We start from the raw sequence: 72,089 nt of genomic DNA, 5'->3' as shown, positions 1-72,089 counted from the left end.
GTCCATGGTCATAAATTTAGGCCCAGCACCCAGGCAGAGGAGAGAGGTCCCGTAACAGACAATCTGGCTTCATGTCAGCAGAGAATTAGTCTGCATGTCATAGCAGAGAATCAGGCTTCATGTCAGCCACCACTGCAACAGTCCATTGGCATATATTTAGGCCTAGCACACAGGCAGAGGAGAGGTTCATTCAACTTTGGGTAGCATCGCAATATAATGGTAAAATGAAAATAAAAATAGGATTGAATGAGGAAGTGCCCTGGAGTCCAATAATATATGGTTATGGGGAGGTAGTTAATGTCTAATCTGGACAAGGGACGGACAGGTCCTGTGGGATCCATGCCTGGTTCATTTTTATGAACGTCAGCTTGTCCACATTGGCTGTAGACAGGCGGCTGCGTTTGTCTGTAATGACGCCCCCTGCCGTGCTGAATACACGTTCAGACAAAACGCTGGCTGCCGGGCAGGCCAGCACCTCCAAGGCATAAAAGGCTAGCTCTGGCCACGTGGACAATTTAGAGACCCAGAAGTTGAATGGGGCCGAACCATCAGTCAGTACGTGGAGGGGTGTGCACACGTACTGTTCCACCATGTTAGTGAAATGTTGCCTCCTGCTAACACGTTGCGTATCAGGTGGTGGTGCAGTTAGCTGTGGCGTGTTGACAAAAGTTTTCCACATCTCTGCCATGCTAACCCTGCCCTCAGAGGAGCTGGCCGTGACACAGCTGCCTTGGCGACCTCTTGCTCCTCCTCTGCCTTGGCCTTGGGCTTCCACTTGTTCCCCTGTGACATTTGGGAATGCTCTCAGTAGCGCGTCTACCAACGTGCGCTTGTACTCGCGCATCTTCCTATCACGCTCCAGTGCAGGAAGTAAGGTGGGCACATTGTCTTTGTAGCGTGGATCCAGCAGGGTGGCAACCCAGTAGTCCGCACAGGTTAAAATGTGGGCAACTCTGCTGTCGTTGCGCAGGCACTGCAGCATGTAGTCGCTCATGTGTGCCAGGCTGCCCAGGGGTAAGGACAAGCTGTCCTCTGTGGGAGGCGTATCGTCATCGTCCTGCCTTTCCCCCCAGCCACGCACCAGTGATGGACCCGAGCTGCGTTGGGTGCCACCCCGCTGTGACCATGCTTCATCCTCATCCTCCTCCACCTCCTCCTCATCCTCGTCCTCCTCGTCCTCCAGTAGTGGGCCCTGGCTGGCCACATTTGTACCTGGCCTCTGCTGTTGCAAAAAACCTCCCTCTGAGTCACTTCGAAGAGACTGGCCTGAAAGTGCTAAAAATGACCCCTCTTCCTCATCCTCCTCCTCCTCCTCCTGGGCCACCTCCTGTTCCATCATCGCCCTAAGTGTTTTCTCAAGGAGACATAGAAGTGGTATTGTAACGCTGATAACGGTGTCATCGCCACTGGCCATGTTGGTGGAGTACTCGAAACAGCGCAACAGGGCACACAGGTCTCGCATGGAGGCCCAGTCATTGGTGGTGAAGTGGTGCTGTTCTGTAGTGCGACTGACCCGTGCGTGCTGCAGCTGAAACTCCACTATGGCCTGCTGCTGCTCGCACAGTCTGTCCAGCATGTGCAAGGTGGAGTTCCACCTGGTGGGCACGTCGCATATGAGGCGGTGAGCGGGAAGGCCGAAGTTACGCTGTAGCGCAGACAGGCGAGCAGCGGCAGGATGTGAACGCCGGAAGCGCGAACAGACGGCCCGCACTTTATGCAGCAGCTCTGACATGTCGGGGTAGTTGTGAATGAACTTCTGCACCACCAAATTCAGCACATGCGCCAAGCAAGGGATGTGCGTCAAATTGGCTAGTCCCAGAGCTGCAACGAGATTTCGCCCATTATCACACACCACCAGGCCGGGCTTGAGGCTCACCGGCAGCAACCACTCGTCGGTCTGTTGTTCAATACCCCGCCACAACTCCTGTGCGGTGTGGGGCCTGTCCCCCAAACATATGAGTTTCAGAATGGCCTGCTGACGTTTACCCCGGGCTGTGCTGAAGTTGGTGGTGAAGGTGTGTGGCTGACTGGATGAGCAGGTGGAAGAAGAGGAGGAGGAAGCCGAGAAGGAGGAGGTGGCAACAGGAGGCAAAGAATGTTGCCCTGCGATCCTTGGCGGCGGCAGGACGTGCGCCAAACAGCTCTCCGCCTGGGGCCCAGCTGCCACTACATTTACCCAGTGTGCAGTTAGGGAGATATAGCGTCCCTGGCCGTGCTTACTGGTCCACGTATCTGTGGTTAGGTGGACCTTGCTACAGATGGCGTTGCGCAGTGCACACTTGATTTTATCGGATACTTGGTTGTGCAGGGAAGGCACGGCTCTCTTGGAGAAGTAGTGCCGGCTGGGAACAACATACTGTGGGACAGCAAGCGACATGAGCTGTTTGAAGCTGTCTGTGTCCACCAGCCTAAATGACAGCATTTCATAGGCCAGTAGTTTAGAAATGCTGGCATTCAGGGCCAGGGATCGAGGGTGGCTAGGTGGGAATTTACGCTTTCTATCAAATGTTTGTGAGATGGAGAGCTGAACGCTGGCGTGTGACATGGTTGAGACGCTTGGTGACGGAGGTGGTGGTGGTGGTGTTGGTGGTACATCCCCTGTTTGCTGGGCGGCAGGTGCCAACGTTCCTCCAGAGGCGGAGGAAGAGGCCGAGGCGGCAGCAGCAGAATAGGCCGAGGCGGCAGCAGCAGAAGAGGTAGCAGGGGGAGCCTGAGTGACTTCCTTGGTTTTAAGGTGTTTACTCCACTGCAGTTCATGCTTTGCATGCAGGTGCCTGGTCATGCAGGTTGTGCTCAGGTTCAGAACGTTAATGCCTCGCTTCAGGCTCTGATGGCACAGCGTGCAAACCACTCGGGTCTTGTCGTCAGCACATTGTTTGAAGAAGTGCCATGCCAGGGAACTCCTTGAAGCTGCCTTTGGGGTGCTCGGTCCCAGATGGCGGCGGTCAGTAGCAGGCGGAGTCTCTTGGCGGCGGGTGTTCTGCTTTTGCCCACTGCTCCCTCTTTTGCTACGCTGTTGGCTCGGTCTCACCACTGCCTCTTCCTCCGAACTGTGAAAGTCAGTGGCACGACCTTCATTCCATGTGGGGTCTAGGACCTCATCGTCCCCTGCATCGTCTTCCACCCAGTCTTGATCCCTGACCTCCTGTTCAGTCTGCACACTGCAGAAAGACGCAGCAGTTGGCACCTGTGTTTCGTCATCATCAGAGACATGCTGAGGTGGTATTCCCATGTCCTCATCATCAGGAAACATAAGTGGTTGTGCGTCAGTGCATTCTATGTCTTTCACCGCTGGGGAAGGGCTAGGTGGATGCCCTTGGGAAACCCTGCCAGCGGAGTCTTCAAACAGCATAAGAGACTGCTGCATAACTTGAGGCTGAGACAGTTTCCCTGGTATGCATGGGGGTGATGTGACAGACTGATGGGGTTGGTTTTCAGGCGCCATCTGTGCGCTTTCTGCAGAAGACTGGGTGGGAGATAATGTGAACGTGCTGGATCCACTGTCGGCCACCCAATTGACTAATGCCTGTACCTGCTCAGGCCTTACCATCCTTAGAACGGCATTGGGCCCCACCATATATCGCTGTAAATTCTGGCGGCTACTGGGACCTGAGGTAGTTGGTACACTAGGACGTGTGGATGTGGCAGAACGGCCACGTCCTCTCCCAGCACCAGAGGGTCCACTAACACCACCACGACCATGTCCACGTCCGCGTCCCTTACTAGATGTTTTTCTCATTGTTATGGTTCACCACAACAACAAATATATTATTTGGCCCAATGTATTGTATTCAAATTCAGCGGGATATAAATTTGAGGCCTAGTATTTAGGCGCTGGGTGACCGGTATGGATTTAGTGACAGAATTAGACTTGGAAATGCACAGAAGCGTGTGTGTGAAGTTATTCTGAATGACCCTATGTGCACCTTCAATATTATATACCCTTTTAGGGATAGATTTCAAATAGCTCTGATATAGCAGAAACCACTAAATTATGAAATTGCTAAATTGGGAATTGTACTTCAACCCAGAACAAAAAATGTGCTTTGACGGACACTAAATATCTTGCCCAGCAACAACAGTACACCGGTGGGTAACGAGAGATTTAGAGGGAATTAAATTTGAGGCCTAGTATTTAGGCGCTGGGTCACCGGTATGGATTTAGTGACAGAATTAGACTTGGAAATGCACAGAAGCGTGTGTGTGAAGTTATTCTGAATGACCCTATGTGCACCTTCAATATTATATACCCTTTTAGGGATAGATTTCAAATAGCTCTGATATAGCAGAAACCACTAAATTATGAAATTGCTAAATTGGGAATTGTACTTCAACCCAGAACAAAAAATGTGCTTTGACGGACACTAAATATCTTGCCCAGCAACAACAGTACAGTGGTGGGTAACGAGAGATTTAGAGGGATTTAAATTTGAGGCCTAGTATTTAGGCGCTGGGTCACCGGTATGGATTTAGTGACAGAATTAGACTTGGAAATGCACAGAAGCGTGTGTGTGAAGTTATTCTGAATGACCCTATGTGCACCTTCAATATTATATACCCTTTTAGGGATAGATTTCAAATAGCTCTGATATAGCAGAAACCACTAAATTATGAAATTGCTAAATTGGGAATTGTACTTCAACCCAGAACAAAAAATGTGCTTTGACGGACACTAAATATCTTGCCCAGCAACAACAGTACACCGGTGGGTAACGAGAGATTTAGAGGGAATTAAATTTGAGGCCTAGTATTTAGGCGCTGGGTCACCGGTATGGATTTAGTGACAGAATTAGACTTGGAAATACACAGTAGCGGGTGTGTGTGAAGTTATTCTGAATGACCCTATGTGCACCTTCAATATTATATACCCTTTTAGGGATAGATTTCAAATAGCTCTGATATAGCAGAAACCACTAAATTATGAAATTGCTAAATTGGGAATTGTACTTCAACCCAGAACAAAAAATGTGCTTTGACGGACACTAAATATCTTGCCCAGCAACAACAGTACAGCGGTGGGTAACGAGAGATTTAGAGGGAATTAAATTTGAGGCCTAGTATTTAGGCGCTGGGTCACCGGTATGGATTTAGTGACAGAATTAGACTTGGAAATGCACAGAAGCGTGTGTGTGAAGTTATTCTGAATGACCCTATGTGCACCTTCAATATTATATACCCTTTTAGGGATAGATTTCAAATAGCTCTGATATAGCAGAAACCACTAAATTATGAAATTGCTAAATTGGGAATTGTACTTCAACCCAGAACAAAAAATGTGCTTTGACGGACACTAAATATCTTGCCCAGCAACAACAGTACAGCGGTGGGTAACGAGAGATTTAGAGGGATTTAAATTTGAGGCCTAGTATTTAGGCGCTGGGTCACCGGTATGGATTTAGTGACAGAATTAGACTTGGAAATGCACAGAAGCGTGTGTGTGAAGTTATTCTGAATGACCCTATGTGCACCTTCAATATTATATACCCTTTTAGGGATAGATTTCAAATAGCTCTGATATAGCAGAAACCACTAAATTATGAAATTGCTAAATTGGGAATTGTACTTCAACCCAGAACAAAAAATGTGCTTTGACGGACACTAAATATCTTGCCCAGCAACAACAGTACAGCGGTGGGTAACGAGAGATTTAGAGGGATTTAAATTTGAGGCCTAGTATTTAGGCGCTGGGTCACCGGTATGGATTTAGTGACAGAATTAGACTTGGAAATGCACAGAAGCGTGTGTGTGAAGTTATTCTGAATGACCCTATGTGCACCTTCAATATTATATACCCTTTTAGGGATAGATTTCAAATAGCTCTGATATAGCAGAAACCACTAAATTATGAAATTGCTAAATTGGGAATTGTACTTCAACCCAGAACAAAAAATGTGCTTTGACGGACACTAAATATCTTGCCCAGCAACAACAGTACAGCGGTGGGTAACGAGAGATTTAGAGGGAATTAAATTTGAGGCCTAGTATTTAGGCGCTGGGTCACCGGTATGGATTTAGTGACAGAATTAGACTTGGAAATACACAGTAGCGGGTGTGTGTGAAGTTATTCTGAATGACCCTATGTGCACCTTCAATATTATATACCCTTTTTGGGATAGATTTCAAATAGCTCTGATATAGCAGGAACCACTAAATTATGAAATTGCTAAATTGGGAATTGTACTTCAACCCAGAACAAAAAATGTGCTTTGACGGGCACTAAATAACTTTCCCAGCTACAACAGGACAACGGTAACGAGAGATTTAGAGGGATTTAAATTTGAGGCCTAGTATTTAGGCGCTGGGTGACAGGTATGGGTTTAGTGACAGAATTAGACTTGGAAATACACAGTAGCGGGTGTGTGTGAAGTTATTCTGAATGACCCTATGTGCACCTTCAATATTATATACCCTTTTTGGGATAGATTTCAAATAGCTCTGATATAGCAGAAACCACTAAATTATGAAATTGCTAAATTGGGAATTGTACTTCAACCCAGAACAAAAAATGTGCTTTGACGGACACTAAATATCTTGCCCAGCAACAACAGTACAGCGGTGGGTAACGAGAGATTTAGAGGGAATTAAATTTGAGGCCTAGTATTTAGGCGCTGGGTCACCGGTATGGATTTAGTGACAGAATTAGACTTGGAAATACACAGTAGCGGGTGTGTGTGAAGTTACTCTGAATGACCCTATGTGCACCTTCAATATTATATACCCTTTTTGGGATAGATTTCAAAGAGCTCTGATATAGCAGGAACCACTAAATTATGAAATTGCTAAATTGAGAATTGTATTTCAACCCAGAACAAGAAATGTGCTTGAACGGACACTAAATAACTCGCCCAGCTACAGCACTAGGGACAGATTTAGCTGGATATAAATTTGAGGCCTAGTATTTAGGCGCTGGGTGACCGGTATGGATTTAGTGACAGAATTAGACTGGGATATGGCCAAAAAATGAACAGACTATTGCTGGTTAAATGCACTTGGTGTGACAGCTTCACCCTGATGTAGGCTTTAGCCAAAAAACAACCACACCATTGAGGGTTAAATGCACTTGGTGACAGGCGCAGCTTGCCCCTGATTTTGTATATGGCCAAAAAATGAACAGACTATTGCTGGTTAAATGCACTTGGTGTGACAGCTTCACCCTGATGTAGGCTTTAGCCAAAAAACAACCACACCATTGAGGGTTAAATGCACTTGGTGACAGGCGCAGCTTGCCCCTGATTTTGTATATGGCCAAAAAATGAACAGACTATTGCTGGTTAAATGCACTTGGTGTGACAGCTTCACCCTGATGTAGGCTTTAGCCAAAAAACAACCACACCATTGAGGGTTAAATGCACTTGGTGACAGGCGCAGCTTGCCCCTGATTTTGTATATGGCCAAAAAATGAACAGACTATTGCTGGTTAAATGCACTTGGTGTGACAGCTTCACCCTGATGTAGGCTTTAGCCAAAAAACAACCACACCATTGAGGGTTAAATGCACTTGGTCGCAGCTTGTGCTGGCGCACCACAAGACACAAAATGGCCGCCGATCACCCCAGAAAAATGAGACTGACAAACGGTCTGTGCAGCCTAAAAACAGTGAGCAATTGAGGATCAGCAGCTCAATGATCCACAGCTGCAGATCGATCAGTTAATCAAGTCCTTTGGAGGAGTTAATCTGCCTAATCTCGCCCTACTGTCGCAGCCGCAACCTCTCCCTACGCTAATCAGAGCAGAGTGACGGGCGGCGCTATGTGACTCCAGCTTAAATAGAGGCTGGGTCACATGGTGCTCTGGCCAATCACAGCCATGCCAATAGTAGGCATGGCTGTGATGGCCTCTTGGGGCAAGTAGTATGACGCTTGTTGATTGGCTGCTTTGCAGCCTTTCAAAAAGCGCCAAGAAAGCGTCACAAAAGCGCGAAGAAAGCGACGAACACCGAACCCGAACCCGGACTTTTACGAAAATGTCCGGGTTCGGGTCCGTGTCACGGACACCCCAAAATTCGGTACGAACCCGAACTATACAGTTCGAGTTCGCTCATCCCTAGTCACGACCCTTGGTCATGGTCGTGACTCCTGTAACTGCATGCAGTTGCCTGCGGTCTTGGTGTTGTTGTCAATCACAGGTGAGGGCTATAGTATGTTGCCTCACCTGTGGTTGCCGCTGGCAACATTGTGTATGTGGCAGCAGAGCAGCCTGAGCAGTACTAGGCAGCTTGCTGCAATCGGCGTGCGGTTGCACCTGGCAACCTCTCTTTATAGGTGTGCCTTTTATCAGTGTGCATGGGGTGTTACATGTGTTGTGTGCACTTCCCCTTTAAGTTGATGTCTTCCCTTCCCTGGTGTTGGAAGGGTTAACTTCCTTCCTAGTGTGTGTGTGCGCACTGGGTGTGTCTGACTGTGGGTGTGGCTACTTGGCCCTATAAAGCCTCAGTGGAAGGCAGTAGTCAGAGAGGGTGCTTCAGCCATGCTTGCTGGAGACATCCTCCTGGTTATTTACCATCTGCTAGTGAGGGCCACCCTGGTGGTCATAAAATGTTACCTTGTCTGATGTGATGTTTATGTGTAAGTGGTTGCTTGTTTATTGCACCTTATAGTTTCCTGGTTTCCCGTGTGATGTATGGTGTGTGCTGTTGTCATTCCTGTTGTTGTGGACAACAGCACTTTTACATGGGTTCCAGGCTGTGTGTCTGTGGCAGGTAGGTGAGGTTGTAGTTTCCACGTACCTGCCACTGCCAAAAGTTGTATTGGATTCCACTTATTTACAGCTTGGCCATTCTAGGCTCCTGTTCCTCCATGTCCAGGAGGAACAGGTAGTCTACCCAGCTCCTTGCTTAGGGACCTGCGGATGGTTAGTAGGGACCCGAGGTTCCAGAGCATGAGTCCTCCTACCTTTAAGGTCGGCTCATGCCGCTAGGAGTTAGGGTCAGATTAGGGAAGCTTTAGGAGGTGACCTGCTCCCTAATTCTGCCTTCCAGGCCTTGCAGCGACTCCATCTGCTGATAACGCACGGCTGATGGTTTTCCCCATCCGCAGCCGTGACAATATGACAATGGACTGTTCCAGTGTTTGGTGACGTGAAGCATGATTCTCTGCTATGACATGAAGACTGATTCTCTGCTGACATGAAGCCTGAATCTCTGTTATGGGACCTCTCTCCTCTGCCTGGGTGCCGGGGCCTAAATATATGACAATGGACTGTTCCAGTGTTGGGTGACGTGAAGCATGATTCTCTGCTATGACATGAAGACTGATTCTCTGCTATGACATGAAGACTGATTCTCTGCTGACATGAAGCCTGAATCTCTGTTATGGGACCTCTCTCCTCTGCCTGGGTGCCGGGGCCTAAATATCTGACAATGGACTGTTCCAGTGTTGGGTGACGTGAAGCCTGATTCTCTGCTATGACATGAAGACTGATTCTCTGCTGACATGAAGCCTGAATCTCTGTTATGGGACCTCTCTCCTCTGCCTGGGTGCCGGGGCCTAAATATATGACAATGGACTGTTCCAGTGTTGGGTGACGTGAAGCCTGATTCTCTGCTATGACATGAAGACTGATTCTCTGCTGACATGAAGCCTGAATCTCTGTTATGGGACGTCTCTCGTCTGCCTAGGTGCCGGGGCCTAAATATCTGACAATGGACTGTTCCAGTGTTGGGTGACGTGAAGCCTGATTCTCTGCTATGACATAAAGACTGATTCTCTGCTGACATGAAGCCTGAATCTCTGTTATGGGACCTCTCTCCTCTGTCTGGGTGCCGGGGCCTAAATATATGACAATGGACTGTTCCAGTGTTGGGTGACGTGAAGCCTGATTCTCTGCTATCCAAGAAATATATGAGATCTGCACACCCTAGATTGTGGGTGCTCATAGAGGACAGACGTCAGTAGATTCACTTGAGAAATCCACGGCACACCAAATGCGTTTTATCAATTAGTAATTTTTTTTTCATAGTAATTTTCACATCAATTTAATGTTCCATCCAGAGCAATTATGTGAGCAGTATTTTTTAAGCAATTATGTGAGCAGTATTTTTTAAGAAGTTAAGCAGTACAACCCCAACGTTTCGGTCGGTGTCGACCTTTATCAAGGGATCTGTGGCTTGAATATGCAGTGTCTGCTCCAGAGCAGACACTGCATATTCAAGCCACAGATCCCTTGATAAAGGTCGACACCGACCGAAACGTTGGGGTTGTACTGCTTAACTTCTTAAAAAATACTGCTCACATAATTGCTCTGGATGGAACATTAAATTGATGTGAAAATTACTATGAATTAAAAATTACTAATTGATAAAACGCATTTGGTGTGCCGTGGATTTCTCAAGTGATTCTCTGCTATGACATGAAGACTGATTCTCTGCTGACATGAAGCCAGATTCTCTGTTGGTGACCCTGCGCTTCTCCGTATCTTTGCATTATCTGTAGTTGTTCCATTCCTTATACTTTATAAATAAATTTATATTTTTATACATCATTTCCACTTGTTCGTTTTGGTTTACCTTAGATGTTTTATGAGTGGTAATCGTAGCTGTCTAGTTGACAGGTGGCCTTTTGTAGGTTAATAATATCTCTGCTGACATGAAGCCTGAATCTCTGTTATGGGACCTCTCTCCTCTGTCTGGGTGCTGGGGCCTAAATATATGACAATGGACTGTTCCAGTGTTGGGTGACGTGAAGCCTGATTCTCTGCTATGACATGAAGCCAGATTCTCTGCTGACATGAAGCCAGATTCTCTGCTATGGGACCTCTCTCCAATTGATATTGGTTAATTTTTATTTATTTAATTTTTATTTTTATTCATTTCCCTATCCACATTTGTTTGCAGGGGATTTAACTACATTTTGCTGCCTTTTGCAGCCCTCTAGCCCTTTCCTGGGCTGTTTTACAGCCTTTTTAGTGCCGAAAAGTTCGGGTCCCCATTGACTTCAATGGCGTTCGGGACGAAGTTCGGATCGGGTTCGGATCCCGAACCCGAACCCGAACATCCAGGTGCTCGCTAAACTCTACTGATGACCTATCTTGACATTAGGTAATCAATTTTAATGGTTTATTCAGGTTTATCTAGTCATTATTTTCTTGATTGCGGAAATCTCAAATATTCGAAATTACCAATATATATCACTATATTCTAAATATTCGCAAATTCTCAAAGTGCCGATATTCGCTATAAAAATTTGCAATTCGAATATTCGTGATCAACACTACCCATTAATATGTAGTGGGCACAATGACGGTGATGGCAATCAGCGCCCCTGTCATTTAACCCCTCAGATGCCGCATTCAACGCCGATCACGGCATCTAAGAGTCACATTCAGGCTATAAAGGGGGTTAATCAGAGGTTAAAAAAAATATAATTTTCACCTCATTAATCACAGCCATCTTGTTTTAAAAAAAAACGCACCATTTCAGGAAAAAATGATTAATTACCCGGAAGCGCCAAGAAATTCACATTCGTGGCAAATCAGATTTTTCCTGACATTCGGATTGAATTCGACTTTGTTAACATTGATATCAATAGCCAGCCATAGGCTGGGGAGAAATTTTACACACGTGCCGTTTAGAGGCCAGGCGTAAGCCTGCGTGCCCTAAGAGACCGGCCTGGTGTCCTAGCAGAGAAGCGTAGGCAACAGCCTACAGAAGACACCAATGGCACTCTTGCCTGAAAGAAGGAATGGGATAGTAATGGGCACGGGATGCCAGCGCAACACTATGAGACCATCACCTTCTAGTTATGCACTTAGTTATGCCTCTGCTGTGTTCTGTTTTTATACGTTAACATTTAAGGTATTGCATACACATTTCATTTATATGTGTTATATGTTAAGTTACCATTTACTACATTTATACATACAATATTTAGCCTATGTCACAAATACCCTTTATATAATGTTCCTTTCTGGCTATAAAGCTGAATAACCCACTATGACCTTTCTTTTGTACTATCATTTTCAACTATATTCATTGTAATGGCTAATACAGGAGTCATACAAGGTTCATATTATTCTATCATTTAGCATATAGTTCTGAGGCAATGTAGTATGTCACTGAATTCAAATCATTTTAATAAATTTTTTGACCTATAAAAAAAAAGCTTTACAGTAGCTTCATACTTAGCGTCAGATAATCAGGTACAAATGGTTAGGTCATTTTCTCATCACGTCTGAGCCTTTTTACAAATGTATACCTCTGTTGTAAGGCACTAACATGATGCATTGTATATCCATTAATTCCCATATACAGTGCTCTATGTCAACCTATTAAAAAATTATACTTCATGGCATGTGTTTTTTTATTATTTTTTTTGGGGGGGGGGGGGCAGTGTAAAAGAAAGTACAGTGTGCTGCATTTTCCTACATATTATAAGAGATGTTCTGACACATACCAGCCTAATGAAGGCCAAACAGACCCCATTTAGGCATTGGGTGAATGGGGTCTGTGGATACATTTGACACCTTTGCATTACATACACCAAATGTAAGCATATAATGTCATATTAACATTACTAAGCCTTCATGATTACAAATGTGAATATTTAAATAATAGGGATTGGTTTCTATTAATAAAAAGAATAAAAAAAATTGGTAAAGAATACAGATGAGTGAACTGATTCTAAGTTTTGGAAATTTGACCTGAATTTTACAAAATATTCAGATTCTCCCAAACCCAATTTTTGAGTCATTTGATTTGGAAGGAGAAGGAGAAACAAAGATTTTTCCAGGCAATCAGAGCACTTCTGTTGAATTAAATCTGACCCTAAAAGAATTTTAAGAAACTTGCTCATCTCTACTAAAGAAGCAGTTGTACATTGTGGATTAATGGTGGATGAAATAGAGTCAAAATATTGCATATTTATATCTTAGGTATCATGGTTTCAATTGAAATATTATTTAAAAAAAACACTGCTTGTTATCATGAAAACTGAAAAAGATATTCCAAAAATTTCTGCTAGGTGGAGATCTCGCCTGTAGGACACCTTGGGAGAACGGGGTCCTATACAAGTTTACGTTACTGATGTTGCTGCTTTCAAATACTCTGTGCAAAGTTTGATAGATGTACATACCGTATAATATGCAAATATAAATCTATCCCCAGTCCACTCATGGAAAATCCTTTAATGTCAATTGGGTAAAAACCCAGAGAAAGACAGTATCATGCTTGCCCCAATCCACAGAGCATGCTTAGGCTTATCTATGGCTCCTGTTTACTTACCAATTCCCTCCCCTGAAGATAACAGATGCCATAACATTATGATCAGTGGGAGTCTTTTTCTATGCCCCATCAAACCGGAAAATGAAGTCTTCTTGATATTTCTCTTGCACGGTAGCCACCTGCAAGTAAATGGGAGTGGGCTGAAGCTCTCAAGATATCAGGTTGCCAGAAGCACCGATGCACTGCGAAAATCAGTGAACTAACTGCCATGTTTAATTAGAACCACACCACTTTTACTGTAAGGCCCAATTGGGGTCCCAGCAGTCAGAACCCACCCATTAATAAGTGATGACACGTGCTAATAGTAGGTAAACACCATTAAATTGAGAGTCTACTCTTCAATTTGTTTTACTTTTTAATGTAACTCACCTGTCCTGGATCCAGCTGCTACCACTCTCCCAGCTTCTTCTGGCTGGTCCAGTCTTTTCTCCTATCCATCAGGCTTTCATGCCAACACAGAGTCCCTGTGCTAGATTTATTTAACCCCTTAAGGACCCAGGACGAGAATGTTCGTCCTAAATTGCAAGTACTTGGTGCCCCAGGATGAGCATTCTCATCCTGCGGTCCTTTTGTTCCCCCATGTGCGGTGCCACGATCAGTGGCAGGGATTTGGCTGATACTGACAGCCGGATCACTGCTGCATTCACCAGCATCTGTGATAACGCCGCTGACGGTTGATTAACCCCTCATATGCTGCGGTCAGCGCTGACCACTGCATGTGGGAAGTTTGCGCTTCCTCTCCTCATCAATGGGGTCCCCATGCTGCTGTGACGAGGAGTCGATGGTTACCATGGCATCCCCAAGCCATTCAAAGGCCTTGGAGCTCAGCAGCTACGGAGGCCTGTGAGGCCCAGCCCCCAGGCTGGGTCTCATAGGCAAACTATCAGTGTATTACACTGTGTAATGTTACTATGGAACTCTCTGCCTGAGGAGGTGGTGATGGTGAGTACAATAAAGGAATTCAAGAGGGGCCTGGATGTATTTCTGGAGCGTAATAATATGACAGGCCATAGCTACTAGAGAGGGGTCGTTGATCCAGGGAGTTATTCTGATTGCCTGATTGGAGTCGGGAAGGAATTTTTTATTCCACTAAAGTGAGGAAAATTGGCTTCTACCTCACAGTTTTTTTTTTGCCTTCCTCTGGATCAACTTGCAGGATAACAGGCTTAACTGGATGGACAAATGTCTTTTTTCGGCCTTATGTACTATGTTACTATGTTACTATGTAATTAACTGATAGTCAATGCAGTATAAAACAGATGTATTGTGCTGCATTGAAACAGGGATCACATCCTGAAATGTTGAAGTCTCACAGTGAGACAAAAATAAAAAATACTAAAAGTCAAATAAAAGTGTTTTTAACATAAAAAAATAAGTTTCAATTAAAAAAGCCCCTTTCCCATTAAAAGAGACATGTAAAATTATAAAAAATAGCCACGTGCGTAACAACCTGCTCTATAAAAGTATCACATGATCCACCCAGTCTGGTTAACACCTTAAAATTTTTTATAAAACTGTGCTAAAAAAGCTATTTTTTGTCACCTTTCATCACAAAAAGTGTGATACCAATTGATCAAAAAGTCATATGTATTCAAAAAATATACCAATGAAACCATCATCTCATTTCTCAAAAAATTAGATCCTAAGACAATTTCCCACAAAACAAAAAATATATGACTTTCAGAAAATGAAGATTTTCTTTTTTCAAAAATGCTTTTATTGTGTAAAACCAAAATAAATATAAAAAAATAGACAGATTAGGTATCGCCATGTCCATACCAACCTGCTCTATAAAAATATCATATTATTTACCCTGTCAGGTGAAAACCGTAAAAAAAAAATTAAACTGTGCCAAAAAAAATCTATTTTTTTTGTGACTATACATCACAAAAAGTGTAATACCAAACGATCAAAAAGTAGTATTTACCCCAAAATAGAACCAATCAAACCGTCAGCTCATGTCGCAAAAACTGAGCCCCTACATAAGATAATCGCTCAGAAAAAGGAGACACAAAAACATGATTTATTTAAAAAATGATTTATTATGTAAAACTGAAACAAAATAAAAAGAAAAGTAGACATATTTGATATTGTCGCCTCCATAACAACATGCACTATAAAAATAGCACATGATTTAACCTGTCAGGTGAACAACGTAAAAAACAAAAAATAAAAATTGTGCCAGAACAGCCATTTTTGGGGTATCTTGCCTCATAAAACGCGTAAAATAGAGCAATCAAAAGTCATATGTACCACAAAAAAGTACCAATAAAAGTTTCACCTTATCCTATAATTTCCAAAATGGGGTCACTTTTTTAGAGTTTCTACTCTAGGGGTGCATCAGGGGGTCTTTAAATGTCACATGGCAACTTAAAATTATCCCTGTGAAATCTGCCCTTCAAAATCCATATGGCGCTCCTTTCCTTCTGCGCCCTGCCGTGTGCCCATACAGCAGTTTGTGACCACATATGGGATATTTCTGTAAACTGCAGAATCGGGGTAATAAATATTGAGTTTTATTTGGCTGTTAATCCTTGATGTGTTACAGCAAAAAATGAATTAAAATGGAAAATCTGCCAAAAAAGTTTAAATTTAAAAATGTCTTCTCCTTTTTCCGTTAATTCTTGTGGAACACCTTAAGGGTTAACAAAGTTTATAAAATCCCTTTTGAATAACTTGAGGGGTTTAGTTTCTACAATGGGGTAATTTATGGGTTGTTTCACCTATGTAAGCCCCACAAAGTGACTTTAGATATGAAGTGGTCCTTCAAAAAGTTTGTTTCCGAAATTTTCTTAAAAATGTTTAAATTTGTTTCTAAAATTCTAAGCCTTATAAGATCCTAAAAAATAAAATTGCATTTACAAAATGATTCAAACATTAAAGTGGACATATGGGTAAAGTAATAACTCTTTTATGATGTGTCACAATCTGCCTTCCTTGTGGTCCAAGTCTATTCTTCCAGGTAAGCGGATAATTCTCACCAGGTGAAAGCCCAGCAAACAATTATCTTTATACTGTTAGGGATTTTTTTTGTGCAGAACTCAACATCCCCTTCATAGACATAGTTTTAAAACATAGAGCAAAATTTATCAATCAGTTTGCACACATTTTTTGGTGTAAAACAGTTGTTAATGTTTTCTGCTAGCCATATTTGCTGAAACGTGTGATTTTTTTTCAATTTTCCACTGCCTTTGCCGTGTTAAAAAAAAAGTGGGCATTCTTATCAGACCAGAGCATGCCCATCATTGGTTCGATAAATGTACCATTATGTATTGACTGCCTACAGCCACCACTAGAGGGAGCCTAGTAGCTTTCTGCATATTGGTTAAACATTGAACTCAATGATAAAATAGAATGCAGCAAGCTCCATCTAGTGGTGACTGCAGGCAGCCAAATCTCCATCTCTGAAAGTAATTTTTATCTCTGTATAAAAAAAATGGAGCATCGGACCTAAAACAACATCTACTAAAAGTCTAAAATTCACTTTAAAGTTGTTCTAATGGAAAAGGGGTCCAAGACTGTAATGGAGCGCTGGTCTTAATGCAAAGAGGACCACTGAATGTATATAATGTTCTTTCCTGATATGCCCCTTACATTCTTCGTTGGTGTGCTCTTGGGTGTCTAATATGCGCCTTTTGCCATAGTATATTTAGAAAAACACAAAGTTTTCAACAGAGGAACTCTGAAAATTGAACTTGAACAAGCATTTTGTTCATGGGGCTGCAGAATGCCTCAGGCAAGCAGCGAAAAAAATAAATCCTCAAAGTTTGTTGCAAATCAACATGTCACTTTTCATCTACCACAAAATGTATCATTTCTGGAAGTCTTCAGCTTTTGTCATAAATAGAAAAATAAGTTACTTGCAGTAAAACATCAGTGAAATAGTCACAATGTACAAAAAGATCAGGCGATGTTAGAAGAGTAGTATTCCAACGTTTGGATGTAGCAAAGCTGAATGTGCCAGTGTAGAAGAGCTCATGATGCCATGATATATTATTAAGAATCTTCCATGAGATTTCATGCAAACTTGCCAATTTTACCAACAATATGACAGGTCACAAAGAATGTATCCATATCTATAAAGCAGTTTTGGAAACTGTTGTGGTTTTTCTGTGCATTTTTTGGTCTTATGGTTTTTACAGGTGAAACACATTAAAAACATATGTGTCACCTATAAAAAAAAACACATAGGAAAAGAACACATTCACAGAAAACTCAGTAGCGCAGATTTACTAATCCTGTCTTATAATTATACAGTCTAAACTGCGACAAAGCAGTCTAAAAATGCTCTGATGTATCAGAGTATTATGCTAGGTGATTCACCTGGTGCTAGTCTAAGTTTAGGAACTGTAGTATAAAGAAAAAGGTGCAGAGCTCTGCATAGAGTCTTACCTGAGCTACTGTGAGCAATAGTGGGTGGACTGCTATCGACTGACATTGAGGTAGGATGCAAGCATTGGCGTTTGGAACAGTGGAACAGTGAAGGCAAAAACTGATCCTGGACCAGGGCTTTCCATGTGGCACATGTGCCCTCTGGCCCAGAGTACTGGCTAGAGGTGACGGTAAGGTGTCCCACTAGGAAGTTCAAACTTAATCTGAAAACGCTGGTCCAGGATCCTTTTTTAAGTTTATACCACCTATTAATTGGCTTACTTTATGCTACAATTGTGTGCCAAAATTTTTGGAGTATTGTTGTTATATCTTAAGCTACACCCTCTTTACTGACGGCAATGCCCTTTGCCATACAAGTCATGAAAAGGTTCTAAAATTGTATAAATCGATAAATGTATAAAGCAGTACACCAGCTTTTTTGGGGCACATATTGCACTAGAAATCTGTCATTTATTGATTAGTAAGCGTACCCTCATTAAGATATAAAAATGAAATTCCATGGAAATTAATGCTAATATATTATAACATCATGACAAGGTCTTCTACACTGACACACTGAGAATTGCTACATCTGTAATTTAGAATACACTCCTTCTCACAGCGAACTGTCCAGCGAACAATAACCCTGCAGCCCTTTTAATTTTTCCATGAACAGTTGCTAACACAGTCGATGAGAGCCACGTGCCATTCTGAGGATGTCAGGGATAACTGCGGTCAGACCAGCTCTGTTAAACAAAAGATGGTATGTCCTAGCCATATTACATCAATAAGTGAAAAATTGTACCATAATGTGAATTCAAAAGATTTGAGAATGAATAAACTTACGCAGGTTAAGTGAATAAATATATTTACTAAATGTGATGACATATACGATAACAAAGACAAATCACATACAGAATAATGAAAAGTAAATAAACATCACTAGCCTAAAGATAGGGTAGGGATCCAGTCGGACATGCTGTAAAACATGGCTGTCTACCACGTTATAACACATGACCGACACCCCAGGGTGTACAAGAGATAGGGCAAATTACTGTATTTTTTGCCCTATAAGACGCACCTGCCCATAAGGCGCACCTAGGTTTTTGAGGAGGAAAATAAGAAAAAAATATATTTTTAACAAAAAGGTGTGCTTTTGGTGGGTTTTGAACTAATGGTGGTCTGTGGATGACACTATTATGGGAGATCTGTTGAGGACAATTGTTATGGGGGATCTGTGAGTGACACTGCTATGGGGGATCTGTGGGTGACACTGTTATGGGGGATCTGTGGGTGAAACTGTTATGGGGGATCTGTGGGTGAAACTGTTATGGGGGATCTGTGGGTGACACTGTTATGGGGGATCTGTGGGTGACACTGTTATGGGGTTCTCTGGATGGCACTGTTATGGGGGATCTGTGGGTGACACTGTTATGGGGATCTCTGGATGGCTCTTATTGCGGTCTCTGGATAACACTGTTATGGGGATCTGTGGATGACACTGTTATGGGGGGGATCTGTGGATGACACATATATGTGTCATCCACAGATCCCCTCCATAACAGTGTCCCTGTAGTGTGAATGACCCCCAATACAGGGGGTGGGGGTCGCATCTGGTTTTATAATGACAGCGTGGCCCATGCAGTGACTGTATTCTACTACACGGGCCCCCGCTCACTGTATATACTGTAATCTTATCTATAATTGTGGCATTGTTAATAGTAATCAGCGCTGTGTATTACTTACAACAATGCCACAATTATAGATAAGACTACGGTATATACAGTGAGCGGGGTCCGTGTAGTAGAATACAGTCACTGCACGGGCCCCACTGTCATTATAAAGCCAGATGCCGGCCCCCAGCCCCTCCTCCCTCTCAGCTGATACACCCGCGGTGCGGCATCGCGGCGTATAATTGAAAGTTCGGCAAAATGCAGCATTCGCCCCATAAGACGCACTGCTATTTTCCCCCCTTTTGGGGGGAAAAAGTGCGTCTTATAAGGCGAAAAAATACAGTAATACTTACATCCTACCTAGGATGAAGTTCCCAGTGGATTCCTAATTGTTAGTGCAGACCACAGTTATTCCCATCAGCCACTCCTCCAGTGTGCATCACGCATGTCTCTGAGTTTACTCAGTATACAAAATATTATATAAAATACTGTGGTCTCACTAGTCATTTGTAAAAGAGTAAAAGTGTGCTATGTGATTTTCTTTGCCTTGGCAGCAGCTGTCAGGCACAAGGCAGAAATGTAAAGTTCCTGTTAGAGATATGAAAATTTTCCAAAAATTCATGTTGAATCTGTTTTAGTTGAATTGGTCATCAGAATAGTTTTGGTTCGAATAAATTTGACCTGAAAAGAAAGTGTCCCAATTGCACTAACAAGTCATGTATGTCACCCTGAGGTCTCCTAGGCGTATACTAAACCCATTTCCAGCTCTTTAACGCCAATGCAACATTAGTAATGTCAGAGTGACAGTGACATATATAGCTATGGGTTAGTGATGGTAACACTGTGCAATGGTCAAAACATTAACCATTTTTGGCTGCAGATGCCTAATTCTCTGTCTTCTGATCTGTAAAATTGTGGTCTCCAGTTTAAGAAATTCTTACAGGAAAATTTCTGATTCGCCAAAATTGGAAATTCATAAAAATGTTATCAATTTGATCATTTCTAGTTATTGTTCACAATATCTCTGAGTCCTTTTCAGTTTCTGTATTAGTTTTCTCATATCATAAAGAAGATGTCCCACCATGTCAGTCACTGTCCATATGCCTGTCACACGTCCCCCATCATGGAGGTGGCGATGTATGTTTAGACATGTATGCTTCCCCCAGTGATCACAACTATTAGAAGTGCTGACTTACTTTGAAAAAAATGGTTATCAACTTCATTAGCATCACAATTATCGACCTCAAACTTAATTAGCCATAACCTCTTTTGGCGATTTGCTAGCCATATTGATTAGTGACCCTACTTTTGAAACCATTTTTCCCCATCAGGAATATGCATGATTCAGTATGGCTCAGTATTAATGGATTTTCTTTAGGTGACAGAAATAGATTAGGAAAGCTAGACGGCAAATAAAAATGCTTTATCTTTTATGGAGAAAGATTCATAAAGAACAATCAATGACAAAGCAGGAAAAGTGTTATTGAGTTTGAAGCTAATTAGTATATATGTATCGAATGAAGGGTTTTAAGAAACCAAAGCCTTGTTTTACAGCCTGGCACTGTAGCTTCATAAACAGAATCCTATTTTCCCAATTACCTAATATTAGTTTAAAAGCCTCTACACTCTTCTAAGAATTGATTTTGATTGAGAGAAGATATATATCATGTCATTCAATATGCTTAGGGCTAGCATATACTTCAAGAAAGTTTACTTAGAGTAAAATTGTGTGGAGAGATGGTCAACCCAAAACCTACAAGTCTATTTCAATGAAGTTATTATGTAATTCCTAAATATTATTACTATAATTTAAAATGTGGAACTGCGATATTGGATGCAAAAGTACTTTTCATTTCATCCTTCAGAATCATTTGACTTTCTTTAAGAGCAAGATATAACAAAGTTGTCACATTGTGAGCATTATATCCAAGGTTTTGTAATTTATATTGAACTGATAATAAAATTAACATTTATTTAGTTATTACATATTTTTTTTGTAAAACCTATAACTATGCTCCTTCTGGAGGTTCTCTTTTAGTGTACTCTGCAGGCTATGACACTTTTAGGTTGTCTACTGCTCGATAGACATGCTACCTGCTGTACAATACAGTCCTCTCCTGCTGCACAGAATTTGTTTGGGACCGTGTCTATAAAACATTTGCAGAGGAAGTAACTTTGCTGCCCCAGGAAATAATACAGTCAGGGGCGGATTGGCCATAGGCCTTACAGGGAAATTTCCCGGTGGGCCGATGCCCTCCTCATAGCCGGCCAGTGGACGTTTTTGGGGATGTATTTTGTGCTACTGGCAGTATTTTATGATGGACTGTGGTCTTTGGTTCTGTTGGGGTAGTACAATCTGCCACACTATGGTATTGCTGGCCCTGTCTACTTGCGTTGGCCCTGCCTTTCATCAATTTGGACCGGTCTTTGGGACGCTTTTGGTATTTTTTCTAGGGCCACTTCCCAGTCCGCCCCTGAATACAGTCATAAGGGAATGCAGTGAAATACTTGCTGCTTCAGTAATAATAGTTTGCCGACTGTTTTCATTACCTCAGTTTATGATCAACAGGATCCACAAACATTCTGGAAGTTGTAATTATGAGGGGGTAGGTGGTCTGGTAGAGCATGTGTTTTGGTTGCAGGTTTCCAAGGTTCAAGGGGGTACCAAGAATTACATTGATAGGTCTCTTGTTTCACTTCATCACACAGTGTATTATGAAACTGGTGTCCTGCAGCCACCACTGGGAGTGGGCTCAGTGCATAAAATTATAAATCTACCATTGATTTGAATGGAAGCTGTAAATAATGTCTTTCCACTGAGCTTCGACTAGTGGCTGCTGATGGAAAAGGCAGTGAATATATGTCAGGAGCTAGAGAACCATCCCAGTGGCCGGACCCTTCCCTCTGGGCACCATAGCAGTCTCTATTATAATATACTCCCTAGACAGTTGTAAATGTAGATTTGATGAAGTGCAGGTAAAAATTATGTGTTTTTTTTTATAGGAGGCTGAAAATATGCTTTCTCTCTGCTAAATAGAAGGCTCTTGCTGTTATGATCCTAATACTGTGTTTAGCAGTTTAATGTTGTTTCACAAAAACAGAGAGAAACTGCAACTGCATCCCCCTCCTCCTCCCTTCATCTCACCTTTTACTGTCTTGCTGAAAATATACATTTTGGATGATTGTGGAGGTGTCTGAAGATTTACAGAGAGTCTGCAGTAAGGCTAAGGTGAACAACAGCGTGTTGGGAAGTGAGTACCATGTCAATTGCAAAGGTAGAATGGTTAGAATAAAATAAATAATGGATAATATTTGATAGTCAAATACTATTTATCCAATTGAGATATGGTATTGAAAATAGTTAAACACTACATCTCTTGACAGACATACAAGGACATGCTAAGATACATGAGCAGTTTAATGTGGTTACTAGTGATGAGCGTCAGGGGCTATATTCGAATTTCACGATATTTCACAAATATTTTATAGAATATTCATCATATATTCACGACTTTCGAGAATTTGAGATTATTTTATTGAATGCAAAAAATCGGCAATGTAAAAATCGGGTAATGCGAATTCGTAACGCGTAATACAGGTGTGGGTCACTTTGGCTACATTTTTCAAGCTGGTATAAATTTCCTGAGACTGGAGAAAATGGGTGGCACGGCAGAACATTAGAATAGCTTTATATGCAGATAGAGTCATGTGCTCCAATATATTCGCGGTTGCGCTAATCGGCAGTGATTAGAATATTTTTTGGCACTACGTGCAACTTCACATTTTAGCAGGTCTGACTACAGATTACTGATTGGTGCACTAAGTATTGTTGTGAACTTGACATTGCTTCCTTCTCATTGACCCACAAGCAAGAAGCAGAGAGGAATCATGTGTTCAGATGGAAATAAAAAGGCTGAATATTCAAAATAACGAATATACCGTATAGCACTATTTTCTAAATATGTGGCGATATTCGTGATAAAAAAATCGCCATTCGAATATTTGTGCTCAACACTAGTGGTCCCATATGTATAATTTCAAGAGTTCTCTATTTTTTTTAGCTTTGTCAATATTAACTTTAACATTTCCAATAAGAAGGGAAGAGCAAATCGATTTTAAGCAAATTAAATTTGAGTTTCATCTAAATCTGAGTTTTTGGTGGTTTGAGAGAGAGGGAGAAACACAAAATAAAAAAGAGAATTTCAAGGAGAACTCAAAGGGTCATACACATTTTTTTAGGCCAATTGGAGCACTATCAATTCAGGTCAAATTAATTCGGACCACATTCGATTGGGCAGACTGAAATTAACCCGAATCGAATTGTGAATGATTAGCGCTACAAAACAAAAAGTAATTAATAAAAGGCATAAATATAATTGCATAAAGGTCAACAAAATTTGTAAAAATCAACATTATAAAAAACCAAGATATAGAATAGATATGGCTGCTCCAACTTTCACAAACTGCAGGTTAATTTTCGACGCAGCATGATCCATCCCATGTAGCATTTCCCAACAGACTATGCTTTCACCATTAAGGTTTAAATGATAATTAAACTAATTACACAAATGAAACAAGCTGGAGAAGAAAGAACACTGTAATTTCCCTTTCACATTACTCATAAAGTGAATCTTTATTAAAATGATGATAACAAAAGAGGGAATCAAAATGAAGTACTCTTCTATTAGAGATAATGATTGCCTAGCCTTGTATGGTAAACAAAAGGCACAAAAAACAAATGCTACATAGTGATGCTTTATAGCTTCCTCTTCATGGGGCTTGTAATTAGGGAATGGATTTTTATGTTCAAGGGAAACAAACAACAACAAAAAAGGCTAATGACACTAATGACATTTTATGGAGTCATTGACAGTAATATAGGAATAGAAGGAGGCTGATGGAAAAGATGGATGTCCCATCTACCACAATATTTGGATCTGCCAAAGGCTTAAATGTATAGTGGCTCTTAAAGGATCATTTGACCAACATCTAATTTGAAACTATATTGAACAGGTTCAATTTCAAAAGGTTAACCTATCAGAGAATCATGGCTATTAAAGGTTATGTCCACTGGGGAAAATGTGGACAGATATTCCCAGGATGTCGGAATCAGTCAATATTCTATCCCTGGGTGAACTTTTTAGTAGAAAGGCTCCTGCATACTCCTTACTGTACCTTTGTGTATCTCAGACGGTATATGGAGATAAGATAGCTCCTTCCTACATTCATACAGTACAATGTATGGAGATAAAACGGCTCCTTCCTACATTCATATAGTACAATATATAAAATTGACTTGACCGCCTGATGATACCAGTGGAGAATTACCATATTTATATATCAACTAACGGATAGTCTTCTAACAAGTAGAGCTATTGGTGTATCATACCAGCCTATTTGTGTATCTATTTATCTATCCAGCTTGTCTATAACATAAATATGACTTACTAGGCGGTCTTTTGATCTGGTTCCAATAATACTTTATCTATAAATTAAAGGGGTTGTCTCACGTCCTGCTTCCCGACGTCTGCTGCTCTGTGGGCCTGTTTTTTGAGCTTGAGTGGGGGTGGGGCTTCTCCTTCTGACTGACAGCAGAGGCAAGCAGGACTTTGATCAAGTAAACCTGCCCCTTGCCTCTGCGCGCTGGTGCCAGAGGCTGCAAGCATCTTAGAAATTTGTATTTATTTTTATTAATCTTTATTTGTAAATTCATGACACAATCCCTGCAATAAATCAAATAGAAAGAAATATATAATAAATCTAGTTTATCATAGCCCCCTTGGTACCCCTATCCCACCCAAACCACCCTGTCAACCCATGTTTGCGATGTGTCTCTGGTAGGAAAAAAAATAAAATAAAAATGAAGCTACTGGAAAATGTCTTAAAAGCACAGGTTCCCTCTATTCCCTAAAACCTCCAGGGTAGCCAAATCCTCATTTTTTCTTTGCTTATATAAAATGCTTTCATATCTTTTGACTTCCTTGACTTCCTAGAGAACCACAATCTTGTAATCATTAAGCGAGCCAGAAAGATGACTCTAATAAGAAGTATTTTGATGTCTTGAGTACAGTGAACCTCAGAAAAATCATTCAACAAACAGCATTGTGGGATCAATACCCCAAAATTGTGCTCTATAAATTCAAATCTTATCTCACAACAAAACCAAAAAATGTGTAAAAAGTCTGAGTCAAGGGCGTCACATCTGGGACATTTAGACGTTTCCCTATACCCACATTTATTTAGCCACATCGGAGTAATATATAGCCTGAGCATAATATTAAACTGAACTACAACGTGATTAAAATTATGTGAAACAAATCTTAGGTTTTTAAATATATCCTCCCAATCTAACGTGTCTATATTGAGACATTCCATCCCCATGCTTTTTGCCCAGGAGAGACTGTTTTATTAAACCGTGACTTAGCTAATGTCTTATATAATTGTGCAATCTTAACCTTACAATTCGGATTCTCTATCATACCTTCAATCATTGTGCAAGGTTCAATTATCAGTCGTGCTTTTTCCCTAACCTTACCTAATACTGACCGTAACTGAAAATATCTAAACCAACTAAGAGCACTTAGCATCTTAGAATTGTTAGCAGCCTCGGTACCTTGGACCTTTACCTTTGTGCAGATCTGTTTGCTGTTTTTATCATCTCCCCACTCTTGCCCTATATAATACAGCCCCATATACAGCTGTCAGTCAGGAGCTCCAGACTGCAGGCTGTTACCTCTGTAGATTTGCATATAGAGATAAGAGCAATGCCTGTCTCCTGATAAGGTTATCAGGAGAAAGATACTATCGCTCTGCCATGTACTGTAGGAAACTTTCAGGTCAGACCTGGAGCTTCCTACAGACACAGATTGCAAGTACCTGCTGTCATATTACAGGTATGGGGCTATTTATGCCAGTCCCAAACCAGTTGTACTTTCCCTGGTTTCATAACTGCATAGCACAGCTTCAGGGCTGCAGTGCATGCCCTAGAGCTGTTCTATAGAAGGAATGAGGTGGCCTGGGGAAGAGCTTATCCAAGAAGCTAAGCTCAGACTACAATACATAGAGAGGAGGCTAGGGACGGTAGCACATGCACTGGCCTGTATGTGTGCTCGTTCCCACAATTCCCAGCCACCAGGGAGGCAGGGTATTTCTCTCTTAATGCACAAGCACGGCCACCTCATGTGCATTGCATAACCCCTAGAGATGAGCAGGGTCTAAAAAGATGGATAAAAAAAATTGTGAGAAGCATTATTAAAAATAGTAATGTATTAATAAGTGATTGTAAATACATTTATACACACAATAGATATGACTTTATGAGCTGAGACAGCCCCTTTAAGTCTGATATGGATTCTACCTCGGTATCATTGGTTATCATACGTTCCCTTTATCAGATGTTCCCTTTACTTATAGCCCCTGATGAACCCTGGATATGATAATTTGGGGGGGAACCACATTGGGCACGGCTATTTATTTTCGGTTTTGTATGGCACCAAGGTTTACAAGGGCTATCAAGGTCTAGATCCGAAGAAAGTGGGATCGCTCTTATCATGGCGGCTATTGCGCTTTAGGTAGGGCAAACAAGGGACAGTTCATGTAGGGTAGGTACTACATTCATCAACCCATAGCCGTGGTACCCTGGTTGAGCCTCCTTAGACCAGGCATGTTCAACCTGAGGCGCTCCAGCTGTTGCAAAACTACAATTCCCAGCATTCCCAGACAGTCTACAGCTATCAGCCTGCAGCAGGGCATAGTGGGAGTTGTAGTTTTACAACAGCTGGATGGCCACAGGTTGAGCATCCCTGCCTTAGACTACACAAATAAATTGTTAGCAATTTTCTCTAAATCAGATGTCAGTATAGCAGAGGTTTTGATACCTGTCATAAATGGGATCAAAAGTGGACTTTGGTTTGACATTGATTGCTTGGAAATAGTCTATAGGATCTGAATGCGGTTGACACTTCCTCAGTTTTGTCATTATGGCTAGTTAGGATTAACTAGCCATGGGATAAAAAGAAAGACTGTTCTCAATGCACCTAACTTACAGTAATTGCTGTTTTGAATGTGATTTACTAAATAAAAAAACACATTCTTCTGTAAAATGGTGGCAGGTCAGTTTTCTTCTCTCACCTTTGTACCTCTTCTCTTTCCTCTGGTCTTTCTTTCTTTTTTTGGTACCTAATGTAGTGAAATGCCTACTGGTGTAGATCTTTTACCTTGCTAACCAGGGAAGGAGTACATTCGTTTAACTGGTGATATAAATCTAAAAAAAGATCTTACAGGTGGATTAGTGGAAAACAAGGTGTTCACTGTTGCAGGTTCTACTTTGTCATTCGGTCATGTGGATGAGTATTCCAAAGGCTCCTCATGGAATATAATTTTTTACAAATTGATCAAAGACTCTAAATGGTGAGAAAGAACTCTAAATGGTGAGAAAGATTGTCACAAAATAGCTTTGTCTAGCCTACAATAGTCATCACATATATCAACTGGTCTCCATAATATAAATAGTACCCACCCAGAGGTTCCCCCTAAGGCCTTGGAACTAAAAAAGCTGTTCTTATCTGCTTTTCTCTGATACAGGGCCTTTGTCCTGAAATAGCTAGGCACAGATGTGAGGCTGGCTTAGCTATTTTCCTAGGTTTGCTACATAAACATGTTTAAAAGGCAGGAAGACACCTTTGCCAATCCACTGTGTGAAAAGAATGCAGCACTCATATTGATGCTGTGTTCTCCTTACTATTGACCTACTTGCTGTGCTGGTTTTGTGTGAATTTGAACTTTTTGAGAAATTCTAACCAAATCATGAACCAATAGAACCAGTTTGCTCATCCTTCTTATCATTGTATTCTTGTCAAAAAGTTTGTTATTTATTTGCCAATGAGATCACTGTTATTAGATAGTAATCTGTTAGAGATTAAGGAATTAAGAATATTTTATTTTTCATGTGCAAGATAGTTGTCAAATGGAACATTAAGTGACTCAGTCTCTGCATGTGCCCATTTGTCTTTTTGTCTTTGTTTCATACTATGGGATCAGTTTTCCATATAATTCTCCATTAATCTGTGAAATAACATTGTCCTTTAAAGATGACTCAAAGCAATGTGAAAAACCTTCAGAGAGATCCTTTCATTAAAATATATATTTAAAAAAGCAATATCAATATTATGCTGTATTTCAATTTTGACTACCACAATGACCCTTACTACTGACCTTGACCCTGTTCCATGGCTATGCCTAATGATTTGTTACTTTATTGCATGCACTGTTGCTTATCTGAACTATTTTTAAAGACGTATAATTTCTGCTAAAACATGTCCAAACGAGTATTGATTGTCCTAATAACCCAGTGTAACCAAGCCATGGAATAAAAAATGAAGGTCAACCATGAGTAGCAAGTTGTATAGAAATAAATGGCTTGCATGTTTTTCTATCCCCTTTGTTATGAACATGAGGTTGGATTTGGAGAACATTACAGATCATTAGTGTAATGTCTTCTACTCCAGTATTGCTGGGAGATTAAGAGATTTCCCATTCAGAATTCTGGGAAAACTAAGGTATATATTACAATTCTACTCAATGATGTTACTCCTCATAGTGTTGCTTGAATTGTACAGCCCACATTAAAGAAATTATTGGCGAGATCTGGCCTCATATGTTACAGATCAGTGATAGAGAACCCACTGTATGAACTAAACTGTTTGGCATAGGGTATTATTTTGGCGCTTCCCTGGTATTCAGTCTTTAATCCTTATACAAGTATCTGGACTTGCTGTGGGATGACAACCAGACTGCTACATCGTGGGATAGTCTCAGTGTAGTTGGCAATTGACCCACTGGAGTGCAAGTACTGGGAGCTCTGGATATAAAAAACACAGGAAACCACTTGTACAGTCTGAACAGGCACCAAGGCTGGTTTTAGAGATCCAGATCCACAGGAAAGACTTGGAAGTGAGGTAGTGGTGAGGCACATACAAGGTAAAAAAAAGGGGTCAGTCAGCACCTCCCAGTGCGCAGGTGCACGCCTCCATGGCAAAGACCTAGAGGAAAAAAAGAGACAATGCAGCAGCACCCTGCAAATCAGATAAAGTACAATAATGCCAAAAATTGTAGTGCTAATGCTACGCTTATTTATAAAGTGAGATGCTTGGCCAATGCATTTTGTACAAAACCATCTGAGCCCGTCTGCCGAACGCCAAGGCGATCTCTGTTAGACGGGTCCTAACACTAAATACTACCTGTTATGCGCCATAATGGCCGCCACCACTCCCTGAACTTTATGGCGGCCATTATGGCGCATAACAGGTAGTATTTAGTGTTAGGACCCGTCTAACAGAGATCGCCTTGATGTTCGGCAGACGGGCTCAGATGGTTTTGTACAAAATGCATTGGCCAAGCATCTCACTTTATAAATAAGCGTAGCATTAGCACTATAATTTTTGGCATTATTGTACTTTATCTGATTTGCAGGGTGCTGCTGCATTGTCTCTTTTTTTCCTGCACATACAAGGTAGGCAGGATAGGAACCTGACTGAAGCACAGACAGAGAAGACAGACTGGGTGAACTTAAACACAAACTGAACTGAAAATGCACTTGACAGAGTATAAGCACACAGGCAAAAGCTTGACAGGAACAGGCAGGAAATAACGATGGATAAATGCAGGTAAAACACAATAGCATTAGACTGTCAAACACCTTTGCTGGTCACCAGGGAACCTAAAGCTCAGGCACCCTCTGCTAAAGAGTGTGCAGTTTTCACACTACTTACAGGCACTACAGGTAGTAGGCGAGACCTGGAAAAGTAATTAGGTTTCAATCAGAGAAGATTCTGAGTGACCCTCAATCTCTTTCATAGAGAAAAAAATAACACCACACGTGGATAGTATATTTAAGTGCAATATCATCAAAAGGTGGCAAAGAGATCTAAACAGACAACTTGCCCCCTGAAGATCTATAGAGTCGCTTATGAAAAGATTAGGTATGGATATGGAAAGTTACTCCCTCCAAGATTATGAGATAAATGCAATAAAGTCTAGAGTTTAGAGCTTATAGGGCATTCAATATACCGTTTGAAATGAATGCCTAAGATTTGGAAAAATCAAGTAGATAAAGTTGAATCCTATACGGTTTCTTTTTTGAGAGCCAATGGAGCAAGGGAGTAATGGCTATGGCACAATTTGTGGGAAACCTTTCATCCTCTTACCAATAATTCTTGTTTATGTGGAAAAGATCCCCACCTCGAATGGCCCTAGTTTGTCACAGCTCTACCACGTGTGGAACATCGTTCCTCTCTCTGTTCCACATTGCCAACAGGGACAGTTCCACAGTGTCTCAGGGCCCTTATGATAGAGCTGATGTAGCCTTTTCAGGATTCAGTGAAAAAACTACTTTCTATGCAATATTTGGATAAAAACAAAAACATGATTAAGTATAATATAGATATGTGGTTGAAATGCTTATCGTACAGAGTTTAGGAAACCAAGCCAAAGGCCTAGGCATGAGAGGGAGGAGGGATTACAATTCTGAAAAGAGAATGTGGTTATTGCTTATTGTAGTTTTTAAATATTTGCCTACCACCACACGACTTTATATTTTTTTGGAAATAGGCTCTTACCTGTAACCAGTGATGTACCGCCAATATAGGCAGGGTACGCCACTGCTATGGGGCCTGCGGCACAGGGGGGCCCAGAGCGCGTGGAAGGCCCCGCCTCCTACAGCTACTCTGCACAACTATTCATTGAGGTGGCCTGAGCTCCGCACCCCCCTGTTTATTTACTTCTGTCAAGAGTGCAGGCTCAGAAGGACCGCAGGGCAGCAGCATTACACGTCAGCAGGCACACTGAGCCAATGAGGAGCGGGCTCTACACACATGCCTGCTGACGCCGATTGATGCTGCCAGGTCCAATCTCAGAAGGAAGCATGCAGAGCATAGGTCAGGAAGAAAAATCCTCTTTGCATGCTATCAGCAGTGCTCCCCCTCTTCCTCCGTGCCTCCTGACTGCTCCTTTCCTGCAGCCTCCAAATAGAAGGGTAAGTGACCAATCTGTGTTTGTTATGTGTGTGTATATATATATATATATATATATATATGTATACATATATGTATATATGGGTCTATATATATCTCTAGGTATGCATGGGTGTATATGTGTCCATATTTATCTATGCATGTATGTGTGTGTATATATATATAGTGTCTATGTATCTATATAAAATGTATGTGTATATATGTGTCTATATATATATATTTCTATGTATGCATTTATGTCTATATATATATATAATGTTGGTGATCATATTTATTGTATGTATGTGTCTCTGTCACGGCTGAAGATGGTGAAATCCTCAGCCGTGCGATGCCAGAAGATGTAAGCGCTGCTTGGCCAGGACGACAGTATTAGGCCTCATGCACACGACCGTTGTGTGCATCAGTGGCCGCTGTGCCGTTTTCCGTTTTTTTTCGCGGACCCATTGACTTTCAATGGGTCAGTGGAAAAATCGGAAAATGCACCGTTTTGCAGCCGAGACCGTGATCCGTGTATCCTGTCCATCAAAAAAATAGGACCTGTCCTATTTTTTTGACGGACAACGGTTCACGGACCCATTCAAGTCAATGGGTCCGTGAAAGAACATGGATGCACACAAGATTGGCATCCGTGTCCGTGATCCGTGGCCATAGGTTACTTTCATACAGACGGATCCGAAGATCCGTCTGCATAAAAGCTTTTTCATAGCTGAGTTTTCACTTCGTGAAAACTCAGATCCGACAGTATATTCTAACACAGAGGCGTTCCCATGGTAATGGGGACGCTTCTAGTTAGAATATACAACGAACTGTGTACATGACTGCCCCCTGCTGCCTGGCAGCACCCAATCTCTTACAGGGGGCCGTGATCCCTACAATTAACCCCTCAGGTGCTGCACCTGATGGGGTTAATTGTGCTATCATAGCCCCCTGTAAGAGATCTGGGCTGCCAGGCAGCAGGGGGCAGACCCCCCTCACTCCCCAGTTTAAATTTCATTGGTGGCCAGTGCGCCCCCCCTCCCTCCCTCTATTGTAATGATAGCATTGGTGGCACAGTGTGCGGCCCCCCCTCCCTCCCTCTATTGCATTAACATTGGTAGCAGTGTGCGCACCCCCCCGCCCCCCCTCTATTGTTTTAATACATTTGTGGCAGTGTGCGCCCCCCCTCTATTGTTTTAATACATTGGTGGCAGTGTGCGCCCCCCCTCCCTTCCTCCCTCTATTGTTTTAATACATTGGTGGCAGTGTGCGCCCCCCCTCCCTTCCTCCCTTTATTGTTTTAATACATTGGTGGCAGTGTGCTGCCTCCCCTCTCCCCCCCCCCTAGATCATTGGTGGCAGCGGAGTTCCGATCGGAGTCCCAGTTTAATCGCTGGGGCTCCGATCGGTAACCATGGCAACGAGGACGCTACTGCAGCCCTGGTTGCCATGGTTACTTAGCCTTAGCAATAGTAGAAGATTCATACTTACCTGCTGGCTGCTGCGATGTCTGCGTCCGGCCGGGAGCTCCTCCTACTGGTAAGTGACAGCAATGCGCCGCACAGACCTGTCACTTACCAGTAGGAGGAGCTTCCGGCCGGACACAGAGATCGCAGCAGCCAGCAGCCAGGTAAGTATGATGCTTCTACTCCGCCAATGATTGGGGGGGGGGGGGAGAGGGGAGGCCTCACACTGCCACCAATGTATTAAAACAATAGAGGGAGGAAGGGGAGAGGCGGGGGGGGGGCACACTGCCACCAATGTTAATGCAATAGAGGGAGGGGGGGGCGCACACTGCCACCAATTCCTTTATTACAATAGAGGGAGGGGGGGGGGGGGGAGGGGGGCGCACACTGGCCACCAACGAGTTAACTACAGTGGAGGGAGGGGGGGCCCACTGGCCACCAATGAGTTAAAAACAGCAGGGGGCAGTCATGTACACAGTTTTTTTGTATATTCTAACCTGAAGCGTCCCCATCACCATGGGAACGCCTCTGTGCTAGAATATACTGTCGGATCTGAGTTTCACGATGTAGCTCATATCCGACAGTATATTCTAACATAGAGGCGTTCCCATGGTGATGGGGACGCTTCAAGTAATGTTCGGGTGTCCGCTTGTGAGCTCCGTTTGAAGGGGCTCACAAGCGGCCCCGAACGCATCCGTCCAGCCCTAATGCATTCTGAGTGGACGCGGATCCGCTCAGAATGCATCATTCTGGCAGCGTTCAGCCTCCGCTCCGCTCAGCAGGCGGACACCTGAACTCTGCTTGCAGCGTTCGGGTGTCTGCCTGGCCGTGCGGAGGCGTGCGGATCCGGCCAGACTTACAATGTAAGTCAATGGGGACGGATCCGTTTGAAGATGACACACTGTGGCTCAATTTTCAAACGGATCCGTCCCCCATTGACTTTCAATGTAAAGTCTGGACGGATCCGTCTGAGGCTACTTTCACACTAAGAAATGTTTTAACAATATAATGCAGACGGATCCGTTCTGAACGGAGCCACCGTCTGCATTATATGAACGCAAGTGTGAAAGTAAAGGGACTCCTGACTTTACATTGAAAGTCAATGGGGACGGATCCGTTTTCAATTGCACCATATTGTGTCAACGTCAAACGGATCCGTCCCCATTGACTTGCATTGTAATTCAGGACGGATCCGTTTGGCTCCGCACGGCCAGGCGGACACCAAAACGACTTTTTTTTCATGTCCGTGGATCCTCCAAAAATCAAGGAAGACCCACGGATGAAAAAACGGTCACGGATCACGGACCAACGAAACCCGTTTTTGCGGACCGTGAAAAAATACTGTTGTGTGCATGAGGCCTTAGGGAGCAGGGCAAGACAACCTGTTCTTCCTAGGCACGGAGGAACAGGAGTCTCACTAGCCAAGCTGCAAAGGAAAACATCAACTGAACATCAAGACATAAACTTCACAGATAAACCTATGACCACAAGGGTGTCCCACACTGGCAGATGATATACACAGGAGGCTGCTCCAGCTAAGCATGGCTGAAGCAACCCACTGACACATGCCAAACACTGAGGCTTTATAGGCCTAAGAGGCCACACCCACACAGACACACCCAGTGTCTCACACACACAGAAATGGAGTTAACCCTTCCAACACCAGGGAAGGGAAAACACCACTTAAAGGGGAAGTGACCAAACCAAGATCACACTGTGGCTGTTGCCGCAGGCAACGACATGGGTGGCAACCATATCCTGGGAGTCAGCCCGAAGGCCGGGACACTGCCACCACATGTACATCATACCAAACGTTGCCACGGGCAGCCACAGTGAAGGGAAGAGTCCTAGTGCACACACAACACAAAACGCAGTGCACACCAGACAAACAAACACAAGACCCAACATGAAGGTTGTTAGGTGCAACCGCATGCCATGCAGCAAGCTGCCCAGCACCGCTCAGGCTGCTCTGCTGAAACCAACACCATACAACTAGTTGCCCACGGCAACCACAAGTGAGGCCACACACCAGCGGCCCTCACCTGTGATTGAACACCAAAACCAAGCCGCAGGCAACCGCATGCGGTTGAGGAGTCACGACCATAACCGTGGCCGTGACAGTCTACCTCTGTGTGTGTGTCACCATCACCATGCCGACAGTGTTCCTATGTCTTGACGCAGCTGCATCAGAACGTTCTGTGCGGGGAAAGAATAAAAAAATGGAAGAGGAGGCAGCGCCGCCAGCATGAAGTCCGTGAAAGAGACACAGGGAGGCACACTAAGGACGTAGGTAACACTACCACTAGTGATGTCGCGAACATAAAATTTTCAGTTCGCGAACGGCAAACGCGAATTTCCGCAAATGTTCGTGAACGAGCGAACCGGGCGAACCGCAATAGACTTCAATAGGAAGGCGAATTTTAAAACCCACAGGGACTCTTTCTGGCCACAATAGTGATGGAAAAGTTGTTTCAAGGGGACTAACACCTGGACTGTGGCATGCCGGAGGGGGATCCATGGCAAAACTCCCATGGAAAATTACGTAGTTGACGCAGAGTGTGGTAAGTTGAAATCGCAATGCGATTCATAGAACTTGAATTAATCGCATTGCGATTTCAACTTTCTCAAATCCGACAGTACATTCTAGCATGGAGTCGTTCCCATGGTGATGGGGATGCTCCATGAGCACGGAAGTCAGCAGAAGTTCTGTCGAAATCGCAATGCGATTTATAGAACTTGAATTAACCGCATTGCGATTTCAACTTAGAGCTTCTGCCGACTTCCGTGCTCATGGAGTGTCCCCATCACCATGGGAACGGCTCCATGCTAGAATGTACTGTCGGATTTGAGAAAGTTGCGTTGCATTGCGAATTCAACTTAGAGCTGGGTTCCTAATGGTTGTATTGCTAGAATATAACGAAGATTGAGAATATAGTGCTATATTCGTTATATTCGTCAATTCTAGCAATACAACAATTAGGAACTTAGCTTGAATTCGCAATGCGATTAATATAACCTGCATTATTCGCATTGCGATTACAACTTTGTGACACTGCAGCTTCAGAATTAATCTAAGATGGATGCTGTCCTTGCTTTTTGATAGGCGGTGGGAGGGTCTGGGAGGGAGGGTCTGCTGCTGATTGGCTGGAATGTGTCTGCTGACTGTGAGGTACAGGGTCAAAGTTTGCTCAATGATGACGTATAGGAGGCGGACCGAACATCGCATATGTTCACCCGCCGCGGCGAACGCGAACATGCGATATTCGCCGGGAACTGTTTGCCGGCGAATAGTTCGGGACATCTCTAACTACCACATGCTCTACACTAGTTTTATCTGTGGTTTTACATAGGACTGCAGGTAACACTACCACATTATCAGGACTATTGTTATCTGTGGTTTTACATAGGACTGCAGGTAACACTACCACATTATCAGCACTAGTGTTATCTGTGGTTTTACATAGGACTGCAGGTAACACTACTACATTTTCGGTAATCAGAGAGCCATCACTGTGTTGTTTGTGGTGTTACGTAGAACTGCAGGTGATATCTACTACATTATCTGTACTCAGAGAGTGATCACTGTGTTATCTCTGGTGTTACATAGGACTGCAGGTACCATCTACTACATGATCTGTACTCAGAGAGTTATCACTGTGTTATTGGTAGTGTTACAAAGGACTGCAGATGAAACTTTTATGGAATATCCACAGGAGTCCCATAGATTTAGATACCACAGTGCTTTGTTCCCACAGCATTCCCTTTGCCGCAAAACTGACCTGTGCCCTTCATTCTCTGGGTCACTATGAATACGTACGAACGTATGTATACATTTCTTTATTGGCGTGTGGGGGTGTGGCAAGGTAGGAGCCAGGACAGGAGTTGGGATAGGCCAGGGGTGGGTAGTGGGCAGGGTTAGGGGGCCTAATTCAGATTCTTGCTATGGGGCCCAGTGATTTCTATGTACGCCCCTGCCTGTAACCCGACATATAAAAGCATTGGGTTACACTGCATTCTGCCAGCACCGCGTGGCTTCAACTGCACTATCATTGGACAGCAGCAGTGACAATATGTATGCCCGAAGAAACGGTCTATTTGCTTGGCATCATTGTAGCACCCTGCTACAACGATCCATCACAGTGTAAATTGTGAATGCCAGCTAGGGATTTCTCTTGATGCGAGAGCGCGCCCTTCTGGCTATAAAAATTAACTGTGAGCCTGCAGGCTGTGAATTAACCCCTTCCTGCCCTTTCTGTGGCAGGGAGGGGTTAATTCAGTATTTGTCATAAAAAAAAAAAAAAAGTAAAAAATAAATAAATTATGAAGTGAAATAAAGAAAAAAAAATGAAAAAGTCATTGTAATGCATTTTTTGAATACACACAAATACACACATTCTCCTCCCCCCTTTTGGACTTGTGTGTAAATAATTTTTTTTCCTTTTTTCTTTCTTAAAAAAATGAAAAAAATAAAATAAAAATAGAAATGTTGTGTATTATCTTTTGTAACAGATATAAAAAAGATAAGAATGGAAAAATATATTTTGTTTCATAATTTTCAGTTTTCCCTTAGATATAAAAGACATTATTATATCTGTCATCTAATGCCACAAAATAAAGGTCTACAGTGTCCCATGAAAAGTAATTATTTGCAGTTAGATAGGCCCATTGCTAAAAAGGACATTTTAGCCTTATAAGGAAGGCGGTAAACACTCTGGTAATTAAGTTAAAAAAACAACAACACAGTAACAAGTATTGTGTTTATAATAGTAGATAATGTGGTTGTCACTCCTCAGCAGATATAAAATAAAAATTTAATTTTAGCTGGAAACAATCTTCATGTTGAGCTCTTACTTGTCTATTCCAGATACTATTCTTATGAGCAAAAAAACTAATGATAAATAATAAAAGGGGTTTTGCATTCAACATGTCTGATCGGTGGGGGCCGACACCCAGCACCTCCGCTGATCAGCTCTTTGAAGAGAAGGCGGCGCTTAATGTGAGCTCTACTTCCTCTTCATTACACTGCCGTCATCTCGGAAGTGCACTGTAATTATAAATATTCACTCCATTCATTTAAATGGAGTAAGTACACTACGTCGCCGCTGCAAGGGAAATGACGTGTAGTAATGAAGAGGAAGCAGCACTCGGACCCCCCCAATCAGATGTTGATATTGATCAGACCTCAGCTCAGAAGTTAAATAAATAAACTTACCTAGCTTGCTCTGGGTGATGCTGAAGATCCAGGACTCCCCCACTCCCCTCATTCCTTCTTCCGGGTCCTACTGTGTACTGTGACCTGACAGCACACATTGTTAGGTCATAGTGTGCGCCTACATGCACTACGTCCTGACACTGGGCCTGGAAGAAGACGAGGGAAGGTGAGTACAGCTGCAGAACTTTCCTCACCTTTCCTTGCCTCCCACATGTTAATGACCACTTCCATAATGGAGGCGGTTATGAGCATTCAGACTATAAGACGCACTGGCACTTTTCCCTCAATTTTGGGGGAAAAGGTGCGTCTTATAGTCCAAAAAATATGGTATGCTCTGGCAGGGGGGCAGGGAGCTGCGTTTTAAAGTGAGATTGTCCTCAGGAACATATAGCTATTTTTATCAAGTCCAGAAACTTCAAAGAATATACTGTATGTGAATAGTGATGGACACTGTATACTGTATATTCTTGGTGGAAGCAATATGAATGTAATGTAATGCATTAGTAATTATACATATTAAGTGAATATATTATATGGTTTTAAAGTTTTGTTTGAAAAATATTACGTCTTGAAAACTCAAACTTCAAAGTCACAGAAAAGCCTTCCATGGCAATTGTATGTGACATTTTTTTGCTTGCAGATAAATGCCTCCAAAACTGTGTCCCCCGCCACCAAGTGATTTATAGCACAGATGCATGACCCTGATGGAAGTATTACTCTTATAGAAAAATGGGATTTATTTCTAGTCGTGTGATATACTCAGTGGAAAACATACAATGTACACTGACCAGACCTAATCGTTTTAAAGAGCATCTCATGGTCCTGGAACAGATCGCTCAAGTGTGATAACCTAAGGCAGAATAGAGGAAGGAGCACCAGGGATCAGGTAGCAGATGACACATTATGTACAAGAAATGATGCAATATGCATTGTTCTTAAGAAAAAGGCTAGAGATGAGCGAATCGAATCCCACGAAGTAGAATTTGATCCGAAATTTAAGGATAAATTTGATTCGCCTCGAAACCAAGTTTCCCCGTGCTTCGTGTGAACGAATTGATTAAACCTGAAATAGTGTAAAAATAAAAATTCTTACTTACCTCCGCCATTTGCTCGCGATGGGCTGCCATTCACCATCTTGATTGAAGATCTCGGGCGAAATCCCGTGTGTGGTGACGTATGATGTCACCACGCCGGCTTGCATGATGACATAAGCTCGCACCAGATCTTCAAGCAAGATGGTGGCGGCCCGGCCTGTCGCGAGGTAAGTTTGATTGATTTTTTTTTTTATGTTAATTTTACACAGTTTTTACACTCAGATGCTGCAATCATGTATGAACGTGGCATCTGAGGGGTACAATGACGGGGGTAGGCACTATCACAGCTCCCTGCCATTGCACCCGCTACTTACAAAAAATGCGTTTGTGACAAAATAATTTGTCACAAAGCTAATTTGTTTGTAAAATTTGGCGAATCAGCCGAATCGAACTTTTAAAAAAGACTATTTGTATGCCACACGGTTGTAAGAGAACATTTCAGAGTCCTCAACATCGAGTAGAGATGAGCGAAGTTTTGAAAAATTTGATTTGTCAGCTTCAAACTCAATTTGTTATAAATAGCTTCATCACCAATTGTATGGAGCGGGCGCAATGAAGGGGAACAACAACCCCTCAGATGATGCGTTAAACGCTGATCGCGGCATCTGAGACTCACATTCAGGTACTCAGGGGGTTAATCGGGGGTTAATTTTTTTTATAAATTATACTCACCTCATCTACTGGATCGTGGAGAGGCCATCTGCTCCCATCTTGATTGAAGAAAGCCCGCCAAAGGACCTGCAGCGAGCGTGATGATGTCACTGTGCGCAGCCAATGTGATCACGTGATGACGTCTTCACGCTCATCACAGGTCCTTTGGCGGGCTTTCTTCAATCAAGATGGGAATAGACGGCTTCTCCATGAGGCCACCATTTTAGGAAAAATGTATTATTTACCACGAAGAGCAAGGAAATTTGGCTTTGTGGATAATCAAATTTTTCCTAAACTTCAGATCGAATTCCGCTTCAGATGCTTTGATTTGCTGAACACTATTTATGAGGATAAGCACTATGTTTGGTCCTGGACCTGAACCAAGTAATAGGTTCAATATCAATATAGAATAGATAGGTCCAGAAAACCTGGCTAGCCTTTATAATAAATTATCTGAGTATTGAAAACTAGAAGATACATGAGGGACCACAAGATATATAGACTTTTTGGCCTTTTGTTAATTAGTTATTCCCATCTCAGACATTGGGGGCCAGTCTAAATTTCCCAGTCCAATCATAATTATTACAAAGACTCCATCAGTTTGTACGCCACCAGGGAATGAAGTAACTTATGACTTGTGACTTTTTGCAAAACGTTGCAATGATAAATCTGGCAAAAAATGCAGCCCTGTCCAGAAAACATATGGTCGCCCAGGGGTGTAGCTATAGGGGGTGCAGAGGTAGCAGTCGCTACCGGGCCCAGGAACCTGAGGGGGTGCAAATACCCTTGTGCCGCATAAGAAGACACCAGTATTATAGAAAGTGCATGCAGGTCAAGTTACACCACTGGCTGGAGGGAAGGGGTTAGGTCAACAACTTGGCTAGGGGTGGGGCGTCTCAATTTTTGCCTCAGGCAGCATGAAGGCTATGTGCCTTTCTGCCCCTAGCCACAAAGTACTGAGGGAAGGGGGGCCCAAGCTGAACTCTTGCACCAGGGCCCATGAGCCTTTAGCTACACCACTGTGTAGTAGATGCAAGTAGATGCAAGCTGGTGGGCATGGAGCAAACCACACTAAAAATGGCTCAAATGCCTACTGCACCAGCAAAACAGGCAAAATCATCACTCCACCTTAGCACGGAGATAGGATCAGAGAAAGAGGATTGGGTCAGATTTCCATTACTCCCTGGTTCTACAATCTGGTTGTGAATTTAACGGGGTTCTCTCACGTCAGCAAATTGCATTTATCATGTAGACAAAGTGAATACAAGGCACTTACTAATGTATTGTGATTGTCCATATTGACTCCTTTTCTGGCTGGATTTATTTTTCCATCACGTTATACACTGCTCGTATCCAGGCATTAAGACCACCCTGCAATCCATCAGTGGTGGTCGTGCTTGCACACTATAGGAAAAAGCACTGGCTTCTCTGGCTGCTGGGACTGGGGGAGCGCACATAGGCATGCATGCACAGCAGCTCCCTTTCCGCCCACCTTCTATCTGCGCTTCAGCAGTGGCAACCCCTGGAAATAACCAGTGTATAATGTAATGGAAAAATGAATCAAGCCAGTTGGAGCATCTTTTCTAATAATTATTTGTTGTGCCATTCTTCTATTATTCCTACTTGACATTTCTGAATAAATTGGCAACAGCTTCCAGTGGAGCTGGTCGCTACCGGGCCCAGGAACCTGAGGGGGTGCAAAGACCCTTGTGCCGCATAAGAAGACACCAGTATTATAGAAAGTGCATGCAGGTCAAGTTACACTTCTGGCTGGAGGGAAGGGGTTAGGTCAACAATTTGGCTAGGGGTAGGGCGTCTCAATTTTTGCCTCAGGCAGCATGAAGGCTATGTGCCTTTCTGCCCCTAGCCACAAAGTACTGAGGGAAGGGGGGCCCAAGCTGAACTCTTGCACCAGGGCCCATGAGCCTTTAGCTACACCACTGTGTAGTAGATGCAAGTAGATGCAAGCTGGTGGGCATGGCGCAAACCACACTAAAAATGGCTCAAATGCCTACTGCACCAGCAAAACAGGCAAAATCATCACTCCACCTTAGCACGGAGATAGGATCAGAGAAAGAGGATTGGGTCAGATTTCCATTACTCCCTGGTTCTACAATCTGGTTGTGAATTTAACGGGGTTCTCTCACGTCAGCAAATTGCATTTATCATGTAGACAAAGTGAATACAAGGCACTTACTAATGTATTGTGATTGTCCATATTGACTCCTTTTCTGGCTGGATTTATTTTTCCATCACGTTATACACTGCTCGTATCCAGGCATTAAGACCACCCTGCAATCCATCAGTGGTGGTCGTGCTTGCACACTATAGGAAAAAGCACTGGCTTCTCTGGCTGCTGGGACTGGGGGAGCGCACATAGGCATGCATGCACAGCAGCTCCCTTTCCGCCCACCTTCTATCTGCGCTTCAGCAGTGGCAACCCCTGGAAATAACCAGTGTATAATGTAATGGAAAAATGAATCAAGCCAGTTGGAGCATCTTTTCTAATAATTATTTGTTGTGCCATTCTTCTATTATTCCTACTTGACATTTCTGAATAAATTGGCAACAGCTTCCAGTGGAGCTGGTCGCTACCGGGCCCAGGAACCTGAGGGGGTGCAAAGACCCTTGTGCCGCATAAGAAGACACCAGTATTATAGAAAGTGCATGCAGGTCAAGTTACACTTCTGGCTGGAGGGAAGGGGTTAGGTCAACAATTTGGCTAGGGGTAGGGCGTCTCAATTTTTGCCTCAGGCAGCATGAAGGCTATGTGCCTTCCTGCCCCTAGCCACAAAGTACTGAGGGAAGCACTGATTGATTGGATAGTGTCAGACCATGTAGGAACACCTCCTTCCCAACTGGTAACATCCAGTTGGGATGTTACCAGTTGGGAAGGAGGTGTTCCTACATGGTCTGACACTATCCAATCAATCAGTGCTTCCAGTGTTAGAATGTGCAGGGACACCCCCCCCCCCAAAAAAAAATAAATAAAAAATAAACAAAAAATAAATAAAAAGTAACACCCATTTGTATCTTTATTGCAGACTGTTGGCAATTCATTTCTAAACTTATAGTATGACTAATAGAGGACTGGCACAATATAGAATTATGTGAAAAGATAATTGTTATTTCTAGACTAGTTACTATAAGCGACATGTCATAAAAGGCAATAGGTCCCCTTTAGCAAGATCTACACATCCATAAAGCACTTGATTTGCTCGTCTGTATCTTCGCATGTTTAGTGCCTGTCTTAGCGCAAACAGATGCTTGGTTTGCACATTTCTTTAATAAAAGCATATGGTGATAACTGCAAACCAGGTAAACGGAAATTTTTAAGACTGCCTATCCCTGTAAACAAATCCATCTTATGACTTGATATAGCATTCAGCAAATGTCAACAGATTGCGATCGTATAGCACCAGCCGACTTGGCAGCAGCAGAAAGTAAAACTGTAAGTAACAGTAACCTCAGGACATCTTCCTATCAGACGTTTACCCATCAAATGACTTAATTGCTATACCATAAAATGTGTCTAAACTGTTTGCATCCAGCAAACAGCTGGGAATGTGCGTTCTCGTATTGCGGGAAAACATTACGTGCCGACAGTGCGCGGCAGATAATACCGTACACATGTCTCTTGGCGTAATGTCCCCGAAGATAACATTAAGATAATTGACTTCTATTATGTAAAACATTCAGGGCCGTATTTAACATTCAATTAAATGGGCTGTAAGGTTTCTTGCGTCGCTATAATGTCTCCTTCTGGCTAAGTAATACTTTGCGAATATGGTCGTCAACCTTTAGCAGTGCCATTTCGGTCCTCTGAAAAAAATGTGACTCTAATTGTAATGATAATGACTGATCTTGAAGGAGTAAAGGAGTAAAAAAAAAAAAAAAAGAAGAAAAAATAATGGACTGTGTGAACAAGAAATAATATTTGAGAACTGGAAGGTCTATGTATATTTTCATGTTGAATTACAAAGTAACCAGGAAATGAATTTGTAACATTGTTGCAGTCTTAGAATTGGATGGGAGGAGTTGCTCGAAGCCAGGCTGTAATGATAGGGATCAAAGCATACATCTGTATAATGGAATGAGCTCCCTCAACGCAATCCGCTAGGACTCTATTGACATTAAGCTCCTCATACGAAACCTCCAATAATAAGATTCATACATGCTGAGTAGAGTAAATGGAACAGCGAAGCCAATCCATTCTTTAGTAAGATTGAGAAAAGCACTTTCCTTTGATACACATTCGCGTAGGAATTTCACATTAATCTTTAGACCCATCAAATTTGCCCATTGGGTACATTTGCAGCTACACAGACAATGAATGGGGGGGAAAAGATGATGAATACGTTTGGCGGATGAAGCCAGATCGAAAATTCCGCCATTTATTTTTATGTTCTATTGTGATAACTTTATGTAGCTGGAAGATAAAATGATCTTGTGGTTTACATTAATAATACAAAATCCATCATGCGTGTCCGGAAATATGGATTGAATTTGCATTATTGAGAGAGGCAATCATACTATGTGTGTTACACGGTATAGAGTATCAACTGCTGGCGCTGAAGGCTGGGTTTTGAGAGGTGAGTAATTATAGCTGTGAAAAAAGAATTTATGAGTCTCAGCCCTGGTGAAACAGCAGAGCACTTCATTAAAGTCAAGTGTAGCAATCTTCATGTGTGCCCAACCTCCCCCATCTACCATAACTTTATGGATTTTATTCTAAGGGGTTGTCCCATGAAAAATATTCTACAGTTTTTAAACCAGCACCTGGATCTAAATGCTTTTGTAATTGCATGTAATTAAAAATTTAGCATAGCTACTGAGCTATCCAATAAAATCTATCTGTATAGCGCCACCTGCTGTTTTTTTTTTTTCTTATTTCTTTGACCTGCTCACTGAGATGGTCGCACATGCTCAGGTCCATCCTTTAACTTCCTCCTGAGCTGTGATAGGGTGAGCTGAGACACGCCCCCTTAGCTGCAGCAGAAAAGACACTCCCCTGAGCTCTCAGCTTGATATAAATCTAGCCGAGCAGTGAAGGGGAAGACCTCTGGATCCATGTGAGGTACAGGGCTGGTTCTAGCTTTGTTAGAAAGAGATTGTCATGTACTATATGATGTCTGATTTTCATATTGTACATCAATCATGGCATAACCGCTTTAAACAAGATCATCAATATTAATAGGGTTTTTATGAAATGTTACATTGATGGCCTTTCCTTAAGATAAACAATCATTCCCAGAATGGTTAGGGTGACACCCCAACTCTTAGAACCCTAGTCCCCCACCAATGACATGAACAAGCTGGGATAGTATAGGATACAGTCCCAGACACAGCCATATAAGATACCGTGTGGATTGGTAAAGGTCTAGACAAAGGACCCCACTGATCATACATTACCAGCTATTAAATAACTCTTGAATAAATAACCCTCTATTTTTTTTTCCTTTAAAGGGATTACCCCATGATTACTGTAAAAAAATGAAAATGTGATATCATATAGCATGTGACAGTCTATTTCTAACAAAGCTAGATCCAGCCCTGTACCTCACATGGATCCAGAGATATCTTCATTAATTATGCCAGATTGATTTTAAGTTTACAGCTTAGGGGGCATGTGCTTCCATCTCAGTGAGCAGGACAGATAGATTAGAAATAGAGCAAACAGCAGGTGGCGCTATACAGATATATTTTGGTGAATAATGCAGTGGCTATACAATTTTTTTTATTCCATGCCATTACTAAAGTATTCAGACCCAGGTGCTGGTTTGAAAAATGTTAACTATTTTCATAGGACAACCTCTTTAACTAGTAGGTCTTCATTCTACATCTTTCATATATTAGAAAAGTGGATTAATAATTCTTCGGTAATTTAGAAACTGGCATGAATGAGAACCAGAAAGAAGGCATCAACAGTATGAAGCGTCTGTAATTTTTAAATAAGACCTTTCCACCAATTTCGGTCTATTGTCACATATGCTGTCCACTCTCAACCCTTGGCCCACCATGACCACTTCTTACCGGCCACACTCTAACATGCTACCCGCGCCTAAATTATATTGAAAATACCTGTAGTGTTCAGGTTGCACCTCCCATTTGGCTGAACAAATAAAATTACTTTAAAATTATATACACCTTCTGCATATTCCGGACATCCCTGGTTTTGTGAATTTGGTGCCACATATACAGTCATGTGAAAAAATTAGGACACCCTTTGAAAGCATGTGGTTTTTTGTAACATTTTTAATAAAAGGTTATTTCATCTCCGTTTCAACAATACAGAGAGATTAAAGTAATCCGACTAAACAAAGAAAACTGAAGAAAAGTCTTTTCAAGATCTTCTGTAAATGTCATTCTACAAAAATGCCTATTCTAACTGAGGAAAAAGATAGGACACCCTTGCCCCTAATAGCGAGTGTTACCTCCTTTGGCTGAAATAACTGCAGTGAGACGGTTCTTGTAGCCATCTACCAGTCTTCGACATCGGTCTGAGGAAATTTTACCCCACTCCTCAATGCAGAACTTTTTCAGCTGTGAGATGTTTGAGGGGTTTCTTGCACGTACAGCCCTTTTCAAGTCACCCCACAGCATCTCAATGGGATTCAAATCTGGACTTTGACTTGGCCATTCCAGGACTCTCCATTTCTTCTTTTTCAGCCAATCTTTGGTTGATTTACTAGTATGTTTTGGGTCATTGTCATGTTGCATGGTCCAGTTCCGCTTCAGCTTTAATTTTCTAACTGATGGTCTCACATGTTCTTCAAGCACCTTCTGATACACAGTAGAATTCATCGTGGATTCTATGATGGTGAGCTGACCAGGTCCTGCTGCAGCAAAGCAGCCCCAAACCATGACACTTCCACCTCCATGCTTCACAGTTGGTATGAGGTTCTTTTCTTGGAATGCTGTGTTTGGTTTACGCCAAACATGTCCTCTGCTGTTGTGTCCAAATAATTCAATTTTGGACTCATCTGTCCAAAGAACATTATTCCAGAAGTCCTGGTCTTTGTCAACTTTATCTCTGGCAAATGTCAGTCTGGCCTCGATGTTTCTCTTGGAAAGCAAAGGTTTCCTCCTTGCACACCTCCCATGCAAGTTAAACTTGTACAGTCTCTTTCTGATTGTAGAGGCATGTACTTCTACATCATACAGTAGCCAGAGCCTGCTGTAGTTCTCGAGATGACACTTTAGGGTTTTTGGAGACCTCTTTTAGCATCTTGCGGTCTGCTCTTGGGGTGAACTTGCTGGGGCGACCAGTCCTGGGCATGTTGGCAGTTGTTTTGAAAGCCCTCCACTTGTAGACTATCTTCCGGACAGTGGAATGGCTGATTTCAAAATCTTTTGAGATCTTTTTAAATCCCTTCCCAGACTCATAGGCTGCTACAATCTTTTTTCTGAAGTCCTCTGACAGCTCTTTTGCTCTCACCATGGTGCTCACTCTCACTTCAACAGTCAGGAGCACACCAAACTAAATGTCTGAGGTTTAAATAGGGCAAGCCTCATTCAACATGCAGAGTAACGATCTACTAATTATGTGCACCTGGTGTGATATACCTGTGTGAGATCTGAGCCAATTTAAGAGGGAATACATGTGAGGGTGTCCTATCTTTTTCCTCAGTTAGAATAGGCATTTTTGTAGAATGACATTTACAGAAGATCTGGAAAAGACTTTTCTTCAGTTTTCTTTGTTTAGTTGGATTACTTTAATCTCTCTGTATTGTTGAAACGGAGATGAAATAACCTTTTATTAAAAATGTTACAAAAAACCACATGCTTTCAAAGGGTGTCCTAATTTTTTCACATGACTGTAGCAATGTATTGAGCAGGTCCTTTGTATAGTTGCAGTAAGCCCAGGAGGAGCCAGAGAGGAGGATGGGAGATGGGAGTGGTAGCAGTTCTGGATGGAACAATCATAGTGGCTTTCCTCACACCATTGCTCCATGGGGCTGTGCAGTAAAAGGAGGGCACTATGGATCTGGGGCTCCTGCCTGATGGTAGTTAGGGTGTCCATGTAATGTTAAAGGAAATCTGTCACCAATTTTTTTTATCTGCTAGTTAAAACCAGATACAGTAGCTGTGCATATCCTTTTTTCTAATCTGATTTTATTTTCTGATTATATATATTTTTTATTCTATTTTCCTAATATGGGAGCGGCCATCTTGCCTAAACTGTTCTTAACAGTATTTACAAAGCATTCAAAAATGTAAATTGCTTTACTGCAGCCCCATGGCACATAGACACAATGGTCAGGAGGGGACCTCATTGACTTCTATGGGAGAGTCTTCTAGGCATGCTCTGTTACCTGTGCAGAGGTCAGGAGGGAGTAGACAAGCTGTGATATCACCTATTGTAAATGGTGGATCCTGTTTTATCTATACACAGAGGTGATATCTCCATATCATTACAGGCAGGTTTAGAAAAATATATATGTATAGTAGTCTGTATAGAATAAAACGTGGCACCAATTATTAGGCTTAGTGGCCATTGTGAAAACTGCAGGATTTTATGTTTTTGGTTTAAATATAGATAGTGATATGGAAAATTTAAAATAACATATTAAAAAATTCTTTAAAAATGTTAAACATATGTCTCTAATGACATGCTCCCTGTAAGTGTTTATATGGGTGCAAGGCAGGGATTGTACAGTGCAATGATCGGCGTATGGTGCAGGAGTCAATAACCAGGATAAAGTTAACAATATAAACGTCTCTCTTTGATGTAGTGCAAAATATACAGGATGAATCTCTCCCCAGATGATTTTGTATGGATTTTTGCAAGGATGGAAATTATCATACTCTTTCCTCTCTATCTTTCTCAAATCTCTTCCTGCAGAATCTATCCCTGGCAATCTCACTTTTGCAAGCCAGCATAATGTTGTGCCTGTAATTCGCAACTGAACCGTATAGGTTTTTTAAAGGTTTTATGACTGGCCAAGTGTGAAGGGTGTCTTAACAGTATTCCCCTCACTGTGGTAAAGTCTAAATTGCTAATGTAGCAGGATACCTTACTGACTCCAACAGTCAGCCATGTAGATTCTAAGTTCTCCACTTTGTCTCTCTTTCTGTAGATCTTGCAGCGTCTCTGAAGCCTTCTGGGCCTAAGTAGAGGGAGCATGAGGCAACAGCTTTCTATCTCTGAACTCAGTCTATACACTCAGAAAAGTAAGGGTGGATCCAGCCACCACCTACTGTAGCTTCCTACAAGGGCTGAGCCCTGCATAGTGCATTTCTTTACTGATCTTTTTTTACCATACCACTCTAGTGCAACAATTAATGTCACTGGCTTTACCTATCATCCATTACCTCCTTGGCACCAGATACAGCACATTACACTGGTGGCACATATAACGCGTTACCTTGCTGTTGTTGCTTGTAGCGTATTAACACATTGGTGCCACAAATAGTGCATCGCAGTACAAATTCAGTGACAGCATCCATTGATAATATACACCACAATGTGGACTCAGTGTGTACAGAAGACAACTTCATAAGTGTCTTCTTTCAAATACCAGCCTCTAGAGAGTGTGGATGGGTATATGTGCCTTATTCTGTGTTTGTGTCCGCTCTCATATAACTGTGGCTTCTCTGCATCCCATTGAGAACTGGTATTTTAACCTGCCCATGTATTAGCATGACATCTTTTTAATCAGATTTTCTGGGATTTGTGTGAGTGTGCTTAATGCCAGCTGCAATAATAGGTGCTAAATTCAGTCTCCAGAAAGAGCTTCAAGGAAGAGGCCCATCCCTCAGAACAAGGGGTGGCATAGGAGCTAAATATTGTCTTACTACCCTTTCTAATCAAGGCCTCCAGTGATGCAAAGAAACTGTCACCTGTGATTAAATATGCATCCTTTAATAATAAGAACTCTCTACTGACCCCACCATGTAATGATAATGAACTGACTATGCTGATCTGCCTCAGTCTACACAGGAAAGCTTAAAGTGAGTTTGATAAAACTAAATTTATCAGCATATTGTTTTTGTCTAGTGTAAAGACTGGGATATTTCCATATTTCTATATAGATAATAACAAACAAACACCCTTTAAGCATCATAAATAAAGAATATTATAAGTAGTGGAGGAGCAAGAAATGGAAATGGCAATCATTTCTTTCAAATATCCTCTGTATGTCATAGTTTTAAGAACAAGCGTAGGTGAGAGATTTCCCCTAGAGCAAAAAAAAAATATTATCATCCCAAGAAATTGTATTTGCAACTTCTTATGTAAATGAATGAATAATTTTCAGTAATTCCTGACATTCATATATAAGGCGGTTCTAGTACCGCTCACATGATTCAGTTGACATAAACCAGCAGTAACATAAATAATGCAGATTCTTTGTAGCCAATATCATTTACATAACCTCATATTACAATGATACTCTGTATGCTTCCAACAATGATATACAAGTTAGACAAAAAAATCCACAGAAAAAACTAAGATAAAAACATCCTGCACGATATGATACACAAATGTGCGGATGTCCCTGGCCATATTATTGAAGAAAACCACAGAAATAAGATAATAATGCACTTAGTAAAGTAGATGCAAGCATTATATATGGACAAAGTCCTCACTCTGATATGAAAATATCTGAGACACTTAGTCAATATATTTTGATCAAAACACATCTAAGCCCGCCTACCGAACGCCAAGGTGGTCTCAGGTCAGGCGGGTCCTATGCTAAACATACCTAAGCCGTTGGGCTTCTATGTTCAGGAGCGTAGACGCCGCACATATGGTGTGCTGCTCCTAGTCACCTCCATGTGCATCAAGCAACCAATGGGAGGAGGAGCACAACCATATGTACCACCTAATCAAGGCGCTCTATTGGATAGGAAGGGAAAAAGTGCAGAGGAATGCTACTCCCAAGATAAAATAGGTGCGCATTCACACTTGAAGGTGCCACTCCCTCAAGCAAATACTACATAGACAAAAAAAATCCACAGAAAAAACTAAGATAAAAACATCCTGCACGATATGATATACAAATGTGCAGATGTCCCTGGCCATATTATTGAAGAAAACCACAGAAATAAGATAATAATGCACTTAGTAAAGTAGATGCAAGCACTATATATGGACAAAGTCCTCACTCTGATATGATAATATCTGAGACACTTAGTCAATATATTATGATCAAAACACATCTAAGCCCGCCTACCAAACGCCAAGGTGGTCTGAGGTCAGGAGGGTCCTACGCTAAGCCTACCTAAGCCGTTGGGCTTCTATGTTCAGGAGCGCAGACGGCGCACACTTGCTTGAGGGAGTGGCACCTTCAAGTGTGAATGCGCACCTATTTTATCTTGGGAGTAGCATTCCTCTGCACTTTTGCCCTTCCTATCTAATAGAGCGCCTTGATTAGGTGGTACATATGGCTTTGCTTGCTCCTCCCATTTGTTGCTTGATGCACATGGAGGTGACTAGGAGCCGCACACCATATGTGCGGCGTCTGCGCTCCTGAACATAGAAGCCCAACGGCTTAGGTAGGTTTAGTGTAGGACCCGCCTGACCTGAGACCACCTTGGCGTTCGGTAGGCGGGCTTAGATGTGTTTTGATCAAAATATATTGACTAAGTGTCTCAGATATTATCATATCAGAGTGAGGACTTTGTCCATATATAGTCCTTGCCTCTACTTTACTAAGTGCATTATTATCTTATTTCTGTGGTTTTCTTCAATGATATACAAGTGTCCCAAAAAATCCTACAGATGTTCACTAGTGTTGATAGAGCACCAAAGTGCTCGGGTGCATGATTAGAACAACTCGGGATGCTCGGGTGCTCGGCAAAATGGAAGTCAATGGGATAACCCTAGCATTAAACCAGGCACTACCTGCTCTGAACAGGGGAGGGTGTCTGGTTCACATGAAAATGTAAGAAATTGATGGAAACACCACTGAAATGGTTCGGGAACACCGTGGTGAGGATGTCTGGATGCATCTTGGACTCGCAGGTTGCTGCTGGGAACGATGTTGTCCGAGTGGTGCGCCACTTTTACAGACAATAATATGCACAAAACCGAAGATAAAATCGATTTTAGAGGAAAAATTGTTAGGAAACATTCTTTCCTGTATATTGACTTGTATAGAAAGTGCAAGTGCTGCCAAAAATTACAAGGAAGAAGCACTCCGATACAACCTGTATATCACATAAAGGAGGGCCTCATTGACATTGTGGTACAATTGTTCAGGTAGTGGGACTCCTACACTCATAAAGCCTATGCACTAAGTTAAAGGGCTGCCAAAAATTACAAAGAACCGGAACTCCAATACACCCTTTATTACACATAAAGGAGGGCATCATACATACCCTTGACAAATTGTGATTGAGAGCCTGCTGGTGACCCTCTAAAACATTAGGGGCGAGGGACTGCTGCTGATCTGACCCTCTAAAACATTAGGGATGAGGGTCTGCTGCTGAGCTGACCATCGAAAAAATTATGGTTGTGGGTCTGCTGGTGAGCTGACTCTCTAAAACATTAGGAGCGAGGGCCTGTTGCTGATCTGAACATGGAAAAAATTATGGGCGAGGGCCTGCTGCTGATCTGACCATCGAAAATATTATGGTTGAGGGTCTGCTGCTGAGCTGACCATCGAACAAATTATGGTTAAGGGCCTGCTGCTGAGCTGACCATGGAGAAAATTATGGTTGAGGACCTGCTGCTGAGCTGACCATCGAAAAAATTATGGTAGAGGGCCTGCTGCTGAGCTGACCATCAAAACAATTATGATTGAGGGCCTACTGCTGACCCATCGAAAAAATTATGGTTGAGGACCTGCTGCTGAGCTGACCCTCTAAAACATTAGGAGCAAGGGCAGACTAATAAGCATGTTGATATGATGGAGGAGGATGAGAAAAGGAGGATTAAATCATATAGCCTTTTTTGTGGTGGAAAGGGTGCATGGGAATACAGTATATTCAAAACACCATAAAAGCCATATTTAAAGTGCCTTTATGTTCAGCCGCTTTCCTCTGGTGGAGTAGAGAAGTCAGGGGCAATCCAGGCCGTTCATTTTGATAAGAGTCAGCCTGTCAGCATTTTCAGTTTACAGTCGGATGCGCTTATCAGTTATTATTCCCCCGGCAGCACTAAATACCCGCTCTGACAAAACGCTGGCGGCAGGGCATGCTATCACCTCCAAGGCGTAGAGCGCCAGTTTGTGCCACGTGTCCAGCTTGGACACCCAATAGTTGTAAGGCACAGAGGGATCATTGAGGATGCTGACACGGTCTGCTACGTACTCCTTCACCATCTTCCAAAATCTTTCTCTCCTTGTGACACTAGGCTGTGCATCAGGGTGAGGTTGCTGGCGGGGTGTCATAAAACTGTCCCAGGCCTTGGAGAGTGTTGCCCTGCCTCTGTTGTAACTGCTGTGTGTTCCCCTTGTCTAGCCTCCTTGGTTGCCCAAGGTACTATGTACCCTGCTGCCAGTGTAGTCAGCTGGAAATTTTTGGAGCAATTTTTCAACAAGGACCTTTTGGTATTGCACAATTTTGCTAGTTTGCTCCACCACAGGAATGAGAGATGAGAAGTTTTCTTTGTAGTGGGGGTCGAGAAGGGTGAACAATCAGTAATCGGTGTTGGCCAAAATGCGTATAACGCGAGGGTCACAGGAAAGGCAGCATAACATAAAGTCAGCCATGTGTGCCAGAGTCCCAACAGACAAGACTTTGTTGTCGTCATCAAGAGGATCACAGCCAATCTCCTCATCCTCTTCCTCCTCCTTGGTCTATCCACGCTAAACAGATGGAATAAACCTGTTATGGGTACTAACCGTCTCCTGCTCCTCCTCATTATCATCCAATTTGCACTGAGAAGACGAACTGAGGGTGGTCTGGCTATCACCCTGTGTACTGTCTCCCCCCACTTCCACCTCTTTCTTATGCAAAGCGTCCGCATTCATTGTGAGCAGTGAGCATTTCAGTAGACACAGAAGTGGGATGGTGACGCTGATAATAGCCGTATCGCCGCTTTCCATCTGTGTTGATTCCTTAGAGTTGCGTAAAACCTCACAGAGGTCAGACATCCATGCCCACTCCTTGCTTGTGAAGAGCAGAAGCTGACTGGAAAGGCGATGACCATGTTGCAGCTGGTATTCCACTACTGCCCTCTGATGCTCACAAAGCCTGGCCAACATGTGGAACGTGGAGTTCCAGCGCGTGCTCACGTCGCACAACAGTTGGTAAGCTGGCAATTGCAAGTGCTGATGCAGCACTGCCAGACCGGCGGCAGCTGTAGATGACTATCGGAAATGGGCACACAAGAGGCGCACCTTTACCAGTAGCCAAGGCAAATTGGGGTAGATTTTGAGAAACCACTGAACCACTAAGTTGAACACGTGGGCTAGGCATGGTATGTGTGTGAGCTTGCTGAGCTCCAAAGCCACCACCAAGTTACGGCCATTATCAGACACAACCATGTCTGGTTGTAGGTTGAGTGGCGAGAGCCACAGCTCAGTCTGGTCCCTTATACCCTGCCACAGCTCTGCGGCAGTGTGCTGTTTGTCACCTAAACATATTAGTATAAGCAAGGCCTGTTGCCGCTTCCCCACTGCAATGCTACACTGCTTCCAGCTACTGACTGATGGTTGACTGGTGCTGCAAGATGACAATTCAGAGGTGGAAGTGGAGGAGGAGGTGGGTTGCAGACACTAATGTAGGTGGTGGCGGAAATTCTGATGGAAGTAGGGCCCGCAATCCTTGGCGTTGGTAGCACCTGTGCCATTCCAGGGTACAACTCGCTCCCGGACTCCACAACGTTCACCCAGTGTTCCGTCAGGGAAATGTAGCGTCCCTGGCCACAAGCACTTGTCCATGTGTCAGTCATTTAAGTGGACCTTCCCAATAACTGCGCTGGTCAGGGCGCAGGTGATTTTACGGGACGCATGATGGTGTAAGGCGGGGACGGTACACCAGACAAAATAGTGGCGGCTTGGGACTGAGTAACGAGAGACTGCCGCCGCCATCAGGCTTCGGAAAGCCTCAGTGTCCACAAGCCTAAATGGCAACATTTCCAGGGCCAGCAATTCGGAAAGGTGCGCATTTAGTGCTATGGCCTGTGGGTGGGTGGCTGGGTATTTGCACTTTCATTCAAAGACCTAGGGTATGGACTTCTGTACGCTGCGCTGGGACACGGAAGTTGATGTGTTAGCTGATAATGCTTGTGAAAGTCCAGGGGCAGGGCAGGAGGCGTCCGGACCTGCGTCTTGGACAGGGGATTGGCCAGCACGTAACACAGGAGTGGTGGGACCCGCAGACACTGATTGTGGACCCAGGCGTTCGGCCCTCTTATTAGGGTGCTATGATGCCATGTGGCGGATCATGCTGGTGGTAGTGAGGTTGCTAGTGTTCACGCCCCTGCACAGGTTGCAAATGACAATTATTTTATCGTCTGCACTTTCATCAAAAAAGCAAGGCAAGGGAGATTTCCGCAAGTGGTGCTCCGGGGAACAGTTGCGGGCCTGTTAGGTGTGGCCCGCCTTCTCCCTTTGGCCACCCTACTGCCTTTTCCAGCCTGTTGCGGTGCTACGGATCCCTCCCTCTCTGTACTGCTGTCCTCGCTCGGCTTGCCACCTTCCCAGGTTGGGTCAGTGATTTCATCTTCCACCATCTCCTTTTCCACTTCCTCTGGTCATCCTCCTGACTTGTTAACCTAGCAACAACCTTAGTTATTGACAACTGTGTCTCATCCTCATCATCAACCTCTTGAGACACTGATTGTTATTGACTTATTGGCAACTGTGTCTCATCATCATCATCCACCTTGTAAAACACTAATTGCCGTTCCCCACCGCCATCTTCTTCTGACTGTGGATGCTCAAGAGTTTGGGAATCAGGCCACAAGATCTCCTCATGTCCCTCTTCAAGCGGGCTTGGCGAGAGGCCCAAATTAAGGAATGGCACTCAAAAGAGCTCTTCGGAATATCCAAGTATGGCATCACTTGTTTGAAAAGACTCTCCATGGTGGGAGGAAGGAGGATCAAGGCAAAGACTCTGTTGACCAGACTCTTGGCTACTGAGACTGGACTTTGTGGAAGACAGGGTGGTGCTTAACTGACTGAAAGCATTATCTGCTGCAATCCAACTGACCACCTGGTCGCACTGGTCTGACTTCGAGAGTGGTGTCCTGTGCCGCCCTGCAAACTGGGACATGAAGCTAGGTATCGTGGATGCGTGTGTTTCTTGTGCTCTGCCACCAGGCACAGTCTCACCGCATCCACGGCCTCTGCGTGCACCATCAGCAGCACGGCCACTTTCCCGTTCCTTACAGCTCGCCTTCTGCATATTAAATGGTATTTATGCTTGCAAGTATATCACATGCACAGTAGCGCAGTTTTTTTAAAGTGTATGCGCAAATAAATTACAGTCAATATCACAAATATTTGGGATGCGGAAACGTTATACAGGAGAGTTACCACAGGTAATGGTGCTGCTGTCACCAGTGGCTAAGAAATAATTACAGTGAATGTCACTGATATTTGGGATGCGGAAACGCTATACAGGAGAGGTACCACAGATAATGGCGCTGCTTTTAAAGCAGCTAAGAAAAAAATTACAGTCAATGTCACTGATATTTGGGATGCGGAAACGCTATACAGGAGAGGTACCACAGGTAATGGCGCTGCTTTTAAAGCAGCTAAGAAAAAAATTACAGTCAATGTCACTGATATTTGGGATGCGGAAACGTTATACAGGAGAGGTACCACAGGTAATGGTGCTGCTGTCAACAGCGGCTAAGAAAAGATTACAGTCAATGTCACAGATATTTGGGATGCGCAAACGTTATACAGGAGATGTAGTGCAGTTAATGTCATTGTCCACAGCGTTTATGGAAAAAGTACACTGGATGTCACAGATATTTTTAGTATGCGCACACGTTAAACAGAAGATGTAGCACAGGTAATGTAACTGTCCACAGCAGACACCGTCTGCGGAAAAAGTACACTGGATGTCACAGATATTTTTAGGCTGCACACACGTTACACAGGAGATGTAACGAAGATAATGTCGCTGTCTGTAGCGGCCAAACAATTGCAAGCTATTTAGCGCAGGTTGCGCCAAAAATATATATTGCTGCCAGACACAATAATAGTCCTTAAAAGGACTTTTGGGTCTCTAACACCAACCTTGCCTAACAAAAAAAAAAAATTCAATTCCCTACACTCTGTCCCTTGTACAGCACAGCTCTCTCTGATTAAGACTGAGCTGAACCACATGTCATCGGGTGCTTTATAGCACCTGATGACGCGTTCCAGACAGCCAATCACTGTTAACTATTTTTTTCTCACTTATTTAATATGGATAGTTGTGGCCAGGCTTTCCTACTCACCCTAGATAAAAATTCACTTTTCTGAGCTAGTTCAGTTTCTAAATGTCCTGCCTAAGTCCGGCTTCCTGCACCTAAACACTAGTTCTGTCAGGATTTTTTTTTTCTTTCAAAAATATAGATGGTTGGAATGATAAACTCATTTTTAAAGTTGGAGACTCCCTAAAAATCATATTAATTCAAATGAGTAAGCAGGAATTTATATCAGTGCAACAAACGATAACACCTGATAATAAGGCACAGATTACACAATGTCCCATGTTGGAAACCCCAAATGATCAGTCATGATATGAGTGGGAACCCAATAGCAAGTGTTCCTATAACATTTTTAAACTTTTTTTTGCCAGCCGCTATTCCTGCTAATTGACTTTGGTTATGTCGGTTTTATTAAGCAGCACTTAATGAGTTCCTTTCACGTTCTGCTACGGTGTTTGCCTGTGAGGCTACATATTATAGACTACTGTCTGAATGTCAGTGAATAGAAGATTCTAAAGGGGTTTTTCACTCATTTCCAGACCTGTCAGACTGGCAGGACCTGCGTTGGTGATGATACTTACCTGATCCCAGCTTCTTCGCTCCCCAGCCTCCACTGCGTGTCTCAGGTCCCTCCATGTAAACGTTCGATTTGATGCATGCAATCATTGGCTGCTTCTCCCCTTGCATCATGTCAAATAGTCACGTGAAGCAAGAGGAGCACATCATAGCTACGGCCAGTGATTGGCTGCAGTGGCATCAAACCAAATGTTTACATGAAGGGACCCAAGACAAGTAGCCTAGGTTGGGGAGCAAACAAGCCAGGACCCAGGGTCAGAGATCAGGTATGTATGATCACCAAAGTGAGTCTCACCAGTCTGAGACGCCTGGAAATTAGTAAAAAAAAAACTTTAAAGAAGTTTAAAATATCAAAGAGAATATATCTTCAGAAAGCGACATGTTTTTCTTTTAGTTTTTGGTGACCTTTTTTTTTAAATGACTACATCCACCTTAAAACTGACTATGTAAAACCCGGGAACTATTCCTGTTTGTAAACTGGTCAATTGAGAACATACAATCAGCTGTGTAGACTGGGAAACAGTCAGCAGAATCATCTCAATGTCATTAGCGGGCAAGACATTAATTTATAATGGCTCTGCTGCACTTATGCTTGCCCTCTACCTATGATAAAACATTAGTCCATAATACATGGATAATGTACTGTAGTTGTCCATCTAGAAATTTATGCGCATACATTTTCCTTTAGAGCCACCTATAACTAGCCTTGAAACATGGCTAGAAAGCAAGCTAAAGAGAATACAGGATGCTCCTAATGTACTAACCTTTGTGTAGTAATGATGCAGAAGTATGTGCACATTCACCTTGTTGTTTTGTGTTATGTCGGTGGCCCATGGCATCTACCACACAGCTCCCCTCACCTAACTCCTGCTGCTCTTAACTCTTATGGTGCTGACCCGCTAGCTCTCCTCTTCCTTCCAGCAGTGGGTCTGGCCACTGGAGTTCCATGTGTCCCTCTCTGTTTGCGGCCTGCACTCCTGGGCTAGGCCTCTCCAGTTTGCCCCTTGGGCACACCTGCCCCCTTCTGACTCTTAAAGGGCCAGAGCACCCTAATTCTTCTTCATCCTAAGGCTGACTGTCTCTGGGAACTTAAGGCACCTCCCTCTATGGTAGGGTGCCTGAGCAATAGGTATATTAGCTATATTATCTTGCTAGATCCTGCTAAGGTGCGCTGTTTCTGTCTGCCCGTGCACTGACTGCTGTCTAAATTTTGGATTCTGACTCTCTGCTGCCTGAACCAACCATACCCTGAATACCATACACCATATTGGCTGTCTGCCATAGACCTGTTTCATGGATTTGCACATACTCTACCTATCTCAGCCTATCCCTGACTACAGTTTTACTTGATCCCTTGGTGTCTCTGACCCCTAAGACAGCTGTGAACAACACAGGAACTACTCCAAGAGGTAGCGGTTTGGTGGCTCCCCTGCAGTGAGGTCCAGATCCCTGTATAGGGGTTAAAGGATCGAAACCAGGGAACTGCCAAGATAATGATCTTAAGATAAAGGTAAACATTCTGTGTCTAAAGATGTTTGCATTAATGTGTGACACAACAGATCAATCTTTATAAGGGAACATTTGGGTTCTCAAGATAGGTCACCACGATTATAGGCAAAGGGCAATAGATGGTGCTACTTCTAGAACACCAAGAGCACCAGTTTACAGCAACAGCCAGAAAAAGCCAAAAAAGCACCACAAAACACGGTGAGCATTATTTTATGCCATCTACCCTTACCCTACAGACTCACACAAAAGAAGAGCACCTTTTCTCCATGATTTTTACCTCTTATCCACAGTACTCAGTCCATCTTAACAACCACAAAAGGTTCAATTAGTCTAGTACTAGAAAATAGAAACATACTAGGGATACCCAAGGATAATTGCCTGTATCTTCCCAAGGAGGATAATGCCTTCCAAGAGCTAAGAGTCTTAAAAGTTAAATACATTTTTATCTACAGGAACTCATTAGTCGAGGTATCTAAGGCTAAATAAAGTCAAGATAATTATTTTCTCTTTTCTCTCTCGACATATCACTCTTGATGTTTTCCAGAAACGTAGTCTTCAGGAACAAAAAAAAGCTTCCCTACAAATAAATACTATCTAGTCATGATGAATACTATATCACTAGTTTTGGCATAGGCAAAGGATATGCCTGTGCAATTACACTTGGTGACATGTTTTATAGCACAGGCATATATAAAATGGTGCCACTGGACCATTTCAGTGCTTAATGTTGAGAATACTACATCTCCAGGTTAACATGAGAGTACATGTGTCACAGAGGTTAATATAACTGAAGCCGAGCATAGCTGGTGATCAGGAAACATGATTAGAAGACTATAGGGAGAGGCCCAGTTATCTTCTAGGACAATCATGGATGTTATTATATAACATGTCACAGTAGATTGAATAATAGGAGGATTTCAAGAAGATAGTCAAGGAGATACTATAAAAAGGACAAGATAGTTATGAGCAGTAAAGGTCTTCATTATCTACTCAAACCACAGAATCCAGATGATAAACATGGCATATCCCCAAGGACGAGCTTGTAGAAATAACCAAAGAAGGTTATCATTACATTGATCTGAGTGAGCAAACATGTACCGTAAATGCCCAACATGGTTCAGTATTCAAAGCAACTAATCGACATTGAGACTGAATGTAAAAAATTATTTAAAGGTTATGCACCATTAGAGCAGATGGCTGTCATAGACAAGACCACCATCTATGATCTAGTCTATGATTAGTGTTGAGCGAATCGAAGTCAAAGTGACTTCCATCAGAATTTCAGGAACAATTAAAAAATGGTGGTAAAAACAAAAAGAATACAATTAACTCATCCATTTGCACGGAAAGAGGCCATTGCAGCCATCTTGATTGAAGATACCACGCAAAATCTCGCACACGGTGACGTATGATGTCACCACACCATCCAGCTTGATGTCAAGTCACTGTACAAGATTTTGCGCGGTGTCTTCAATCAAGATAGCCATGACGGCCTCTATGCGATCAAGTGGATAAGGTGAGTATTTTTATATTTTTTTACCTTATTTTAAATATTAGCCTTGGATGCCGTGATCAGTGATGAACGCGGTATCTGGGGGATTCAATGATGGGGGACGGAGATATCGCAGTTCCCCGTCATTAAGCCCACTACTTATGAAGAAATGAGCTTTGTGATTAGTAATTTAGTAATTTATCATGAAACAAACTTCTTTGTGAAATTCGGTGAAGTAGCTGAATCAAATTTTCCAAAACTTCGCTCATCTCTATCTATGACCATTCAACTACATTTCTGAGAGTTAAATAAAATTTACTTAGTCTTAATATATTTATTCCAGCCAATAAAATACACCTAATTCCCTCAATGGTCTTTCAGATTTTTGAGAGACAAAACATACAAAAAATTACAAAAACAAAAACACCTCAAAGTTGAATAAAGAAATGTACACAAAACATGGCCCCTGACAAAGGCCGCTCACCAGCACTTATTTTCGTTAAATCTGTCCCTGACCCAATTACCCTAACATAGACATGTAATAGTAATATATCAAATTTATTGGTATATCACGACAAACACATATAAACACGACAAGGGGTATAAGTGTCATGCCCTGCTCAGGTCATGTGCAGAGGTCTGCTAGGTTAGCAGCACATGAGTATCCTTTTGTTATTGTTTTGGAGTGGAGCTGTATCCGCCTCCTTTCAGGTGCACTGGGTGAGGTCATTGGTAAGAGTTTAAATTACGCCCACTCCCAGTGTCCTGTGCGGGTTATAGCTTCTGTCTGGCTCAGAGGAAGGAAGGAAGGATTGGCTGTTCCTGCTCAGCAAAAGATAAGTTGGGTTTGTTTTATTGTGGTTGTCTGTCTTTGCTGTTAGAGAGACACCTGCCTTCTCCAGGTTCTGAGGGAGCAGGCTGCCTCTTTCCCCCTTTCACCATCTCAGGGATTCTAGGGAATCTTTAGCCCAGGCACGAGGACACATTCATTCCCACCTTTAGGGTCTGAATGTGGGCATAGAAGTCTAGGAAGAGCTGGTAGGGATTTGTCAGGATGTGACCCCTTTCCCTAGATTCTTGCCTAGACACTTGCTTGTTTATTTCCTGTGTATCTGGTATCCTGTCTGCCATGACAATAAGGTGTTCACTTGGTCTCAAAAGTCTGCAGATCTCAAGCCAATTGAACAAATTTTCATGAATGAAAAATATCAATGAAGAATATCTGACCCATGGACAACTTACAGGACTTAAAGGACCTGTTGTGCACATGTTGGTGGCAGACAACTTCACAGGTCATGCGAAGTCCATGACTCAACAGGTCTGTCTTATTTTGGTGCCATGAGGGGGACCTACAGTACACAATACTAGACAGGTATTTATAATGTTATGGTAATTTAATACTAGTATTTAATATAAGATTAGATTTTTTTTACCTCTTGACAACATCTGATTAGTGTTGAGCGAACCTGAACTGCAAAGTTCGGGTCCATACTGAACTTTGCAAGTTCGGGTGCCCAGACCCGAACCCGAACTTTGCCCCAAAATTTAATAAAGCTTGTTTAAAGGCTGCAGGAAAGCCAATCAACAAGCTTTTAAGCTGTGGGCACTTAGAATCCATCACAGTCATGCCTAGTAATGGCATGGCTATAATTGGCCGGTGCATTATGTGACCCAGCCTCTATACAAGCTGGATTACGTGTAGCACCGCCCATCAGCTCTGAGTAGTGTATGGACAGTAAGCAGGCATAGTGACCATAGCGATTTTTTGTGGGTTAATACACCATCTTTGTACCCCGACACAAAGATATTATTAATAATTAATATAATTAATCCGTCTGTTAGATCAGTGGGTGACATATACACCAGTGTTTATCGAGCACCAAAATGCTCAGCTACTCGAGTAGAACACCTTGGGATGCTCGGGTACTCTACTGAGCACCCGAGCACAATGTAAATCAATGGGAGAACCCGAGCATTAAACCAGGCACCCCCTGCTTTGAAGAAGGGAGGGTGCCTGGTTAACATGAAAGGGTAAGAAATTGATGGAAACACCACTGAAATGGTTCTGGAACAGCACGGGGAGAATGTCTAGATGCATCTTGGACTCCGAGGTCACTACTGGGAACGATGTTGTCCGAGTAGTACGCCAATTTTACACACTGACAATAATATGTACAAAACCGAAGATAAAATCGATTTTAGAGGAAAAATTGTTAGGAAACATTCTTTCCTGTATATTTACTTGTATATAAAGTGCAAGTGCTGCCAAAAATTACAAGGAAGAGGCACTCCGATACAACCTGTATATCACATAAAGGAGGGCCTCATTCACATTGTGGTACAATCGTTCAGGCAGTGGGACTCCTACACTCATAAAGCCTATGCACTAAGTGAAAGGGCTGCCAAAAATGACAAGGAACCGGCACTCCAATGCACCCTTTATTACACATAAAGGAGGGCATCATACGCACCCTTGAAAAATTATGATTGATGGCCTTCTGGTGACCCTTAAAAACATTAGGAGCAAGAGCCTTTTGGTGACCCTCTATAACATTATGGGCGAGGGCCTGCTGCTGATCTGACCATCTAAAAGATTAGAGGTGAGGATCTGCTGCTGAGCTGACCATCGAACAAATTATGGTTAAGGGTCTGCTGGTGATCTGACTCTCTAAAACATTATGGGAGAAGGCATGCTGCTGATCTGACCATGGAAAAAATTATGGTTGAGGGTCTGCTGCTGATCTGACCATGGAGAAAATTATGGTTGAGGGCCTGCAAAGTGCACCAAAGTTCAGGTCCCCATTGATCTCAACGGGTCCGGGTTTAAGTTTGGATCAAGTTCAGGTTCCGAACCCGAACTTTGACCCGAATTTCGGCCGAACCCGGCGTACCCCAACATCCATGGGTCCGCTCATCACTACATCTGATGAATACATCATTCAGTATAATGATTACAACCTGATCTTCCTTGGGTCTCTGTACTTTAACTGCCATTTTTCAATCTCTGATGATATCACTGCATGTATTGATCTCTCTCTAATTAGCTGAAAGCTGGATTTTTACAGCTAGTTACTAAGCAATTACTCTTCACATAAATGCACAGTTTCACCTAGTTGACAAATATTCACCTACATTAATTAGTTTCTCTATATAAATTCATGTTACTACATTCCAAAAGACATTTTACTGTTGTTAAGCAATCCCACTAGCATGCTGTATTTTCTGGACTTTAGAAGCTGGTTTAGACAGGTTTAGATAACAGAAAATAAAAATAAAATATCTCTGCCACATGCACACACACACAGATCTGCTGAATACAACAAAAAAAGTCTGCTACATGCACACAAATCGATATGCTACATACACACACAAAGACACTGGTCTGCTAAATGGAAACAACAAACACAGCACTGCTACATACACACAACATACACAGCTATGCTACATATACACAACACACACAGCTATGCTACATACACACAGCTGTGATACATTGTCATGTCCTGCTCAGGTTATGTGCGGAGGTCTGCCAGGTTAGCAGCACGTGTGCAGTTTTTTGTTTGTTTTGGGTTTGGAGTTGAGCTGTATCCGCCTCCCTTCAGGTGCACTGGGTGGGTTTGTTTGTGTGAGTTTAAATTACGCCCCTTCCCAGTGTCCTCTGCGGGTTATAGCTTCTATCTTGCTCTGAGGAAAGGTGAATTTGCTGTTTCTGCTCTGCTACAAGATAAGTTGGTTTTTGGTTTTCTTTTTATGTGTTCTGTCTAGGCTGTTAGAGAGACACCTGCCTCCTCCAGGTCCTGAGGAAGCAGGCTGCCTCTTTCCCCCTTTCCACCATCTTAGGGACTTTAGGAAATCAACAGCCTTAGGCACGGGGGCACGTTTATTCCCACCTTTAGTGTCTGAACGTGGGCACAGAAGACCAGGAAGAGCTGGTAGGGAATTGTCAGGAGGTGACCTTTATTCCCAGCTTCTGGCCTAGATGCTTGTTACTACTGAGGCGTGCTGCGTTGAGTTTAGGAGATGGGCTACGGAGGATCCAAGTGAATTTGGAGAAGATGGGTGAAATATATAAGCGAATGGCTGACAGGAGACGTATGGCTGTCCGGACCTGTGTGTGGGTGATCTGGTGTGGTTATCTACTAAAAATATTAAACTGAGTGTACAATCTTGGAAACTTTGTCCAAGATTTATTGGAGGTCACCCGTAGAAGGAGGGTACTGTCATGCCCTGCTAAGGTTATGTGGGGAGGTCTGACAGGTTAGCAGCACATGTGTAGTTTTTTGTTTGTTTTGGGTTTGGAGTTGAGCTGTATCCGCCTCCCTTCAGGTGCACTGGGTGGGGTCATTTGTGTGAGTTTAAATTACGCCCCTTCCCAGTGTCCTGTGCTGGTTATAGCTTCTATCTTGCTCAGAGGAAAGGTGGATTCGCTGTTTCTGCTCAGCTACAAGATAAGTTGTTTTTTGTGTGTTCTGTCTAGGCTGTTAGAGAGACACCTGCCTCCTCCAGGTTCCGAGGAAGCAGGCTGCCTCTTTCCCCCTTTCCACCATCTTAGGGACTTTAGGAAATCAACAGCCTTAGGTATGGGGGCACGTTTATTCCCACCTTTAGGGTCTGAACGTGGGCACAGAAGTCCGGGGAAAGCTGGTAGGGAATTGTCAGGAGGTGACCTTTATTCCAAGCTTCTGCCCTAGACGCTTGTTTTGTGGTTTTCACGGGTGACATTTTCGAAGGTCCTTGCAGTACAGAGCTCTCATCTCAGTTACTGCAGCTTGGGGAGCACTTCGGCCAGAGTTTTTTTTTTTTGCACTTCACCATGACACTTTTTTGCTGTGCAGGCTGGCTGCATGCGCTCTTGCATAACGACTGCATGCTGATACCCATGTATGCTGGCTGTTTCGGTTTTGTGTGTCTGTATCACAGTCTGGTTCACTATGACACTTGTTGTAAAGGCTGACTGCATGCGATCTTGTGTACTGGTTTGGGGGGTTGGTTGCGTGGGTAGTGTGTGCTGGCTGTGGCCTTCTAGTGTGTAAACTGTGTCCTGTGAGTTTTATGTTCTGTATTCATGTAGGGTTAATGTTTCCCTGATCCAGGAGTATGAGAAGCTATATGCCCCACGGAAAGCACAGTGGGCAAGTCTGCCTTCTCCTCCGGTCCTAGTAATTTATTTCCACCGGTGGTCAGGTGTTGTAATTACCCTGCTATTTAGACCTGTGAGCTGTGTGCTTGAGTTCAGTCTGTGTCCAGACTGCAGATAACTAAAAACCCAACCGCTTAAAACATGTCTTCCCCGCCTAAACCAAATAACGACAGAGGCACATGTTTTGTGGAGTGAGGATCGGTCACAGCTTTATTTATCTTTTTTAATCGCTTTTTCACCAAACCACCAAACTCTTATCACCAGAGACCACTTCCAGGAGTATGAGAAGCGATATGCCCCACGGAAAGCACAGTGGGCAAGTCTGCCTTCTCCTCCGGTCCTAGTAATTTATTTCCACCGACCTCTACGGAAGAGCCCGTGTACTCCTACACTGCGCTCCGACACCCACCTAACAAAAACAAGGCCTGTTCCACTGCGTCTTGAAGGCTGGAAAGAAAAATGTCCAGGCCAATTTCATTCAGGTGGACACCATCAGGTCGATAAGGCACTGGTTGTCCCCTTCCAGCTGATGATGGCGGATTATCACACCCCACGGGAGCGAACAAAGCGAGAGATCCTTGCATTTACCGTGCATCTAGCCCTCTCAATAGCACCTGCATCTCTGGCACCCTGCCAAGTTACTCTAGAGATCATCTCAGACCAGACCAGAATAACTTCCTGAAAGAAAGTATGGATTCTTTCCAGATCGGCTCTAATGATGGTGATGAGCTCTGAAACCTTGAGCATGCAGAGGTCATTCCCCCCACGTGAATTACTAGAACAACTGGGGGTTGTATAACTGTACTGACATTAACAGTCTCCGGTAGTACTTGCGACCAGCGAAGACCACAAATGCCACGACACATGACCTCAACATTCTGGAAACTCAGGCTTTGTCCACCAGGCCTGAACTCTGCTCCTGGCCCAGAGAATGTAGGAATGCCCCAGAAAACAAACCGTGGGGTGAGGAGAATCTGTGAAGAAAATAATTATAATAGCTCAGGGTGAACATAAGAGACAAAGCATGCTGACTTCCACCTACCAATCCGTTGTACCTCAGAATCCGGTAAACCCGCCCTGGCGGCCTCCGTGGCCGCCCCAATGTGAAACAAATGAGGTATATATTCCGTGACATGCATACCTAATGATGCAAGGCAACAGCGGAAAACAGAGCAAAACTGAAAACGAGTGAGGGGGAGGCCAGAGGCATGGCATAAAAACAAAGTGCCATCTACACGGGAGGCATTGAAGTCCACAACAGCGTGAACAGGGCAAACCGGGCCCAAAATACGGCGCACAGAAACCCCGCCACCACAAGCAAAAACATTGGTTTCAGAACGACAGATACAAACTCGCACAGACGAGTCAGAAAAAGAGACATCAGCAGGAGCAAGCCCACCTGTGCGGAACCTGGACTGAGGAAGCAGCTCGCCAATTATAAAAGTGCCAAAAAAAGCGAGGCAAAAAGCGGCACGAAAAAGTAAAACATCAGCAGGAGAGAAGCAGACCTTGTCTAATGACTGGACTAACTGGGTGATAAGAAACGGGGCGCCTGCATTCCTTCCGAACATATTCTTTCCACCACCCTCTAAGGACTTGGCGAACTTTGAAAAATATTGTGACGTCCGACCAGCCCGAAGACTAAAGTGGAAACTAATATCCGACCTGCGCTGGGCAACCACAGCTGAAGCCCCTGCGGCCCGCAATTGCAACATATAATCAATAGTAACTCGCAGCCTATCAGCAACAGACGTGTGAACTGACAGGTCAGCCGCCAACGCTACCCAGTCCGCCCAAGCCTTACCATAACCATACCAGGTCCTTGGTGCCACTGAAACTCGAATAAGTGGAACTCGAATAAGGGGCATCAGCCGTTCATCGGTATCTGCCACAGGTGAGTAGGGCACCAAAAACCCTCCGGCGCCGTGTCCGGCAAAAGCTTCCGGAGTTCCTGCCAACGAAAACGTGAGAGAGCATCAGCAGCAACATTGACAACACCCAGAACATGTGAGGCCCGGAAATAAATGTTTAATTGCAAACATCTAAGTACAAAGTGACGTAACAAAGACAAAACTGGGAGAGAAGAAGAGGACAATTTGTTAATGCAATGTACAACCGCCATATTATCAGTCCAAAAACAAACACGCCTATTTTGCAATTGGAAACCCCATAATTCAATAATGGGAAATAGTTCTAATAAAGTAATGTTAGAGCAAAGACTGGCAGTGTGCCATTGAGATGGCCAGGAGGCGGCACACCAGACCGTCCCCAAAATGGCACCAAAACCCGAGGATCCCACAGCATCGGTAAAGAGGGACAGGTCGGGGCTGGAGATTTCAAGAAGCTGCCAGCACGTGTGGCCGTTATAACACTGGAGGAAGTCACGCCACACATATAGGTCACGCTTCAATTGCAGGGTTAAACGAATGTGGTGATGGGGATTAGAGACGCCTCGTGTCACCAGAGATAAACATCGTGAGAAGACCCTGCCCATGGGCATAACCCGGCAAGCAAAAACTAGAAGCCCGAGAAGGGATTGAAGCTGCTTGAGGATGACAGAGTTTACTGCGCAAAAACCTTCAATAAGGGCGAGGAGCTTAGACAACTTATCCTGGGGAAGTTGAAAAAACCATTGCAGATGAGTCAATTTCAATACCTAAAAAGATAATAGAAGTGGCTGGGCCCAGGGTCTTATCTGCAGAAAGAGTGACGCCAAACCTGGACATTAGAAAACAAAAAGAGTTCAAAAGAAATTGACACTGGGAGAAATCTCCTGGGGAAACAAAAAGAAAATCGTCCAGGTAATGGATGATGGAGCGGGAACCAGTTTCATAGCGGATGACCCATTCCAGGAAGGAGCTAAATAATTCAAAGAAATGGCAGGAAATGGAGCAACCCATGGGGAGATTTCGTAATAGTAATGCCCATCTACCATGCAACCCAGCAGGTGATAACAATCAGGGTGCACAGGAAGCAGACGGAAAGCCGCCTTGATGTCAGATTTTGGCATCAATGCCCCCCTGCCTGCTTCCCGAACTAAAGTTACCGCCCTATCAAAAGAAACGTAGGAAACAGAGGCGTCGTCTTTTGGGATACCGTCGTTAACCGAGGCACCCTTGGGAAAAGAGAGGTGGTGAATCAGGCGAAAGCACCCAGGCTCCCGCTTGGGAACAAGTCCCGAAGGGGAAACTCAGATGTTGGCAAAAGGGGGCAAAGTAAATGGGCCAACTATTCTTCCCAATTCTACCTCCTTGCGAATTTTATCTCTGGGTGCTGCAGTCCCATAACATAGCCCAAGACTGAAAAAGCTTGTAACCAATTACCCATGGTGTGAGTCACCTTAGGCCTGCGATTAATAAATCTATCAGAGTTGGGCCTACACTCCTTATCAACTGTGTGCTGATTGACTGTAATCAAGGACCAAATATCAACATACTGGTTGTTCCAAATTTTATTTTTAGTATCAATGTCTAAATGTGCTCCCAGAGGGGAGAGGCTGCAAAATAAGGATTCTTTGTGATCGCTGGCCCTAGGCGGAGGAAAACCAGGGGCAGGAGGCTTGGGGGGCGTATGAGAACCCACTGGGTCCAGTTGCGATAGCAATGCCTTAAGGACCGGAACTAACTGCTGACCTATATATGCCGAACCCAAGGCCCCCGTAAAATTAAACTTACCGTCAGTAAAAGTAGAAGGGGGCTCCGCAGGAACAACTGGAGGATCCGGCTCCTGGACTGCGCTGACCCGACTGGCCCCGCGGGACGACCTTCTGGCCGAGTGAGTGGCTCCCAGGCTCCAGTGTGAATTTGACCTGCCAGAACTAGCGCTGCAGGAGCTGACCTCCAATGAAGAAGGCGACCGCCAACGAGAGGACCTAGAGCGGACATTTCTGCGGATCCGCCTCGAGGGTCATGAGCGGTGACGGGAACAGCTATGCCAATTGGATTCCCACCTGCCCCTAGAGTGGCGGTCAGAGCATCGTCCAGGAGAGGTGGAGGGAGAGTGCGTTTGTGGGTTAACATGCAGAGCTGGCTGCTCAGGGAGAATGAGGACAGCAGGGGTCTTAGGCTGCTGTAACACAGGATCTGGTATGGGGGTTGGTGTGGGGGCTAACGGAGGAGTTGTGACAAGTACATTGGCGGGCAGTGATAGTTGCCCAGCATTCAGAAAGCCATGGGAAGGGTTAACTGAGAGCTCCTCAGCAGAGAAGGGGGCTGTGGGAGTGTTTCCCATTATGTTTGAAGGGAAAACAGTATGATTAATTGCAGGGGTATTGCTTGCAGAGCCAGAGCACACGATGCAGAAGAGGGGGGCGGGGCCACAGAACAAGCTGCAGACAGGACAGCAGATGTCCCAGCAGTCGCGCTGGATAGCTTGCACCCACGGGTTAATCCATTGAGGCAGGGAGGGTGGGGGATATGGCTGGGGTTTAGGTGACATGGAGAGCGAGTATGCCGTGCAGTTCGCAGGCTCCTGACAGAGGAGGATGCTGGTGGAGCAGGAAGGGGCTCCTGCAAGCCAGTCAATAAGCGGGACAAGAAACCCGGTCCCTCAGACTGAAGCTTGGCAGCGATGGCTGCCAAAACTGCTTTCTAGTCAGCCATACCTGCAGGAGAAAATTTCTGTTGAAGGTGGCGGTGAAAAGAGACTTAGATGTGATAAGCCCTCCTATTTATTAACTCTAGGGGGAGGGACAGGAGAGACCATAAATCTGCACCAGGGGAAGAGGGGGGGGGGGGAAATAAGGGAGAAAACCTAATACTCAAACAGACAGACACAGTGCTAAAGGAGAAACCACAATGCCGGCAGAAGACATGAGGGATTTAACACATGAGCTGCCAACAGTATCTGCAGTCAAAAACGCCCCCGCTATATGCTGTGGCGTTAACTAGGAATGTGGTGTGCAGGGTACATTCTACTGACCAGTGTGCTTGTCATTCTCCCCTGACTTGTGTGGTTAGCTTGATATTTCATCAATGTCACCATGTTTTGCTCTATCTGGGAGTTTGTACAATGTCTCCATGTCTTAATCTGTCTGGGAATTTCTACTATGTTACTTTGTCTCAGTATTTTGTGATCACCATCCACCCTGTTCCGCATGGAGTCCAGGCATGTTACTACAGTATGTTGTCTGCTCCTACTGGTATGCCTGTGTACGCCATGCTCCCTGTATCTGTTTCTGCATGGGTTCTAGCTATGTCTGTATGTATCAGTGAGTAATGTGCTCCTTGTATCCAGTTCTGCATGGGTTCCTGACAATGTAGCTTGTCTATGTCCCTGTTACTTGGTCTGTGTCTGAACAGTGTCCTATGTTGCATGTTTGTTTGACTTCCTGCTTGTTGGCCTTTGTTCCTAGATTTATGTTTTACCTGGACCGCTGGTGTCTTACACCAGCGTCTGTTCCTTGCAGGTCAGTTGAAAAGTGACTGGGGCCATCCCAGGAGGTAGTGGTCTGGTTACTCCTCTGCAACAAAGACCAGATGCCTATATAGGGTTTAAAGGGTGAAAACCAGGGGAGCACCGGAATAACACCCTTTAGGGTTTGGTCGTAAATCAAACCAGTCTCTTGGCCCATTGGTTCTACATCTGCCACTGTTTCCTACTTGTTTGTCCAATATTATTATGGTTGTTTGGATCTGGCCAATTGCTTAATAAAGCATTATTTCTTGGCCTACTCTGGATCTGTTTGTCTGTTTTCTGTATGCTTGTGATATGTTCAGGGGTTCTAGTGACCCCAGAACAATACAGTCCTCTTGCTGCTGCATGTGCTGCAGACGCACACTTCTTTCACTAAGCCAGAGAGATTACTGTGGTCAGAGCACATGGCCACTACTATAGGAAGCCATATAGCTAGTGGTCACCTGCCAAATATAGGTCCCGAGACATAGGTTGGGAAACACTGTTCTAGTCTATACTTCCTGAATGCTGGACTTACAGTTAGAGATTTCCCAAATTTCCCAACATACATTTTGGGGTCATTAGAATCAGCCATCAGATTCCATTTCAGTCGAAAGTGCCCTGATTGCCCTAAAAAGTTGTGTACGACACTCTTAGGTCTCCTAGGGCTGTATCCAACCCCTTTTTAAGCTCTAACGCCAAGACAGCATCAGTAATATCAAAGTGACTGTGACACCTATAGCTATGGGTAAATGAATGGTAAAGGAACAGATGTTAACGGACGCTTTAAAAGGTTTGTGCACCTCTGGAGGAGGTGTCCAGGATGGCTGGCAAACTCCCTCTATTTGGGCAGACCTGCAAAGGGAAGCATACCTCATTCTCGGTGCTGGCTTCAGGCTCCATCTACGCTTGGATCCCAGGATGTGGACATCTGTTTTGATGTCTCAGCAGCCAATTGCTGGCCACAGTGGTG

This window comes from Bufo gargarizans, chromosome 6, assembly GCF_014858855.1.
Source record: "Bufo gargarizans isolate SCDJY-AF-19 chromosome 6, ASM1485885v1, whole genome shotgun sequence".
In the NCBI taxonomy this organism is placed as follows: domain Eukaryota; kingdom Metazoa; phylum Chordata; class Amphibia; order Anura; family Bufonidae; genus Bufo; species Bufo gargarizans.
The sequence above is the reverse complement of the archived record's forward strand: the minus strand, read 5'-3'. Positions refer to the sequence as shown.